This window comes from Euprymna scolopes, chromosome 23 (genome assembly GCF_053919585.1).
Source record: "Euprymna scolopes isolate OS-2025 chromosome 23, ASM5391958v1, whole genome shotgun sequence".
Classification (NCBI taxonomy): domain Eukaryota; kingdom Metazoa; phylum Mollusca; class Cephalopoda; order Sepiida; family Sepiolidae; genus Euprymna; species Euprymna scolopes.
The window spans coordinates 73716168-73788256 of record NC_136504.1 but is presented as its reverse complement, the minus strand read 5'-3'; the positions used below and the strand labels follow the sequence as shown (position 1 = coordinate 73788256).

General features: G+C 33.8%; 1 protein-coding gene across 2 annotated transcripts; it reads left to right on the top strand.

The window, feature by feature from the left end:
• Window positions 1-30469: 30469 nt before the first annotated feature.
• Window positions 30470-71630, top strand: LOC145246008 (uncharacterized). Of its 2 annotated transcripts, none has more exons than XM_080107814.1 (2): window positions 30470-30584; window positions 70520-71630. In XM_080107814.1, exon 2 carries the CDS (start codon window positions 70611-70613, stop codon window positions 71607-71609), a length of 999 nt encoding a protein of 332 aa, XP_079963940.1. In that variant the 5' UTR covers window positions 30470-30584; window positions 70520-70610; the 3' UTR covers window positions 71610-71630. The 2 variants fall into 2 exon arrangements, with proteins under 2 accessions (XP_079963940.1, XP_079963939.1); XM_080107813.1 differs by lacking the exon at window positions 30470-30584 and adding an exon at window positions 30985-31203.
• Window positions 71631-72089: the final 459 nt, after the last annotated feature.

Genomic DNA, 72089 nt, shown 5'->3' with positions numbered 1-72089 from the left:
TGCTGTCCGTGACAAGTTGATACTGTGTGCAGCTTGGTTGAGGATGGGGTAATTCCGTTAGCTTACCCAACATTTTAGTCATGGTAGAGAAGGATTCTTTTTCTAATGTATTCAAGGTGATTAATCCTTTCGGTGTTAGTCGCATTCTCTCAGATAAAGGAAAAACTAACTTTGCAAATCTTGGTATTAATTTTCTATAAAATCCTACCATACTAAGAAATCTGCGTAGGCTTTTAGCATCTTTAGGGCACGGAAAGGATTCTATTTCTTTTACTTTATTTGCAGTTGGTGTAATTCCCTTTGAGTTAATTTTAAAGCCTAAGAAGTCAAGGGCAGTTATGTTGAAAATCGATTTGGAGAGTGATATTTTGAGATTGTTTCCTTGAAGGATTTGGAAAACTCTGTCGATATCTTTTTTATGGGATTGTTCGTCATTGCTGAAAATGAGTATATCATCAATATATACGAAGACACAGTCGATATCTCGAAAGATTCTGTCCATATATCTCTGAAAGGTAGCTGAAGAATTCTTTAATCCAAACGGCATAAATTCATATTGATATAGTCCCATTGGCGAAATAACTGCAGTTTTTGGAATATCATCTGGGTGCATTTTAATTTGATGATAGGCTGAAATTAAATCAATTTTTGAAAATCATTGTTTATCAGCGAGTTTAGTAGTAAAGGAGTTAATATTAGGGATGGGGTATCTATCACTTTTAGTGATACTGTTTAAGGCGCGGTAGTCTCCACAGCAGCGATATCCTCCACTCTGTTTAGGTACTAGATGTAGTGGGCTTGACCATTCACTGTCTGAAGGGGTTATTACTCCTTCATTTATTAGTCTCTTAAATTCTTCTTTTGTAGCAGTCAGCCTTTCAGTAGGGGTAGGCTATAGAAACAAAATTTTTCAAATAAATGCCAAAAGTGGCTTATTACCTTCATTTATATGTAAATAGATGGGAACAAGTGATTTTTTTCAAAACGGGTCAAAATTGGAGGGTCGCTGGCCCCAAACGTAATTTGACCGCGTCGACGCGTGAAAATGGCCTAAATTTCGCCCCCTAACACACTTAATCACTTATTGAAAGCCACAGGGTGCATTTTTTGACTATAAATGCATTTGTATCATTAAATCTAACCTTCCCATTGGCTATCCCACAAGTATAGGGTTTTTTAGGGTATCTCAGAGTCCAAAATGGGTCAAAATTACCCCAAAATTAGCCAAAAATGGTCGGAAATCACGGATTTTCCAAAATGCACCTCCCATGGGCCCAAAGACACCTCTACATGGCAGAAACTGTTGGGAAATGCCTGAAGCAGGCACTCTCCTAACTTTTGCACTGTTAATGAGGGGTATAAGGACCTTTAAAAGGGGCTAAATATGGCCGATTTAGCCAAAGAGAGTCAAAAACATAAACTTGATCGATCGCTAAAAATTTACGACAAAGATGTCTACAAAGCAAAGGGTTCCAGACATGTGAATATGATTAAATGGAAATGAGAGCACCATGTCCTTCTCAATATACTTTCAAAAGATGTGAATCCTGATGAATTTGATGTACATGAACGAAGATTCTTTGTCGATCAAAAGTCTCTCTCTCGCAAATGGCTCATTGACACTTTCCACGTCAATATGGAACATGAACGGTTTCTGGCAGAGCAAGAACTGCACAATCGTTTGGATTTGGTCGATGATCAATTTGAAGTGGAGGATATAAGTGACCAATTGCCAGAGCATGATACCTCAAACAATTTGAACTACTCATTAAACAGATCGGGTACAATCCCGAATTGAAGAGCAGAAGACATTGAAAATTCAATTCTTGTCGTGCGATGTCATTCGTGCATGGAACTTGACAAGACGAAAACCAGTATTTGTGCTAGAGAATAATGATGTGATTGATGAGCTCTTTAATGCATTATATTGATATTTTACTGTTGAATGATTTTAAAGTAATGTGAAGTGAAGCTGTGTCTTGAAATAACAAAATAATTCCTTTGCTAATTACTCATACCTTTTATCAAGTTATTCAATATATTGGTCACAAATCGAGAAATAGCGAATCGAGGGCCATTTTCATCAATTTTGGGGTAACTATGAGAACAATATGAATTCAGACTCTTCTTGGACAGCATTTTATTGACATTCAATGTTCAATTTACAATTAATTACTTTCTGAGAAGTTGATGTAGTAAAGTTACGATGTTTCTAAAAAGTATAATTGATGAATGAACTAATGATTCATATGTTATGTACCGTAAAGCGTAATTTTGTCATTTTTGGATTGTTTTGACCCTTTTTACATCCCCCAAAGATCTCTAAATACCCTAAATACAAATGGACAAGATAACAGGGTGGTTATTTCAGTCTTCCAACTGTAAAAAGCCATACAGGAGTGTTTATAGGAGCCCGATGAGATATAATACCTGCATTTTGGGGATTATCCATGATTTTCGTTCATTTTTGGCTAATTTTTGGGTAAATTTGACCCATTTTGGACCCTTAAGATACCTTGAAAAGCCCTATATAGGTGGGATAGCTAGTGAGAATGTTAGATTTAATGATATAGAGCCATTTATGGTCAAAAATTGCACCCTGTGTGGCTTGGGAGGTGCATTTTGGAAAATCCGTGATTTCCGACCATTTTTGGCTAATTTTGGGGTAATTTTGACCCATTTTGGACTCTGAGATACCCTAAAAAGCCCTATACTTGTGGGATAGCCAATGGGAATGTTAGATTTAATGATACAAATGCATTTATAGTCAAAAAATGCACCCTGTGGCTTTCAATAAATGATTAAGTGTGTTCGGGGGCGAAATTTGGGCCATTTTCACGCGTTGACGCGGTCAAATCACGTTTGGGGCCAGCGACCCTCCAATTTTGACCCGTTTTGAAAAAAATCACTTGTTCCCATCTATTTACATATAAATGAAGGTAATAAGCCACTTTTGGCATTTATTTGAAAAATTTTGTTTCTATAGCCTACCCATACTTTCAGCAGACAGTTGTCTGGATTTAGCAAAAGCTGGTGAGTGACTACCTGTGTCGATTCTGTGATAAATACCGCAGTAGTTATTGTTTTTGTTGGTGTGAGGAGAGATAATTTCTGGGTATTTATCTAAGCTTGTTTTAATATTTGCTTCGTTTATGACCATACTGTAGTGGTTGTTGTTGGGTCATAAATTGTCCTGTTTTTGCAGTCGATAGTGAGGCCAAAGTTATTTAGAAAATCAATTCCGAGGAGGGGATTGGTGATATCAGCGACCACGAATGTCCATGAAAAGGTCCTTCTTAAGCTTGGTATTGCAATCTCCAGGTTAGCTTGGCTGTGGCATTTTATTTTCTCTCTGTTGGCAGTGGTGAGTGATACTGGTGTTGGGTATAACGTCACACCTTTTAACGCGGACGTCAGTATTATTGAGAGGCTTGCACCAGTGTGTTATATTCGCATATCTCTCCACATTTCCATGAATAAACCGGAAATCAGCAAGGCAATGACGGCAGCAACAATGGCGACTCTAAGACAAATCTGTTTGCCGTTACAACGTAGTCAAACACAATAAATACACAGGACAATTTTAAATCCCATCTCTTTAGATACACACATCATTAAAATAACTCGCACCTTACTTCAACATAGAAAACCTCCAGAGAAAGTTGCACAGCAAAAGAAAAAACCTAAATAAAAAATCACAGACACTACCGTAAACACAACTCAGATAGCATAAAAACGCAAATAATGATTCCACAAAACACTCCAACAATACGACACCGACTAGGTTACATTCACAACTTTCTCAGCTTTAAATCGATGTAACACATGCATACACACACCAAACAGATAATTCTCTACAATTCATTAAAGCACAAAAAACAAACACAAATAAAAAATACGACGGCCATTTTGACGCCGGAGCCGATGTGCCTTTTACTACGTCCGCACGTGCTGTATAAATAAGCCGGCCGTCAGAGAGAAAGTCAGTCTTCCAGCAGATCGCCAGCCAGAGCAGGTCGCCTCGCTACCAGTAGAAGCGGACACAGCCGTTCCCTTCAGCTCCATCTAGCAGCAGCTCAGCGACAGCCGTTCCCCTCAACCTCTAGCAGCAGCAGCAGCAACAGCCGTTCCCCTCAACTTTCTAGCAGCAGCAATAGCCATTCCATTCAGCTCCATCCAGCAGCAGCAGCAGCAGCGACAGCCGTTCCCCTCAACTTTCTAGCAGCAGCAGCGGCGGCAGCAATAGCCGTTCCCTTCAGCTCCATCCAGCAGTAGCAGCGGCAGCTCAGCGACAGCAGTTTGATTCAAAGCGCCTAGTCACCATATCACCGCTTGTTCCAGTCCCGGACGTCATCCCTGGACCGTACCAGCATCTAGGCCCCTGTACCTGCCCGAACCTGATCAGGCCAGGATCCCTACCTCTCTAATCCATATTCCGGCCTTCCTGACGCCCGGCTGACCATTCCGGCTTTGATTGAGGATATATATGCTTATTCACTTTGACCCTCAAGAAAGGTTGAAACCAAATTACTTCGTTTGTTCTCCTTGCTTCCATACGCTCGTGTTATTTTATAACAACTGGTGTCAGAGCGTTCAGCAAGATGAGTACAGACAGCTACGAGGGTTTCACGCGGTCAGAACTATTCACACTGATCAAAGAACAGAAGCATCTGCTGTTCAACCTGAGGACAAGCTCAACACAACCATCGGAAGAGGCACTTCAGGAGATCCGAAATGACATAGATGCCATGACAACCGCCCTGAGATCAACAGCAATAACAACAGCCACCACCCCCCACACAAGCAGCGACTACAGTATGCTAATGCGCCAGCAAACAATTCGGGACGCCATGAGACAACAGAAGCCCTTCCGCCCTGGACAGGACGTAAACCAGTTCATAGCAGCGCTCACCAAAATATACGCAATATACATCTTACCGGAGGGAGCAACATACCCAAGCCTGGAGGGCGAATTTGTCAAGGCCGCGAAAGACATGCTGGACCAGGGTATATTTCAGCAAATGCTGGATTCTGCACAAGATACATCCACCTTCAACAACCTGAAGGAGTATCTACTTACAACACACGGCAGCCAAATGACCACCTTCCAACATCTAAGCAAGGCCTGGGACTTAGAACGACATGACGGCGAAAAACTAACCGATTTTGCCGGTCGACTCGAAACCACACTCAGGGAAGCGGCCGTCCACATCAAGGCAAAACACAGAAAGGACAAAAACAATGAACTATCCGTTGACGGACTCATAGCAATCATAGGCGCAATGCTTATGAGTGAAAAGGTGAAAGCATGGAACACAAATATCTACCCGCACCTCGTCAGAACAATGGACAACCACTATACGGCAACTGGTATAGCGGCTGAAGCACAGCGATACCTGGATCGCGGCATAAAATCCGATGTCACCAATTCCCAAGACTCCGCACTCCTTTCTCAAGAGCACCACTTGAGCCAAAGAAAACCTTACCATGTAACAAACATGCACACCCACTCTAGTGGATGCAAGCGCTTGAACTTGATAGACGCACACAAGAAAACTGATCAACGTCAACATCAGCAGCAAGAAGCTCGCAGGCAAACAGTCAGTTTCCCTGTATGCCAGAGATACCTCAGAGGCCTATCCTGCTTTAGGCAAAATTGCAGATACCGTCACCCACCCCGCACCCAAACACAAGCCCTTGTCGCAACAACAGGCAACAACATGCCGGAGACAGAGGACCAGGATTTTCACTTCGGTCAGGACGAGATGTGATGCCCCGCCCGACCCGCTCCAATATCAGCCATCACGTCTTCAACTTTCAAGAGCAATCTAACTATTCACCACTTGTCTACTCCACCTTTTACATTGGCGACACAAAGTTCTCAGACATCGCGATGCTCGACTCAGGATGCTCAACCTGCATCATACCAGCAGCACAACAACCAGACGAAGCCAAGAAGCACATAAAACGCTCGGACGTCAAAGTGAGGGGCATCAATGGCAGCATTACCGCGCTTGGCCAACTAACATGCGACATTGTAATCGGCAACCAGAACACACCCGCATTCTGTGGCATAAACGCCCTAATAACGGCACAACCTACACCAATCCTGATCGGCCAAAACATCCTATGCCATGATACCCTCATCTCGTACACGGTCGACAACGAAAAAGCGAAAGTGGAGTTCAAACGCACATTTGCCCAAGGAGGCTCCACACACACAGCTAACATCGTACGGCAGACGTCGTCACCAAACAGTCCCACAGACGACTCCCAGACCAAGGTCATCCAGGACTACCTAGCTATCGGACCCCATCCCGAACTCCACACCTTGGATGAAAAGCTTACATGGCTAAAACACAACACAGGACTCACACTACCAAACCATCCCAACCGTGATGAACTAGAGGCCACCACCAACCTACTAATCCGCTATGCCGACATCATCGGTACTGAGAATGGCGACAAGGGCACATTCATCCGCCCCATTCGGATACCAACCAACGGCCAATCACGCAGCCAAAAACAACATCCGATTGCTCAAGCCCTGGAAGAGGAGGTCAATGCCGAGATTGGCCGCATGGCAAGCAAAGGCATCATTGAAGCCTGCAGCGACCCCAAAGGTTTCAACAGTCCAGTATTCGCCGTACGTAAGAAAAATGGGTCAATTCGCGTTGTTGCAAACTTTAAAAGAACGCTAAACAAAGTGCTAGTCGATCTGGACCCCTATCCAATACCCAGGATGGATCACCTGCTCAACAAAATCGGCAAGGGCAACAGGTATTTTGCATCCCTGGATCTGCGTAGTGGATATTGGCAGATTGAAATAGATGAGCAGGACCGGCACAAAACAGCCTTCACATGGAAGGACAAATGCTACCAGTACACACGCCTGGCCTTTGGTCTCACTTCGGCTGGACAAATCTTTTCCCGTTGCGTAGCAGAGGCCTTAGCCACGGTCACATCTCGCAGCAACATATCATCTTACATCGACGACAACCTGGTGCATGCTAAGACATTGAAGGAGTACATCATCGCGCTAGAACAACTGTTCATGGCCCTCCAAAAGTTTGGACTTAAGCTGAACCCAGACAAATGCTCCTTCCTCGCACCTGAGGCCAAATTTCTCGGCCGCATAATAAACAGCGAAGGGTTCAAGGCCGACCCCGAATATGTTCGTGCCATAGGAGAAATGAAACTCCCAACCTCAAGAAAGGAACTCCAAAGTCTCATCGGCCGCTTGGTCTGGATCAGACAATTCCTTGAGACGCGCCTTCATGAACAAATCAGATCAAGCATGTTCTCAAAACTCATGGCTCCTATACACGAGCTCAACAAGGTCAACAAGCCATTCCACTGGACCGAGAATGCAGACAGAGCATTCAGGAAGATCAAGGACCGATTATCCTCCCCGCCGGTTATCTCATTTCCAGACTTCTCCATGCCCTTCACGCTCACTACTGATGCCAGTGATGTCGCATGCGGAGCAATCCTGATGCAAGAGTCCAGTAATGGGAAGAAGAACATTGTCGGAGTCGCGTCCCACTCCTTCAATACAACAGAGCAAAACTGGTCTACAACGGAACGCGAGGCATATGCAGTGAAGTGGGCGATACTAAAATTTGACTACTTTCTACGTAACCGTCCCTTCGTGGTGTTCACTGACCACAGATCTCTGACATATCTCGACCAACGGGAATTCAACAATGCAAAAATACGAAGATGGCAGGACGAGATATCGTGCTACAAATTCGTATTAGAATACGTGGAGGGCGAATCTAACGTTTGGGCTGATATGCTCAGCAGAGGCTGTGGACAGAAGAAGATTAAGACTCCCAGCGACCCCAATCTAGCAGGAAGGACATTCATACTGGATGGCTCAAGCTTACGCATCTACGTCCCATCATGGTGCATCAATGACATCGACAGTCTGAAACTTATTCCCAAGACGCACACACCACGGAACGCCCACACGCAAAGACGCATCAGCGACGCGTTTTTCGCATACCACACCTACTCCTCCATTCCTGCTGAACAAATCTGTGAACACCTGGATATTGCAACCGAACAACAGAAGGATGAGACCCTGGCCGGAATCATACACGCACTCCAAACATCATACCCGGACGGCCCACAAATTGACCCCGATGACCACCGAGCTAAGTTATTCAAGAGAAAGCTACATCAATTCTTCTTAGAACCAGGAACCACGGTCCTAATGATAAGAGACCACAAACATTCCCCTAGGCTGGTCGTACCATACAAGCTCAGACCCAAATACCTGCATCAAGCACATGACGCCAACAACCACTCAGGCATAACACGGATGCAGGAACTCCTCTCCGGTTACTGGTGGGAGTCCAAGAACAACTACATCAAGGCTTATGCTGATTCCTGCATCACATGTGCAAAATGCAAGGGAAATTATGGCAGACGCACCCGCTGGCCTATGGGCCACTGCAAGCGGGGTAAGAGACCATTTGAACTCGTCTTTGTTGACTTTGTCACAATGCCCAACTCAAAGGGGAAAAGATATATACTTACAATACTGGACAGCTTCAGCCGGCATCTCACAGCTATACCATGTGCAAGAGACCGTGCCATCGACGCCGCCCGTGGTCTATACCAGTTCTTCCTCCGACACAGAGAAATCCAACGCATAGTGTCCTCCGACCGAGGCACACACTTCACAGGGGAAGTCTATCGACAGTTCTGCGAACAAATGGCCATCACACAGGAACTGCATTGCCCTTGGCGCCCACAAAGCTCAGGGAACATAGAGAGACAACATCGGACAATGAAGAACGCCATCTACATGCTGTGTGAAGACAGGAATTGCGAGTGGACAGATGTTCTCGAATCTGTTGTGTCATCCATGAACGCCACAATCAACAAGGCCACCGGTGTCTCCCCGCATTTCACAGTCACGGGTCGCCACCCTAGCATCGGCTTGCCAACACCCCACAGAAAGGAAGCCAGGAGCGATGACCCAGGTGCATATGGCATGCAAATCAACGCCCTGCTAAGACAGGTTCATCGTGTCGCTCTGGCCAATGATGAAGCAGATCATAAAATGGAGAACCGCGAAAAGCACCTCTCCCACGGGAACCCGCTACAAGTAGGAGACAAGGTCCTACTTCACCGTCCTCAATCAGCCACGGCCCAATCAACACACATGCAATGGATAGGAAGCTTCACTATCACCAAAACCAACAGCTTGATGTACCAAGTACAAGATGAGAGCGGCATCACAACCTGGGTACACCGGGCGCACATCCGACGAATAGCACCACGCCCGCCGCACCTGTCTATCACAAACCTCCCACCCCCACCCAGCATCACCGACGAACAGCATTCCACGAACGGCCCCACATGCAATCCGGACGAGAATAGGACGCCATCCTCACAAGCCAGCCAACCCAGGAGATTACCAGCCAGAACAACAAGAGGACAACTCCCTACACGCTTCAGAGACTTTATCATGTAAATATGATCGAGATCTGGGGGAGCATTGTTATATTCGCATATCTCTCCACATTTCCATGAATAAACCGGAAATCAGCAAGGCAATGATGGCAGCAACAATGGCGACCCTAAGACAAATCTGTTCGCCGTTACAACGTAGTAAAACACAATAAATACACAGGACAATTTTAAATCCCATCTCTTTAGATACACACATCATTAAAATAACTCGCACCTTACTTCAACATAGAAAACCTCCAGAGAAAGTTGCACAGCAAAAGAAAAAACCTAAATAAAAAATCACAAACACTACCGTAAACACAACTCAGATAGCATAAAAACGCAAATAATGATTCCACAAAACACCCCAACAATACGACACCGACTAGGTTACATTCACAACTTTCTCAGCTTTAAATCGATGTAACACATGCATACACACACCAAACAGATAATTCTCTACAATTCATTAAAGCACAAAAAACAAACACAAATAAAAAATACGACGGCCATTTTGACGCCGGAGCCGATGTGCCTTTTACTACGTCCGCACGTGCTGTATAAATAAGCCGGCCGTCAGAGAGAAAGTCAGTCTTCCAGCAGATCGCCAGCCAGAGCAGGTCGCCTCGCTACCAGTAGAAGCGGACACAGCCGTTCCCTTCAGCTCCATCTAGCAGCAGCTCAGCGACAGCCGTTCCCCTCAACCTCTAGCAGCAGCAGCAGCAGCAACAGCCGTTCCCCTCAACTTTCTAGCAGCAGCAATAGCCGTTCCCTTCAGCTCCATCCAGCAGCAGCAGCAGCGACAGCCATTCCCCTCAACTTTCTAGCAGCAGCAGCGGCGGCAGCAATAGCCGTTCCCTTCAGCTCCATCCAGCAGTAGCAGCGGCAGCTCAGCGACAGCAGTTTGATTCAAAGCGCCTAGTCACCATATCACCGCTTGTTCCAGTCCCGGACGTCATCCCTGGACCGTACCAGCATCTAGGCCCCTGTACCTGCCCGAACCTGATCAGGCCAGGATCCCTACCTCTCTAATCCATATTCCGGCCTTCCTGACGCCCGGCTGACCGTTCCGGCTTTGATTGAGGATATATATGCTTATTCACTTTGACCCTCAATAAAGGTTGAAACCAAATTACTTCGTTTGTTCTCCTTGCTTCCATACGCTCGTGTTATTTTATAACAAGTGTCTACTATAAATTGTAAAATTGTTGTCCCTAATCTTGCTTTTGATTTGTAGTAGCAGCGAACTTAAGGGGACTGACACGGTTCGCGCTACTAGTTTTCCGAGGCTGTTGGTGGTGGTGTGGGTGGACGTGAGCTTGGTAACATTTTGATGTTCTGTTTCTTTGGCCATTTACACCATGGTTTGCAGGTTCTTGCCTGCTCAGCAAATAGAGGTTCGCTCTGCATATTTTAGTTTTTTGTTCTGGGAAATAGGGTTTTATTCCTATCGGTATACGGACGTTTTTATTCCTTTCTGTGTGCTGCTGCTGAGTGGTGAATGCTGTTGCTGTACCGTTTATGTCATTTAATAAGGGCATTAATTCGTCTACTAATTTTCCAAGTTGGGATGAATTTAGTTCTTTTTGAGAGGCAATGACGGGGGAAATTGTTGCAGGTAAGGCCTGAAGAAATTTATGAAGAACAATTTCTTCGCCGACGCCTATCCTTTTTGCTCTCCTGTAAATATGCTGATGGACGGCCTGTTATTGTGTTTGTAGACATTAACTTGTCTAGTAACTCAGGCTTCATTCTTTCATTCACTTCAATTAAGGAGCATTTCAGTTCTTCATAGTCCTTTTCGTTTAAAATATGAAGCTGTATTTTTGTTACCACCTCTGCAGGCAGAGCTGATATGACCGTATAAAATTTTGTTGTTGAATTTGTAATGTTCCACAGATGGAATTGTGCTTCCAGAATGGAAAACCAGCCATTCACTGCTGTTTCCATGAATTCCGGCGGTTTTATTGTAATTTGTTGTAAGGAGGCTTCTTCCATTTAAAAATTTTTTTTTTTGTGTATGTAAAAATATATTCTAGTATTTTTCTTTTAACCGAAGAAAGATGGTAAAAAAATATAGTTTGTTTTACTTACGTCAAAGGTTCTTTTTGAAAACGTTTGTGACGTGAAATAACAGTTATTTGTAATTTTCCTGAAAACTCCAAAAAGTGTTTCTTTCCTTTCAGTCCTGGGTAAAATTAGTTTGTTTCTTGAGGTTGTAATGTCCTTTTTGTCGGGTCACCATTGTAATATTTGTTTATTGGTTGTTATAACTGACAAAGTGGATACAAATATTAGCTTGAGAGGAATATTTTATTTTCTTAGTTTTTACATACTTTTAGAATTCTGTGTCTGCTCTTCGCAGGACACATGTGACAATGTAGAAACCTGGAGACTGACTGTCCAATCCTTTTTAGGTCAATCATCGGTCAAAGAGAGAGAGAGAGAGAGAGAGAGAGAGAGAGTGGGGGGGAGCGAACAGCAACAGCAGAAGAGAAAAGGGAATAGATTTTTGGGTATCTTGGTTAGTTGAGTTCTTTTAGAGAAAGAGAGGATTAAAGAAACAATATCTTTTCTTCATGGTAGTAGTATGTGGCCTGAAGTCACTTAGGTTCACTCCTACAACGATAACTCAAATTATAATTTTCTAGTTTTTAACTAGAAAATTATAATTTATCGTTTTTTAGATAAAATATTATTTTAGCATTTTTTTTAACTTTCTGATAAAAAAATGGTAGAATAATGTTTTAATTTGTTTTCATATTCTCTCTGAAATATTGTTTACTGTCCGTTAATTATAAACTTTTGAATTTGAGTTATCGTCCTTGGAGTGATTCATAAAGTGTCGGGAATTTATTTTGTTCATGTTCCGCACTGCCATTTTGTTATTTATTTTTTTATTTTTTTTATTAATATTAAACATAACACTGATGTTAGAGTTTCATTATTTCCGGTTAATTAAAAAGCAGCAAGACCAATGTTGCCGCTTTAACGGTTTTCCCGCTTGATCTGGAGATTCTGTCTGCAATTTAGCCAGTAAAATTTAGATCTAACGGCTAGCGGTTTTTTCTACAAAATCTGGAGATTTTTTGACACCAACACACCCGCAATTTTAGATTAAATAAAGAAAAGCGCTTGCAAATACTTTAAAACATAAACTAAACTTATTCAGCTAGGTAGAAAAGTAGCATTATTGCCTTATCAATTATTTATTGACTATTTGTTTTCTTTTTAGCATTTTTTTGTTTTTGGTCAACCAGTCTACACCACCCCAGACGTTTAAAACTGGATAAATACTGAATAGCGAAGGAAGAATTTCAGCACATGCTACAACAGAGAATCATCCCACCCTCAAAAAGTGCATGATCTTCTCCCTTACACATGGTGCAAAAGTCGGACAGTACATCCTGGTGCATATGCAGAGATTTCAGAAGACTGAATGCACAAACTGCACTGGACAGATACCCGATTCCTAATATTCATGATTTTGCGATTGGATTACAGAATGCGATAATATTTTCAAAGTTTGATCTAGTGAAGATATACTACAAGTTCCCGTAGCAGAGGAGAATATCTACAAAACAGCATTGACTACACTATTTGAACTTTACGAATTCATTTGCATGTCCTTCGGACTTCAAAATGCTAGTCAAACTTTCCAACGTTTAATAGACAAGGTTTTCAAAGGATTGCCATTCATATATGCATATGTGGATGATGTCCTAGTTGCTAGTAAAAACCTTGATGAACATAAACAGCACCTGGATCAAGCTTTCCAGAGATTATCTCACTATGATCTAAAAGTAAACGTTGAAAAATGCATCTTCGGCCAATCAAAACTCAACTTCCTCAGACACACAATCGACAAGGGCGGAATATCACCACTACCCAAAAAAGTGAATGCCATCGCTAATTTTCCACAGCCCACGTCTGTTCGACGAGTCTGTCGATTTATTGGAATAATCAACTATTACAGGTGATTCTTACCTGACTGTTCTGAAATTCTCACGCCACTAACATCACTGTTGCAGAACAAGACTAGGAACCAACAGTTAACATTAGATGGACCAGCCTTAACAGCTTTTACTCAAGCGAAGAAAGAATGCCCTAGTAAATTTCACAAAGCTGACTTACATAAATGACAAGGAAGATACCAGATTCACACTTACAATGGACGCATCAGACGTAGCTGTAGCGACGGTCATACACCAGCTGACCGATGATGGGATGATCATTTTTTTCGGCTAAGTTAAACAAAACGCAAAGAAAATACAGCACATTTTTGAGGGAATTATTGGCAATTTACCTGACGATTAAACATTTCAAACACATCTCGGAAGGCAGAAATGTCACAATCTATACAGATCACAAAGCGTTAACTTATGCACTACACACGCATGTGGACAAATATGGCCCACGAGAGATCAGACATCTTGATTACATTGCACAGTACTCCACGGATATAAGATACGTGAAGGGCCAGGAGAACATTGTAGCAGACATCTTACCCAGAGCCATGATCACTTCTCTAAATTCCAGCTAAGCATGGAATTGATAGCACGAGAACAGGAATCAGACACAACGTTTAAAGATGTTCAGGAAAACACATCCTTACAACTCGAAAAAATGCCTGTACCCTTCAGTACAGCGATTGTTTATTGCGACACGGCAAAGAAACAACAATGACGATACATACCACCTAGCCTCAGACGACAAGTTTTCTAACATTTCACAATTTATTTCACCCAGGAAAAAGAGCTACTCTAAGGCATTTCGTGTGGCCAAATATGAAACATAGATATTCGAAATTGGACTAAGACGTGCATACCTTGTAAAAAGCACAAAATTCACAGACACACAAACTCACCACTGGGTTCCTTTAGCACACCCGATCACCAAAATCCACATCGATTTGGTAGGACTGTTACCCACTTCAAAGGGACACATCCACATCCTGACTATCGTCGATAGATTCAGCAGATGGCCTACTGCCATAGCCGTTATAGCATGAGGGTCTCCTCAGGAAAATTAAATCATACGGTATCACTGGTAGAATACTTAACATAATTAAATCCTTCTTAGATAAGAGAAAAATCCAGGCTGTCCTCGGCGGTCGTACATCTAAACAATATGATATAAATGTGGGAGTGCCTCAGGGGTCTATCCTTGGACCTCTATTATTCCTAATATTTATTAATGACCTCCCCAACAAAACTGCCTCTGAGATGGATATATATGCTGATGACACCACACTCTATAACAGGCATGACAGGAAAACAAATGAACACATAACTAAAAAAATGGCAAAAACACTAGAGGATGACCTCCGATCTGTAGTAGAATGGGGACAAAAATGGATGGTCACATTTAATGCTGCTAAGACTAAACTGGTTTCCTTCAATAATTACAAGAAACCTTCTCTGCCACCAATAGCAATGGCCAGGGACTTCCTATCTGAGAGCACATCTTTCAAACTGCTTGGCCTAATGTTCACAGGAAACATGGGTTGGAATAAGGGCCGCTGCGAAGAAGGTAGGTTCTTTCTACCATGGTAGAAAACTACTGACACCTGAAAGTATCCTGTACCTCTATAAGGCCACCATTCGCTCATGTATGGAGTATTGCTGTCACATTTGGGCTGGTGCATCTGCTGCTAGTCTCTTGCTCCTAGACAAGGTTCAAAAGAGAGTTGCCAATCTGATAGGCCCTGAACTGGCATCTAAGCTTCAGTCTCTGTCCCATCGACAAAACGTTGCATCCCTCTGCTTGTTCTACAAGTATTTTAATGGTGAATGCTCTGACGAACTGCAGACACTTGTGCCCCCACGATGTAAATACCCCCAACAAACCCGACAAGCAGCTAAATCCCACCCCTTCACAGTAGAGATCCCTAGATGCAAGAGAGCCTTTTACTCCAGTAGTTTCTTCCCCAGAACCGCTAGACTCCGGAATTCCATTCCAGGTTCCTGCTTCCCCAACTGTACTGACATGCAGAAGTTCAAGTGTAATGTGAACCGACATCTAGCTGCCCAAATCCAAATAGTAGCCCCCTACACCAAAGTGGCAATGTGCCTTGTTTGGGGTGAAAATGTAATAAAAAAAAATAAATAAATAAAAAAAACAAAAGTCAGCGCCATACTTCAGGACTGGATAGCCATTCTTGGAGTACCCACAGTCGTCACGACAGACAGAGGTTTGCAGTTCCAATCGACACTCTTTGCAGAATTCAATCAATTACTGGGAACAAACCACATCAAGACTACGGCATATCACCCATCCTCGAATGGCTTGATTGAACGCTTTCATAGGCAGTTAAAAATCTCCCTGGCAATGAGTCTGAACAGCACAGACTGGGCAGACAATATACCTTTGATACTCTTAATGATACGGAATTCTGTAAAAGAAGACTTATAAAGCACACCGGTAGGAGTAGTTTTCGGTTCCACTTTGACTCTACCGGGTCAATATTTTGATCAACACATGGAGATCTCACCTACGACCACGTTCGTAACAGTTGAAAGACAAAATGTCTCGTCTAAATTTCACACCTACCAGGAGGACAGACAGACAATCCTATATCCCAAAAGATCTTCACACCACCAAACACATATTTGTCAGGAACGACTCGGTGAAAAAGCCATTTTGTCCAAATTATTCGGGTCCATACCCAGTTCTGGACAGGCAGGATAAATATTTCACTGTTTCAAAAAACGGGAAAAGAGACACCATCACGTTGGACCGTCTTAAACCGGCATACATTGATGAAGATTTTCAAGACATTCCCCCCCACAAGCACCCTCTTACAGACCCTACTGTTGTACACAACGCCGACGTGACTACTAAAATGAAAACTGGCAGGAAAGTACACTGGCCAAAACATTTCAAGAAGCACATTACATATTGAAAAAACAGAGGAAAACAGTTTTATATCTGTTTTTCAATCTAGGGGGAGTATTTGTGCAGTCACTCTCACACACACACACACACACACACACACACACACACACTCATGCGCAAATAAACAAACCTTTATTCATTTCAATTTTCCTCGCGCATTTTGCACAAAAAAATAGGTTTTGTCAACAGCGGCACAATTTCAAATGCGCCCACACACTTTTCTCAAAACAGCAAAAGTAAAATGAACATATTTTTGGCAGATGTAGTTGAAGACAGCATCATGTGACACAAGTAACCAATGAAAAAATTAAGAAGATTCTCTTTTTAATGCTTTTCCAAAAACCAAAATATCAGTAGGAGCAATCGTGTTCTGGAGCTGGCCAAAAATGTATAAAATGCATCAAACAGTTTTCTACGGGAGAGTTCAGCTTTTTTTCCTTTCTTCTCACTTCGACAACACAACGAGAACATGCCTCTGGTGTTCACAACATCGTTGCTAAGAACACCGCCAACACCATGATACACACGCCACGTGGACACTAAAAAATCACTTATGCACACATGCATTCATTACGCACATTTTCTAAATTAATAACAACAAATTACTTTCTTCATGAGACTTTTAAGTAAGGCGAACTTTGCCAGATAAACACTAACTTTAAAATAATCTCATTATTTTCACACAGGACTTTAACCTTCTAAACTCATTAATTCCACGAAGGACTTTCACCTAACATTTTAATCATAATGACTTTGAAAGAACTTTCACCAATCGGAATTTTATTTATTCACATTATTGTGTTTGTTAAAAAATCAATGTGATGCATTTAAATCAGAAGGAGTTGTTGTTTTGTTTCATTCTTTTTTTTTTATTATTTGTTTGGGGCAAAGAAATTTAATTTTACTTAAACTTCTGTACCCCTACAAAGGTATTTGTTGATTTTTGTTATTGTTTACAATTTATCGACTGTTAACTAATCTACACTTTAACGAATGACTGTGTTGTTCCTACTACTTGCCTCCACAAAAGCTAACATTCATGATTTTACTTATTTTTACTAATTTTTTCAATGTTTATTATTACATTTAATTATGAGCATGAACCACCTTTTCTTAGATGCAGCATATGTTAACACGTCAGCAAAGCTTATTGCATTTATTTTTACGCTAACACTAAAAGCAGAAAGTTTTCCACATGTGAAAAAATATATATTTACTTGCCTTCCTATGATGGCAAAATTAGACACAAGGTTGGTTTTTAATGTAGTGGAAACCTCACAACTATTAAAAAGAGGCACTCTGGATTGGGACAACCTTTTTTTAATCCTCAACCTTATGGATTTCTCCTTTGTTGACCAAGGACAGAAAAGATAAAGTATAGTATCAAAATCGATACTTTACTTTATACATTAATTTTGTTTGGAAAAATAAAAAAAAATATCACAAATAAACAGAAAATAAAAAGATTGTAAAATTGGCAAATATTTAAATCCTAAATTTTTTGTTCATTTTTTTAAATATTCAGAGCAGACGAAAATATATTCAATTGTGAATGGTTGTAGACATGGAAAGTGCTGCCCAATTAAGGTAATATAACACCTTTATTTTCAGGGCTTTCGACAGTTTAGAACTCAAGATTGTTAAGCATTTTCTTTTCTTTTTTTTTTGCTATGGGAGATAAATTCTGCATGTTTTACTTTTTAAAGTGATTTCATGTTGTTTTACGACATTGTGAGTCAGACTTACGGTCAGACAGATATTAATATATTGGTCAAAAAAGTTAGAATGTCCTAGAAATGAGGAACCAATTTAATAAGAATTTATATGAAAACTTGACCCCCACTTTAAATTCTAAAATATTTTTTTCAGAATATTCACACGTAATCGCCTAAAAAAGCGGAATCTTATTCTTTGGAGGGGATAGCTAAGGGTTCTCATCTGCTTTTAAATATGATATAATTATTGACAAACATCTTAATGTTTTCCCTTTAAATATATTTTCAAAGATTTACATCTTGTGCTATTTTCCCCATTTATACACTTGTGCCATTGTGACCTACCCTCCCAATGTCCTCTTCAGAATGGTTCTAAAATCTATCAATTAATTCACATATAAATTTGGTGAATGCGTTTTGCAAATTTCTAAATTATTATTTTGAAAATATTAATTTTTCTGATATTTGCAGATCAGCAATATTCAATATTAAGGTACGCCATTATTGTGATGTTTAATTTGTAATATATTTCAATTACATAAGACACTTATTAATTTTATGATTTGTTTCTTGCAAAACAAAATATATTCTCCTCAAAAAACAGATAAAACTAGCTGATAAAATTTGGAAGCTTCTGGAAAGCTAACTACTTCAATATAATTCCAAAAATATATAGTGAAAAAACACAGAATATCTTGTATACTCATAATATTTTTGTGTAGGGTAGAACGTTAAAATATAAATTCCCAATGAACCGCCCCCTTAAGTAAACACTTCAGCAAATCTCCTCACTAACTAAATGTACTTGCAATAACCCTTATCCCTGAGTGGCTTCCGGGCCTTGATAAGTGGTGATCACTGTGTAAAAAAAAAAAAAAAAAATATAGTGTTTTTTTATTGGCAACACTGGGCTTTACCAACTGAGAAACGATAGTCTCAAGGACTTATGTAAGAACTGGTGGCTTTTGAAATATTTTTCTGTAAGATACAGAATTTTAATTTGCTGGCCTGTCAGAACAGTACGGGCAGAATCAGTTCATGTGTTTGCCAAGAAAGGAACTAAGGAAGACAAGTAAAGATTAGATACCCCGTAGCAGACGACAAAAATAAGCGAACAATTCAAGAGGCACCGTTTGTTCGACCTTGACATTGCCGTTAAACTTGTTGTAGAGGCCAGAAAGGAGTTATCTCCCTTTCGCTCAGACTTTGCATAAGTGGAGTTATCCCCCTTATATAAGGACAAAAACCAAAACCATGTCAATCGTGCTGCGCTCCTGTCTGAAGCCACACTGTGATTCAGGTAAGACTTGATTGACAATGTGTTGGATGATACGAGACAGTAAAATTCTAGTGACAACTTTCCCTGAGGTTGACAGGAGGGAAATGCCTCGACTATTGCCACAAATATTTCTGTCACCTTTCTTTTTATATATGCTGATGATATCTGCATCCTTCCATTGTTGTGGGCAGCAGCCTGACTCCCAGACATCTTGGATGATGTTATGGAGACAAGTGGTAATGGCATCTCCGCCATGCTTAAGAAGCTCAGCTGGTATGCCATCAGGGCCAGTGGCTTTATTATTCTTAAGGTTGTTAACTGCACGGCTAACTTCATGGATAGTTGGTATTACATCCAGTTCTTGAATTACAGGAAGGTCAGGAAGATGGTCAAGAAAAGTAGGGTCGATAGGGTTCTGCCTGTTCAGTAAGTCTTGGTAGTGTTCAGCCCACCGATTGAGTATGGCAGTCTTCTCAGTATAGAGTATGGAGCCATCAGCACTACGGACTGGGCAGAGGCTATTGTTCTTTGGCCCATAGGCTGTCTTAAGGGCATTATAAAATTGATGTTGGTCCCCCATATCAGCTAAACCTTGGATCTCAGTTGCAAGATTGGTCCACCATTCATTTTGCATTCTTTGGGTTTCCTGTTGGACTTTTGACCGAAGCTCGGCTAGCTTGGCACGTGATGCTGAAGTTGGATTTGCAGTCACTGCTTGCTGTTGCCGATTTTTTTCTTCAATTAGTTGATGAATTCCATCAGACTGCTCGTCAAACCAGTCTCTATGTTTTCTTCTTGAGAATCCCAAAATGTCCTTGGCAGTATTGAGGAGGACTTCACAGATGCTTTCCCATTTTTCAGTTAAGAAAGCTGTTGTTATGGGATCTGCTGCAGGAGTTGGTAAGGTAAGACATTCAGCCAGTTCGTTTTGTAGAGCAGCTCGTGTTGTAATGTTGTTGAGAGCTTTGAGGTCAAGATGGTTTTTGTTGCAAGACAGCTCCAGGAGAAAAGCGTCGAGCAACACCAAAATCTATATATGGTTTTTGTAGATCCCGCCAAGGCCTTTGACACTGTGAACCGTCCTTTGCTCTGGGAGGTACTCGTCAAATTTGGCTGCCCACCAATATTCCTGGGTGTCCTGAAGGCTTTCCATAATGGATCTGTGGCTCGCGTCTCCAGTTCAGGACTAAAATCTGAGCCCTTCCTGGTAGAATCGGGTGTGAAGCAGGGATGCGTCATTGCGCCCATCTTATTTAATCTTTTTCTTGCTGCGGTTTCCAATGTTGCCAAACAGCAAATCCATCCTGCTGATGGGATCCGCCTCTCATACCGGCTGGATGGCAACCTCTTCAACCTGTGTCGCCTCCATGCCAGATCACGTGTGACAGAAGAAGTAATCCATGAATTGCAATACGCTGACGACACAGCTCTGGTGAGCTCATCTGAAGAGGGCTTCAGCGCACCATCAACACTATCTCCAACATTTACTCCCGAGCTGGTCTAGCCATCAACATCAACAAAACAGAGGCACTTAACATATGTGAACACCGTCAAGAACCACCAATGTTCACAATCAACCAACAGCCACTGAAAAACACTCAAGAGTTTACTTATCTTGGCTCAGTGCTCACTGACTCCTGTGACCTAACAAGTGAGGTCCAACGGCGCATTGGTCTGGCTGCTGCAGCCTTTGGTAGACTCTCGTACAGAGTTTTTATGAACCGTAACCTCACCACCACCACCAAGGTTTCTGTCTATAGAGCAATCTGTCTCTCCATCCTCTTGTATGGCAGCGAGTCATGGGTGCCTTATAGACGCCGCCTGAAAAAGCTAGAAGCATTTCATACCAACTGCTTACAGCGTATACTAGGTTTAAAATGGTGGCACAGGGTGCCACACAATGAGATACGCAGGCGCACTCAAATGGACCCACTTGAAATAATTCTAACTCATAGACAACTTAGGTGGCTTGGTCACACCATCCGGATGCCAGCAGAAAGGCTCCCACGCAACGGGGAACTTACAGAGGGCAGATGCAACCCTGGGGGTCCACATAAACGTTTCAAGGACCAACTAAAAACATCATTGAAAAAGTGTGGCATAGAATCCAACGCCATTGAACATGCTGCTGCTGATCGGAGAAAATGGCGAAACATCTGCCAAGAGGGCTTGGAAACTTTCACCTCCACCTATAACGACCAAGCAGAGCGAAGAAGACACCAAAGGCACGCGGCGCAGCGGGCAAACGGCATCTTCTCTTGTGCTGCCTGCGGCCGTGTATGCAATTCACGAATTGGACTCCACAGTCACCAGCGAGTTCATCAGGCGTAATCTATCTGGGACTGTTAGGCATGGTGCAACGTCATCGTCGTCAGCGACGGACTACTGAAGAGAAGAGATAAAAGGACAGACGAATCGCCATTAGTGGTTTACATTCGTTCACGGCGACACGCTGTCGGATTGGAAAACCTTACACTTGTAAACAGGAAAACCTTACACTTGTAAACAGGTCAAATATTCGAATATTCGCAAGCAAGATTTTTAAAAAATATATTTACAAAACTTTTAAAGATTTAAAAGAAAAAATATATATTTACAAAACATTTGGGTTTGTATTACTGTACACATAGATTCGAAAAAGTTGTCAAAAAACAAATATATAACAAATAAATATTATCAAAGGCAGGATAAATTACTTTTCTACCAAACTGGATATAATTTTCGTGTTTTTATTCAATTTAACATGTTTATTCAGCTCGAAAAGCATACAGTGTTTACCGATGTATTGGAAAATTCAAAATGGCGGCCGACTCTCTTTAACACGGTAAGTTCGGAAAAAGGTGTAATAAATAATAAACTAGATAAAATACTGTTAGAAATTCGCTCAATATATGTTACCATGACATAACTTGACATATATTCGGTGGTTTTTTCATAGTATTTTGTCGAGCTGAATAAACATGTTAAATTGAATAAAAACACGAAAATTATATTCAGTTTGGTAGAAAAGTAATTTATCTTGCCTTTGATAACATTTATTTGTTATATATTTGTTTTTTGACAACTTTTTCGAATCTATGTGTACAGTAATACAAACCCAAACATTTTCTTTAATATTAAATATTTACAAAACTTTTAAGGATTAAAAAGAATTTTTTTTTTTCTATTTACGCAAAAGTAATAAAACGAAGTATTTAAACAAAATATATTTAAATAAATGGGTGTTTCACCTTCTTTGTATATATTTACAGAACTTTTAATAAAACTATTAATAATAATAATTATAATAATAATATATGTCGTGATAATACATACTTTGGAAGCATTGATAAACAGACTCGAAGGTGGTGTAAAATGCGTTCTTTATTGTCTAGTAGTAAACGTTGCACTGAGAAACAATGGCGGACGAGATTCATACGTCACGGGCCAAGGGGCATAACTCTAGGCGACTAATAGTCTCTTAGCCTATATTATGACATCCCTTCCCTTCCATATATATGTATATAGTCCAAGGGCGATATTTAGCCTTTATCTGATTAAGGGATAACATAGTCTCTAATATATTATTTAGCTTGTCTCCATTGTTCTAGGGTAATGGTATTGTCTCTTTTTTTAGGATAGTGTAACCTATAAGTTCAGTTTCTGAGGAGCATTCACTCGTCTCTGAGATCTTCTTAATTCGGGGGTGAGTTTCTCAGTTCGGGTGTGAGGCGTGCCGCTGGAGTGTTGTTCGGTGGTCGGCTGTTCGATTTGTTTAGGGGGGGTGCCTTCCTTCTGGGTGGGATCCGGTGGAGAGTCGCTGGGGCGAGGTTGGTCGGATCTATTTGCGGTTGTTGATCTCCTCCCAGCTGGTCTGAGGAACTGCCTGTTCCTTCTATAGGTGTTACCGTTCTCAGATTCAACTATGTAGGATCTGGGTGTCACGCTGGAGCGCTGAATTTTTCCAGGCTCCCATATCTTTGCTTTTTCCTGCTGGACATAGACATTCTGTCCTGCATGTAGGTGGGAGTGGTGTCTGTTATGTTTCCTGTCATGGCAGACCTTAGAATGATCTTTCTGTTTCTGTATGGCTGTCCTAGTCTGCTCATCGCCAAGTTGTTGCTTGGATACTAGGGGTGTCCGTATTTTTCGTCCGTTGAGTAACTCTGCCGGGGACTTAATGTCTGATGACAGTGGCGTGGCTCTGTAAGCCATCATTGCTAGGTAGCTGTCTTGACCAGTTTCCCCTGCCTTCGTCAAAATTTTCTTGCATGTTCCCACCATTCTTTCGGCGAATCCGTTAGACTTGGGGTAATGTGGGGACGATGTCCTGTGTTGGAAGCTGTACGTCCTGGCGAAATCCTTGAAATCTTTACTTGTAAATTGTGGACCATTGTCCGAGTACAAGATTTCCGGCACTCCTTGTTCCTCAAATATCGTCTTAATACTTCTAATAACGGATATTGATGAGGCGGACGGAAGGCGTCGTACGAAGGGGTTTCGGCTGTACTGATCTGCCACAAGCAGATATTCTTTCCCTGCCAATGTGAACAAGTCTGTGCTGACGTACTGCCAGGGGTACGTAGGGGTTTCGTGCTGGAGTATTGATTCGGGCGGGATACTGGCTTGGTATTTCTGGCATGTGTGGCACTCTCGGACTATATCTTCTATGTCCTTATTTAACCCTATCCAGTACACCGCTGAACGCGCTCGTAACCTCGTTCTCTCTACTCCTTGGTGTGAAGCATGCAGCTCTTCCAGTATGCCTCTTTGCAACGAGGCTGGGATAATGATTCTCTGGCTCTTGAGTAGAATTCCATCCTGGACCCCAATCTCATCTCTGAAATTCCAGAATGGCAGGAGAATTCCTGGGCAGTCAGCCCGGTTGGAAGGCCAGCCGGTCAATACCATGCTTACAAGTTGCTTTAGGAGTGGATCCTGGGATGTTTCCACTCTTATATCTTCAACTCTCGTCGGCGCAAAGTTGAGGTATCAGATCATGCTATGGACGTTGAGATCGATCCCTTCAATGTGCCCACTGGGTCTGGGTGCTACTCATGACAAGCAGTCTGCAATTGGAACTGTTTTTCCTGGGGTATATTTTACAGTAAAATAATATCCCTCGACCTTCAATAACATTCTAGCCAGTCTTGGGGGTGCTTGTGCTAGATTTTTCAATGCTATCGACTCCAATGGCTTGTGATCCGTATGAATTGTCATTTTGTGGCCCCAAACGTAACTGTGAAATTTCTCCAGGCCAAAGACGATAGCCAACATCTCCCTCTCTATGTTTGAGTAGCGTGTTTCTGGTCCGGAAAGTGCTTTGCTCGCGAATGCTACTGGTCTGTCGTTTTGTAACAGAGCCGCGCCTATACCCATTGAAGACGCATCTACCTGTAGCACTATTGGTTCTTTAGGGTCGAAGTATCGGAGTGTCGTATGATTTCCGATCTCTTTTTTGATTTCTTCGAATGCCTGTTGCTCCTGTGAAGACCATGTGAAGTCATTCTTCTTCGATGTTAACTCACGTAGGGGTTTTGTCAGTGTCGCGAGTCGTGGAGAGAATTTGTTCAAGTAGTTCACCAGGCCTAGGAAGCTGGTGAGCTGCTTTGCATCCTCGGGGGGTTGCATCTGTGTGATCGCCTCTATTTTCCGGGGATCTGGCTTGACACCGTCTCTTGAGATTATGTGGCCGTAGAAAGGGATTTCGGAGGTTTTCACCACAAATTTCTCTGAATTAAACCTGCAGTTTCTTTCCCTTGCTCTAAACATTAGCTGCCTCAGTGCCTTGTCATGGTCACTGCCGTCTTCCTCGAATCCGTACACTACTATGTCGTCGCATATGGATAGGACATTTTCGAGGTTTCCGAAGTTTTCCTGCATGGCTCTTTGGAACTCATCTTGGGCAGATTTGACTCCCATGGGGTACCTGTTGTACATGTATCTGCCATGTGGGGTAATGAATGTTGTGAGACGTCTCGACTTTTCGTCCAGTTTCAAATGCCAGTAGCCGGACTTGATATCGACTTTTGTGAACCATCTAGCGTTGTCTAGTTCCGCAGTGATGTCTTCGAATGTCGGAGTCGCATAGTGTGGTCTGTGCACTGCTTTATTTAAATCTTGGGGGTCGAGGCATAGCCTGACCGATCCGTTCCTTTTAGTGGTACAGACGAATGAGTTTACCCAGGGCGTTGGGTCCTTTACAGGGGAAATTATTCCCTGGGCCTCTAAGGAGTCCAACTCCAATTTCAACTTTCCTTTTAGGGATATTGGGACTCGACGTGGTGGGTGGACAACTGGTGGTACTTCGGGGTTTAAATGGATGGTGTGTTCGCCTGGCAGACAACCAATGGAGTCGAATACGTCTGGAAATTCCTCAATGATTTTCCTCCTTTCTCCAAGGTTTCCCATCGTACATGGTTCCTGCACGGGGACCGGTTTCATGTCGTGCGGGGGAGTAGGCCGGGATGCTTTGCCCGTCACATGAGTTGTGTCCGTTTTTATAGCCAAGTTAAGGGTGACTAGCCCTAATTCTCTTGATGTTTGGAGTCCTATTAGTATAGGGTCTCTTGATTTCACCACGTGAAAGGCCGCTTTAACGAACTTGTCGCGGGATCTGACCCCTAAACGACAGGTCCCTTCTTGGTCTATCGTTGAGCCTCCAAACGCAATTAGCCTTATAGCTGATTTTTCCAGTGGTACTCCTTTCAGTTCCTTGAATACCTGTTTAGGTAACAGGTTGCTCATTGCACCTGTGTCGATTTTCGCGTCAACCTCTATTTGGGCTTTGCTGTTGCCTATCTTCAGTTTTGTGAAAGCTTCTGTGGTCGCTAACGGTAATTCCTTTACTGTGTGAAAGTACAGCTCCTCTGTGGAACTGTCGTCGTTGCTACCCATATGTGCTGCTGCCATGTGGATTTTATTCTTATTATATTTCCTCTGTGGCTGGAATGACTGTCTGTGTGTGTGCCCCTCGTCTCCCATTTTAGAGTGGCAAACTTTAGCAAAGTGTCCCTTTTTATTGCATTTTAGGCAGTATTTGCCTTTAGCTGGGCATTTATATTGATGGTGTTTTGTGCCACAATTACCACATGTGGTAGGTCCACTGGGCTGTCTTGCTCTAACTGCGAGTGTAGAGCTGTCTTCTACTGCTGTTGTACGTAATGCTTCCATTTGTTTACACGTGGCTTCTTCTGTCTCGACGATTCCGAGTGCTTTCTCGATCGTGAGATCGCTTCCTTCTCTTATTAGGGACTTTTGTGCAGACTGTAAATAAATACCGAATATGAATAGGTCCAACACAATGGTCTCTTCCACCGTCCGACCGTATTCACACTGTTTGGCTGTCTGACGCAGCCGACTTAGAAATGCGTGTGCCGATTCATCCGCGTTTTGTTTACATTTTAGTAGGTTGTGTCTAGCTACACGAAAGTTCGATCGCGGATTCGCATATTCCTTAAAAAATTGGATATATTTATCCAATGTCCTTTCTTCTCCCTGTCGAAAGGGAAAAGTGTCACTTATTTCCTGGCCCTCGATACCAGACCATATTAGCAAGTAATTTAACTTTGTGTCTGAATCTACGTCTTTCATTGGGCCGTCGAAATATAAATGAACTTGCCTGATAAATCGGTCCATTGATTTGGCCAAATTTGAAGTGTTCCAATCGATTGTTGGAGGTGGTAGTTGCGAATATGTATTCATCGTCGATTGCGAGAAAAATACCGACACCACGTGTGTTTTTGTATTAATTTTTTTTTAGATCCCGAAAATGTTCGTTTTTTTTTTTTTTTTTTTTTTTTAGGGTAATATTGTTACTATTCCTTTGATTCTTTAGAGGATCCCACTTCAGACACCATGTCGTGATAATACATACTTTGGAAGCATTGATAAACAGACTCGAAGGTGGTGTAAAATGCGTTCTTTATTGTCTAGTAGTAAACGTTGCACTGAGAAACAATGGCGGACGAGATTCATACGTCACGGGCCAAGGGGCATAACTCTAGGCGACTAATAGTCTCTTAGCCTATATTATGACAATATAAATGGTAAATTTTTACGACGTGCCCGAGCATATTATAAACACTCCAACCTCCCTATGTTAAGAACGACTTTCGGAAAAAAAAACAACCCGGTACTGGTCGCGATTAGAGTTCCCTGCCGAACACCCTAAAAAAACACTGACTTCTCCCTTAGTTGCCATAGTAACTAAACGATCATGAATTTTTATCGACTTTGTTTTACTGTTTATGAATATTGAAATAAAAGACATTACTACACATTTATTAATAATATCTCACTTTTAATCACTTTTATCGACTTTTTTTTTTTTACTGTTTTACTGTTTATGTGTCACTTCTATCGACTTTTTCTTTTCTTTCTTAAATAGCATTTTCTTTTTAAATGACTACGTTTTAACCTTACAATTGAATAAAAAAACCATTAAACTTTAATTAAGCTTAGAAATACGATTTAAAATATAGCGCGGATCATAAGTGCACTTGCACTAGCACCCATTTTTTTATTAATAAATGTTTAGTAATTATTTTTCTTTTAATATTCATAAACAGTAAAAACGTCGTCATTTAAAAAGAAAATGCTATTTAAAAAAGAAGAAAAAGTCGATAAAAGTGACACATAAACAGTAAAAAAAAAAGTCGATAAAAGTGAAATATTATTAATAAATGTGTAGTAATGTCTTTTATTTCAATATTCATAAACAGTAAAACAAAGTCGATAAAAATTCATGATCGTTTAGTTACTATGGCAACTAAGGGAGAAGTCAGTGTTTTTTTTAGGGTGTTCGGCAGGGAACTCTAATCGCGACCAGTACCAACAACCCTAACCTCAAAAGCCGTTTTTGACATGAGGAGTTTGGGAGGTGTTTATTCCGAAAGCCGTTCTTAACGAATTTAGGAAAACTCGTCCCGGGAAAACTCGTCTCGGGAAAACTCGTCTCCGGAAAACTCGTCTCCGGAAAACTCGTCTCGGGAAAACTCGTCCCCTTTCGCTAAGTAGGAAAACTGGTCCCGCATTGAATAAATATCGATTGAAAACACATTTTATGATCGTTCTTGAAGGAGATATTGTTTTTTAAAATAAACTATAACCCCCCCCCCCCCAATGTTTTTTTAAAAAATATTTTTACTTGTTTAATGTTTTTTTTTTTTTAATATAAAATCGATTTTCTAAGTGTCCGTTTTCTAAGTTCTTAGTGGTTTAACTTATTTTAAAGCGTTTATTATGTTCATACAAAGTTTATTACAAGTTTTTTTTTGTTCTTATTTTAACGATGTTTTTTGGAGTCATAAAAACAATAATAAAAAACAAAACCCAAAAATTAAAAAGAGCGATTCGATTCTTCGTTACGCTTTTGGTTTTGTTTTTTAATTATGATAGTTTTTTGTTGTTATGTTTTTGTTTTCTGTCATACCAAATGCACTCATGCGTTATTTAAAATTATGATTTTATCAATTATCAACATTTATTGTCGTCCTGTCAAATTTTGCAAAAATTAACTAATAAATTAAAAGCGAAATATTTTTTTGGCGCGAGAGATGCCATGTGCTAACAATCTCTCGTTAACTCATTTTTAATTTTTTTAATTTTTACTTCAAAATTCTAAAATCAATCATTAAGAGAGAAAGTAATCACTAAATAAATTTATTAATCAATTTTATTGAAAACTCCGCTATCGTTTATCAAGAATCTTTTTAATTTCATTTTTTGTTGGTTGCTTTTCGAAGGGAGATATAGGTTTTATCCCCCCCTCTCTCTCTAAATTATATTTTAAAAAATATTAAAATTTATTATTTTCTTTTTAAAACCAAATCTCCCTCAGTAATTTCTTTAATTTTCTATTTTTTAGCGATTATCAAGACCTCCTAAGATGTGATATACCGGGCATTATTTCTCGTTCTCCCGTAACACTCGACATGTTTTTTGTTTGTTTTCTGTTTTTTTTTCTTTACCAAATAAACGATTCCAAACAAATTAAATAAACAACATAGTCGGCGAGGTAGAAAAATCGATTTTACCCTTTTATAAACAACAGTATATAAGTAAATTCTTTTTATATTGATATAAAAAAATATGCGGTCTCGTTTATGAACATAATAAACGCTTTTATTAAAAACACAAAAAAAAAAACATTAAACAAGTAAAAATATTTTTTTTTAAATATTATGGGGGGGGTATAGTTTATTTTAAAAAACAATATCTCCTTCAAGAACGATCATAAAATGTGTTTTCAATCGATATTTATTCAATACGGGACCAGTTTTCCTACCTAGCGAAAGGGGACGAGTTTTCCCGAGACGAGTTTTCCGGAGACGAGTTTTCCCGAGACGAGTTTTCCCGGGACGAGTTTTCCCGGCACCGTTCTTAACATGGGGTTGTTGGGGTGTTTATACTACGCTGGAGCAGGTCGTAAAATAATACCAAATAAATAAATAAACCGAGGTTATAACTGAGAATTTCGGATGATGTCAATGAAAAAATACATAATTAAAAAAAAAATTGAAATAAAATGATTATAACCAAACTTTTTGTGGCAGAAACAAATATAAAATAACTGACTTGTTCGGATTTTTGCGATCAAGATTAATTTTATGTACAGTGTGTGTGTGTGTGTGTGTGTGTGTGTGTGTGTATGTGTGTTTATCTTTCTTCGTGCGTTTTTAATACAATTCAATATTTATTTAAAGTGCAATGTATGTATGTAGGTGGTTAGTGGAGGAGAAATCCTTCTAGACCGAGGTAATTTTCATGCATAATAAAATTAATCGAGATTTTAAAAAATATATTTTATTCAAATATCTTTTATAACTTTTATTTTTATAAAGATGAAGTAGCGTAACAAATCTTTTTATAAGTTTTATTTTTATTTAAAGAAATAACAAAAACTTGCTATTTGCTTACTTCTCTATAAAGGCAAATTGGTGCTAGTGCAGAGAGAGTGGCGGCGGATCACTCTCTGCACTCGCACCAATTTGATCACGGATCCGCGCTATTTTTTAAATTGTATTTCCAAGTTTAATTAAAGTTTTATGATGTTTTTTTATTATTCAATTGTAAGGTTGACGTATAGAATAGGCACAAAACACCCCCAATTCCCATGTTAAGAATGGCTTTTTAAATAATAACGTTATTATTTACGTCCGGATCACTAGTGCACCTGCACCAGTGCACTACTGCACCACCAGTCACTGACTGTACCAGTGGTACCAGTACCGGCAAATTAAGTGAAAGTAAGTTTAGCGTCCAAAAATTCCTTTTTCCAATGTTTTGCAATTAATATAGGTCCATTCATTTAATTTTATTTTTTTTATTATAATTATAATTATTATTAAAAGTTCTGTGACACCCATTTATTTAAATATATTTAAATACTTCGTTTTATTACTTACATTAAAAAGTTTTGCGTAAATAGAAAAAAGTTTGTTTTTTTTAATCCTTAAAAAAAAAATCCTTTAAAGAAAATGTTTTGTAAATATTTATTTTTATTTTTAAATCTTTAAAAGTTTTGTAAATATATTTTAACAAAATCTTGCTCGCGAACATTCGAATATGTCTGCTATTTGACCTGTTTACAAGTTTAGACACAACTAACGGCAATGTCAAGGTCGAACAAACGGTGCCTCTTGAATTGTTCGCTTATTTTTGTCGTCTGCTACGGGATATCTTATCTTTACGTGATCCGACATGGATTTTTACCGAAATTCCCTTCTCTTCAGGACATTTTTATTTCAAAGAAAACAAAACGTTGGAACTTTCTATAAGATTATGAGGAGTGCCTCTCAAAGAAGAACAAAAAAGAAGGAACAAACATGTTCGCATGCTCCTTTTTCTTTTAGGTTTTACTACCAAGTAAGACTTTTTTTCTGTATCATTTTTTTCTGTATCATTATTATTTTTTATCATTATTTTCTGTATCATTATTATTTTCTGTATCATTATTATTTTCTGTATCATTATTATTTTCTGTATCATTATTATTTCTGTATCATTATTATTTCTGTATCATTATTATTTCTGTATCATTATTATTTTCTGTATCATTATTTTCTGTATTATTATTATTTTCAGTATCATTATTATTTTCTGTATCATTATTTTCTGTATCATTATTATTTTCTGTATCATTATTATTTTCTGTATTATTATTATTTTCTGTATCATTATTTTCTGTATTATTATTATTATTTTCAGCATCATTATTATTTTCAGTATCATTATTATTTTCTGTATCATTATTTTCTGTATCATTATTTTCTGTATCACTATTTCAGTTTCATTATTATTTTCTGTATCATTATTTTCTGTATCATTATTTTCTGTATCATTATTTTCTGTATCACTATTTCAGTATCATTATTATTTTCTGTATTATTATTTTCTGTATCATTATTTTCTGTATCCCTATTTTCTGTATCATTATTTTCTGTATTATTATTTTCTGTATCATTATTTTCTGTATTATTATTTTTTGTATCATTATTTTCTGTATCACTATTTCAGTATCATTATTTCAGTATCATTATTATTTTCTGTATCATTATTTTCTGTATCACTATTTCAGTATCATTATTTCAGTATCATTATTATTTTCTGTATCATTATTTTCTGCATAACTATTTCAGTATCATTATTTCAGTATCATTATTATTTTCTGTATCACTATTTCAGTATCATTATTTCAGTATCATTATTATTTTCTGTATCATTATTTTCTGTATCACTATTTCAGTATCATTATTATTTTCTGTATTATTATTATTTTCTATATCATTATTTTCTGTATCATTATTATTTTCTGTATCATTATTATTTTCTGTATCATTATTTTCTGTATCATTATTTTCTGTATCATTATTATTTTCTGTTTCATTATTATTTTCTATATCATTATTTTCTGTATCATTATTATTTTCTGTATCATTATTTTCTGTATCACTATTTCAGTATCATTATTTCAGTATCATTATTATTTTCTGTATCATTATTTTCTGTATCACTATTTCAGTATCATTATTATTTTCTGTATTATTATTATTTTCTATATCATTATTTTCTGTATCATTATTATTTTCTGTATCATTATTATTTTCTGTATCATTATTTTATGCATCATTATTTTCTGTATCATTATTATTTTCTGTATCATTATTATTTTCTGTATCATTATTATTTTCTGTAATATTATTATTATTTCCTATATCATTATTTTCTGTATCATTATTTTCTGTATCATTATTTTCTGTATCATTATTATTTTCTGTATCATTATTATTTTCTGTATTATTATTATTATTATTTTCTGTATCATTATTTTCTATATCATTATTATTTCTGTATCATTATTTTCTGTATCATTATTATTTTCTGTATCATTATTTTCTGTATCATTATTATTTTCTGTATCATTATTTTCTGTATCATTATTATTTTCTGTATCATTATTTTCTGTATCATTATTATTTTCTGTATCATTATTTTCTGTATCATTATTATTTGCTGTATCATTATTATTTTCTGTATCATTATTTTCTGTGTCATTATTATTTTCTGTATCATTATTATTTTCTGTATCACTATTTTATGTACCATTACTTCTGTATCATTATTATTTGCTGTATCATTATTATTTTCTGTATCATCACTATTTTCTGTATCATTATTTTCTGTATCATTATTTTCTGTATCATTATTATTTGCTGTATCATTATTATTTTCTGTATCATTATTTTCTGTATCACTATTTTCTGTATCATTATTTTCTGTATCATTATTATTTGCTGTATCATTATTATTTTCTGTATCATCACTATTTTCTGTATCATTATTTTCTCTATCATTATTATTTTCTGTATCATTGTTATTTTTTGAATCATTATTTTCTCTATCATTGTTATTTTCTGTATCATTATTTTCTGTATCATTATTATTTTCTGTATCATTATTTTCTGTATCATTATTATTTTCTGTATCATTATTTTCTGTGTCATTATTATTTTCTGTATCATTATTATTTTCTGTATCATTATTTTCTGTATCATTATTTTCTGTATCATTATTATTTGCTGTATTATTATTATTTTCTGTATCATAACTATTTTCTGTATCATTATTTTCTGTATCATTATTTTCTGTATCATTATTATTTGCTGTATCATTATTATTTTCTGTATCATTATTTTCTGTATCACTACTTTGTGTATCATTACTTTCTGTATCATTATTATTTGCTGTATCATTATTATTTTCTGTATCATCACTATTTTCTGTATCATTATTTTCTCTATCATAATTTTCTGTATCATTGTTATTTTTTGAATCATTATTTTCTCTATCATTATTTTCTGTATCATTATTATTTTCTGTATCATTATTATTTTCTGTATCATTATTATTTTCTGTATCATTATTATTTTCTGTATCATTATTATCTTTATCACTATTTTCTGTATCATTATTATTATATGTATCATTATTATTTTCTGTATCAATGTTTTCTGTATCATTATTTTCTGTATCATTATTATTTTCTGTGCCATTATTTTCTGTATCACTATTTTCTCTATCACTATTTTCTGTATCACTATTTTCTGTATCATTAATATTTTCTGTATCATTATTTTCTGTATCATTATTATTTTTTATCATTATTATTTTCTGTATAATTATTTTCTGTGTCATTATTATTTTCTGTATCATTATTATTTTCTGTATCATTATTATTATCTGTATCACTATTTTCTCTATAACTATTTTCTGTATCACTATTTTTTGTATCATTAATATTTTCTGTATCATTGTTTTCTGTATCATTATTATTTTTTATCATTATTATTTTCTGTATCATTATTTTCTGTGTCACAATTTTCTGTATCATTATTATTTTCTGTATCATTATTATTTGCTGTATCATTATTATTTTCTGTATACTTATTATTTTCTCTATCATTGTTATTTTCTGTATCATTATTATTATCTGTATCACTATGTTCTGTATCATTAATATTTTTTGTATCATTATTATTTTCTGTATCATTATTTTCTGTATCATTATTATTTTCTGTATCATTATTATATTCTGTATCAATGTTATTTTCTGTATCACTATTTTCTGTATCAGTATTTTCTGTATCATTATTATTTTCTGTATGATTATTATTTTCTGTATCATTATTATTTTTTATCATTATTATTTTCTGTAACATTATTTGCTGTATCATTATTATTTTCTGTATCATTATTATTTTCTGTATACTTATTATTTTCTGTATCATTATTATTATCTGTATCATTATTTTCTTTTTCATTATTATTTTCTGTATCACCATTTTCTGTATCATTATTTTCTGTATCATTATTTTCTGTATAATTATTATTTTCTGTATAATTATTATTTTCTGTATCATTATTATTTTCTGTATCACTATTTTCTGTAGCATTATTATTTTCTGTATCATTATTATTTTCTGTATCATTAATACTTTCTGTATCATTATTATTTTCTGTATCATTAATACTTTCTGTATCATTATTATTTTCTGTATCATTATTATTTTCTGTATCATTATTATTTTCTGTATTATTATTTTCTGTATCATTATTAGTTTCTGTATCATTATTATTTTCTGTATCATTATTTTTTTCTTTATAATTATTATTTTCTTTATCATCATTATTTTCTTTATCATTATTTTCTGTATCATTATTAGTTTCTGTATCATTAATACTTTCTGTACCATTATTATTTTCTGTGTCATTATTATTTTCTTTATCATCATTATTTTCTGTATCATTATTTTCTGTATCATTATTAGTTTCTGTATCATTATTATTTTCTTTATCATTATTATTTTCTGTATCATTATTATTTTCTGTATCACTATTATTTTCTGTATCATTAATACTTTCTGTATCATTATTATTTTCTGTATCATTAATACTTTCTGTATCATTATTATTTTCTGTATCATTAATACTTTCTGTATCATTATTATTTTCTGTATCATTATTAGTTTCTGTGTCATTATTATTTTCTGTATCATTATTTTCTGTATCATTATTTTCTGTATCATTATTTTCTGTATCATTATTTTCTGTATCACTATTTCAGTATCATTATTATTTTCTGTATTATTATTTTCTGTATCATTATTTTCTGTATCCCTATTTTCTGTATCATTATTTTCTGTATTATTATTTTCTGTATCATTATTTTCTGTATTATTATTTTTTGTATCATTATTTTCTGTATCACTATTTCAGTATCATTATTTCAGTATCATTATTATTTTCTGTATCATTATTTTCTGTATCACTATTTCAGTATCATTATTTCAGTATCATTATTATTTTCTGTATCATTATTTTCTGCATAACTATTTCAGTATCATTATTTCAGTATCATTATTATTTTCTGTATCACTATTTCAGTATCATTATTTCAGTATCATTATTATTTTCTGTATCATTATTTTCTGTATCACTATTTCAGTATCATTATTATTTTCTGTATTATTATTATTTTCTATATCATTATTTTCTGTATCATTATTATTTTCTGTATCATTATTATTTTCTGTATCATTATTTTCTGTATCATTATTTTCTGTATCATTATTATTTTCTGTTTCATTATTATTTTCTATATCATTATTTTCTGTATCATTATTATTTTCTGTATCATTATTTTCTGTATCACTATTTCAGTATCATTATTTCAGTATCATTATTATTTTCTGTATCATTATTTTCTGTATCACTATTTCAGTATCATTATTATTTTCTGTATTATTATTATTTTCTATATCATTATTTTCTGTATCATTATTATTTTCTGTATCATTATTATTTTCTGTATCATTATTTTATGCATCATTATTTTCTGTATCATTATTATTTTCTGTATCATTATTATTTTCTATATCATTATTTTCTGTATCATTATTTTCTGTATCATTATTATTTTCTGTATCATTATTATTTTCTGTATCATTATTATTTTCTGTAATATTATTATTATTTCCTATATCATTATTTTCTGTATCATTATTTTCTGTATCATTATTTTCTGTATCATTATTATTTTCTGTATCATTATTATTTTCTGTATTATTATTATTATTATTTTCTGTATCATTATTTTCTATATCATTATTATTTCTGTATCATTATTTTCTGTATCATTATTATTTTCTGTATCATTATTTTCTGTATCATTATTATTTTCTGTATCATTATTTTCTGTATCATTATTATTTTCTGTATCATTATTTTCTGTATCATTATTATTTTCTGTATCATTATTTTCTGTATCATTATTATTTGCTGTATCATTATTATTTTCTGTATCATTATTTTCTGTGTCATTATTATTTTCTGTATCATTATTATTTTCTGTATCACTATTTTATGTACCATTACTTCTGTATCATTATTATTTGCTGTATCATTATTATTTTCTGTATCATCACTATTTTCTGTATCATTATTTTCTGTATCATTATTTTCTGTATCATTATTATTTGCTGTATCATTATTATTTTCTGTATCATTATTTTCTGTATCACTATTTTCTGTATCATTATTTTCTGTATCATTATTATTTGCTGTATCATTATTATTTTCTGTATCATCACTATTTTCTGTATCATTATTTTCTCTATCATTATTATTTTCTGTATCATTGTTATTTTTTTAATCATTATTTTCTCTATCATTGTTATTTTCTGTATCATTATTTTCTGTATCATTATTATTTTCTGTATCATTATTTTCTGTATCATTATTATTTTCTGTATCATTATTTTCTGTGTCATTATTATTTTCTGTATCATTATTATTTTCTGTATCATTATTTTCTGTATCATTATTTTCTGTATCATTATTATTTGCTGTATTATTATTATTTTCTGTATCATAACTATTTTCTGTATCATTATTTTCTGTATCATTATTTTCTGTATCATTATTATTTGCTGTATCATTATTATTTTCTGTATCATTATTTTCTGTATCACTACTTTGTGTATCATTACTTTCTGTATCATTATTATTTGCTGTATCATTATTATTTTCTGTATCATCACTATTTTCTGTATCATTATTTTCTCTATCATAATTTTCTGTATCATTGTTATTTTTTGAATCATTATTTTCTCTATCATTATTTTCTGTATCATTATTATTTTCTGTATCATTATTATTTTCTGTATCATTATTATTTTCTGTATCATTATTATTTTCTGTATCATTATTATCTTTATCACTATTTTCTGTATCATTATTATTATATGTATCATTATTATTTTCTGTATCAATGTTTTCTGTATCATTATTTTCTGTATCATTATTATTTTCTGTGCCATTATTTTCTGTATCACTATTTTCTCTATCACTATTTTCTGTATCACTATTTTCTGTATCATTAATATTTTCTGTATCATTATTTTCTGTATCATTATTATTTTTTATCATTATTATTTTCTGTATAATTATTTTCTGTGTCATTATTATTTTCTGTATCATTATTATTTTCTGTATCATTATTATTATCTGTATCACTATTTTCTCTATAACTATTTTCTGTATCACTATTTTTTGTATCATTAATATTTTCTGTATCATTGTTTTCTGTATCATTATTATTTTTTATCATTATTATTTTCTGTATCATTATTTTCTGTGTCACAATTTTCTGTATCATTATTATTTTCTGTATCATTATTATTTGCTGTATCATTATTATTTTCTGTATACTTATTATTTTCTCTATCATTGTTATTTTCTGTATCATTATTATTATCTGTATCACTATGTTCTGTATCATTAATATTTTTTGTATCATTATTATTTTCTGTATCATTATTTTCTGTATCATTATTATTTTCTGTATCATTATTATATTCTGTATCAATGTTATTTTCTGTATCACTATTTTCTGTATCAGTATTTTCTGTATCATTATTATTTTCTGTATGATTATTATTTTCTGTATCATTATTATTTTTTATCATTATTATTTTCTGTAACATTATTTGCTGTATCATTATTATTTTCTGTATCATTATTATTTTCTGTATACTTATTATTTTCTGTATCATTATTATTATCTGTATCATTATTTTCTTTTTCATTATTATTTTCTGTATCACCATTTTCTGTATCATTATTTTCTGTATCATTATTTTCTGTATAATTATTATTTTCTGTATAATTATTATTTTCTGTATCATTATTATTTTCTGTATCACTATTTTCTGTAGCATTATTATTTTCTGTATCATTATTATTTTCTGTATCATTAATACTTTCTGTATCATTATTATTTTCTGTATCATTAATACTTTCTGTATCATTATTATTTTCTGTATCATTATTATTTTCTGTATCATTATTATTTTCTGTATTATTATTTTCTGTATCATTATTAGTTTCTGTATCATTATTATTTTCTGTATCATTATTTTTTTCTTTATAATTATTATTTTCTTTATCATCATTATTTTCTTTATCATTATTTTCTGTATCATTATTAGTTTCTGTATCATTAATACTTTCTGTACCATTATTATTTTCTGTGTCATTATTATTTTCTTTATCATCATTATTTTCTGTATCATTATTTTCTGTATCATTATTAGTTTCTGTATCATTATTATTTTCTTTATCATTATTATTTTCTGTATCATTATTATTTTCTGTATCACTATTATTTTCTGTATCATTAATACTTTCTGTATCATTATTATTTTCTGTATCATTAATACTTTCTGTATCATTATTATTTTCTGTATCATTAATACTTTCTGTATCATTATTATTTTCTGTATCATTATTAGTTTCTGTGTCATTATTATTTTCTTTATCATTATTTTCTGTATCATTATTTTCTTTATCATTATTATTTTCTGTATCCCTATTTTCTGTATCATTTTTTTCTGTATCATTATTTTCTGTATCATTATTATTTTCTGTATCATTATTTTTTCTTTATCACTATTTTCTGTATCACTATTTTCTGTATCATTATTATTTTCTGTATCATTAGTATTTTCTATATCATTATTATTTTCTGTATCATTATTATTTTCTGTATCATTATTATATTCTGTATCAATGTTATTTTCTGTATCACTATTATTTTCTGTATCATTATTTTCAGTATCAAAATTTTCTGTATCATTATTATTGTCTGTATTATTAATATTTACTGTATAATTATTTCCTGTATCATTATTGTTTTCTGTATCATTATTATTTTCTGCATCATTATTATTTTCTGTATCATAATTTTCGGTATCATTATTTTCTTTATCATTATTATTTTCTGTATCAATGTTATTTTCTGTATCAATGTTTTTTTCTGTATCACTATTTTCTCTATCACTATTTTCTGTATCACTATTTCCTGTATCATTAATATTTTCTGTATCATGTTTTTCTCTATCATTATTTTCGGTGTCACTATTTTCTGTATCATTATTATTTTCCGTATCATTAATATTTTCTGTATACTTATTATTTTCTGTATCATTTTTATTTTCTGTATCATTATTATTATCTGTATCACTATTTTCTGTATCATTAATATTTTCTGTATCATTATTATTTTTATCATTATTATTTTCTGTATCATTAGTCTCTGTGTCACTATTTTCTGTATCATTATTATTTTCTGTATCATTATTTTCTGTATCATTATTATTTTCTGTATCATTATTATTTTCTGTATACTTATTATTTTCTGTATCATTTTTATTTTCTGTATCATTATTATTATCTGTATCACTATTTTCTTTATCATTATTTTCTTTATCATTATTATTTTCTGTATAACTATTTTCTGTATCATTATTTTCTGTATCATTATTATTTTCTGTATCATTATTATTTTCTGTATCATTGTTATATTCTGTACCATTATTTTTTTCTGTATCACTAGTTTCTGTATCACTAATATTTTCTGTATCATTAGTATTTTCTATATCGTTATTATTTTCTGTATCAATGTTATTTTCTGTATCACTATTTTCTGTATCACTATTTTCTGTATCATTATTATTTTCTGTATCATTATTTTCTCTATCATAATTTTCTGTATCATTATTATTGTCTGTATCATTAATATTTACTGTATCATTATTTTCTGTATCATCATTATTTTCTGCGTCATTATTATTTTCTGTATCATCATTTTCTGTATCATTATTTTCTTTATCATTATTATTTTCTGTATAACTATATTCTCTATCACTATTTTCTGTATCATTAATATTTTCTGTGTCATTGTTTTCTGTATCATTATTATTTTTTATCATTATTATTTTCTGTATCATTATTTCCTGTGTCACAATTTTCTGTATCATTATTATTTTCTGTATCATTATTATTTTCTGTATACTTATTATTTTCTGTATCATTATTATTATCTGTATCACTATTTTCTGTATCATTAATATTTTCTGTATCATTATTATTTTTTATCATTATTATTGTCTGTATCATTATTATTTTCTGTAGCGTTATTTTTTTCTGTATACTTATTATTTTCTGTATACTTATTATTTTCTGCATCATTATTTTCTTTATTATTATTCATAATTCTTTTTTATCATTATTTTTTTCTGTATCATTATTTTCTGTATCATTATTTTTTTCTGTATCATTATTTTCTGTATCATTATTATTTTCTGTATCATTATTATTTTCTGTATCATTATTATTTTCTGTATCATTATTATTTTCTGTATCATCATTTTCTGTATCATTATTTTCTTTATCATTATTATTTTCTGTATCATTAATATTTTCTGTATCAATTATATTTTCTGTATCACTATTTTCTGTATCACTATTTTCTGTATCACTATTTTCTGTATCACTATTTTCTGTATCATTAATATTTTCTGTATCATTATTTTCTGTATCATTATTATTTTTTATCATTATTATTTTCTGTATCATTATTTTCTGTGTCACTATTTTCTGTATCATTATTATATTCTGTATCATGATTATTTTCTGTATACTTATTATTTTCTGTATCATTTTTATTTTCTGTATCATTATTATTATTTGTATCACTATTTTCTGTATCATTAATATTTTCTGTATCATTATTATTTTTTATCATTATTATTTTCTGTATCATTATTCTCTGTGTCACTATTTTCTGTATCATTATTATTTTCTGTATCATAATTTTCTGTATCATTTTTTTTTTCTGTATACTTATTATTTTCTTTATCATTTTTATTTTCTGTATCATTATTATTATCTGTATCACTATTTTCTGTATCATTATTTTCTTTATCATTATTATTTTCTGTATCATTATTTTCTGTATCATTATTTTCTGTATCACTATTATCTGTATCACTAGTTTCTGTATCATTAATATTTTCTGTATCATTAGTATTTTCTATATCATTATTATTTTGTGTATCACTATTATTTTCTGTATCACTATTTTCTGTATCACTATTTTCTGGATCATTATTTTCTGTATCATTATTATGTTCTGTATCATTATTTTCTGTATCATAATTTTCTGTATCATTATTATTGTCTGTATCATTAATATTTACTGTATCATTATTATCTGTATCATTATTATTTTCTGCATCATTATTATTTTCTGTATCATCATTTTCTGTATCATTATTTTCTTTATCATGATTATTTTCTGTATCATTATTAGTTTCTGTATAACTATATTCTCTATCACTATTTTCTGTATCACTATTTTCTATATCATTAATATTTTCTCTATCATTAATATTTTCTGTATCATTATTATTTTTTATCATTATTATTTTCTGTATCATTATTTCCTGTGTCACAATTTTCTGTATCATTATTATTTTCTGTATACTTATTAATTTCTGTATGATTATTATTATCTGTATCACTATTTTCTGTATCATTAATATTGTCTGTATCATTATTATTTTATATCATTATTATTTTCTGTATCATTAATATTTTCTGTATACTTATTATTTTCTGTATCATTATTTTTTCTGTATGATTATTACTTTCTGTATCATTATTTTCTGTATCATTATTGTTTTCTGTATCACTATTATCTGTATCACTATTTTCTGTATCATTATTATTTTCTGTATCATTATTATTTTCTGTATCATTAATATTTTTTATCATTATTATTTTCTGTATCATTATTATTTTCTGTATCATTATTATTTTTTATCATTATTATTTTCTGTATCATTCTTGTTTTTTATCATCAATATTTTCTGTATCATCAATATTTTCTGTATCATTAATATTTTCTGTATCATTAATATTTTCTGTATCATTATTATTTTTTATCATTATTATTTTCTGTATCATTATTATCTTCTGTATACTTATTATTTTCTGTATCATTATTATTTTCTGTATCATTATTTTTTTCTGTATGATTATTACTTTCTATATCATTATTTTCTGTATCATTATTGTTTTCTGTATCACTATTTTCTGTGTCATTAGTATTTTCTATATCATTATTATTTTCTGTATCATCAATTTTTTCTGTATCATTATTATATTCTGTATCAATGTTATTTTCTGTATCACTATTTTCTGTATAACTATTTTCTGTATATTATTTTCTGTATCATTATTATTTTCTGTACCATTATTATTTTCTGTATCATTATTATTTTTTATCATTATTATTTTCTGTAACATTATTTTCTGTATACTTATTATTTTCTGTATCATTATTATTTTCTGTATACTTATTATTTTCTGTATCAGTATTATTATCTGTATCATTATTTTCTTTACCATTATTATTTTCTGTATCATTATTTTCTGTATCATTATTTTCTGTATCATTATTTTCTGTATAATTATTCGTTTCTGTATAATTATTAGTTTCTGTATCATTATTTTCTGTATCATTATTATTTTCTGTATCACTATTTTCTGTATCATTAATACTTTCGGTATCATTATTATTTTCTGTATCATTAATACTTTCTGTATCATTATTATTTTCTGTATAATTATTATTTTCTGTATCATTATTATTTTCTTTATCATTATTATTTTCTTTTTCATTATTATTTTCTGTATCATTATTATTTTCTGTATAATTATTATTTTCTGTATCATTATTATTTTCTGTATCATTATTTTCTTTATCATTATTAGTTTCTGTATCATCATTATTTTCTTTATCATTATTATTTTCTTTTTCATTATTATTTTCTGTATCATTATTATTTTCTGTATAATTATTATTTTCTGTATCATTATTATTTTCTGTATCATTATATTCTGTATCATTATTATTTTCTGTATCACTATTTTCTGTATCATTAGTATTTTCTGTATCATTAATACTTTCTGTATCATTATTATTTTCTGTATCATTATATTCTGTATCATTATTATTTTCTGTATCACTATTTTCTGTATCATTAGTATTTTCTGTATCATTAATACTTTCTGTATCACTGTTATTTTCTGTATCATTATTAATTTCTGTATACTTATTATTTTCTGTATCATTATTATTATCTGTATCACTTTTTTCTGTATCATTATTTTCTGTATCATTAATATTTTCTTTATCATTATTATTTTTTATCATTATTTTCTGTGTCACTATTTTCTGCATCATTATTTTCTGTATCATTATTTTTTTCTGTATCATTATTTTCTGTATAAATATTATTTTCTGTATCATTATTATTTTCTGTATCATTATTATTTTCTGTATCATTATTTTCTGTATCATTATTTTCTGTTGCATTATTTTTTGTATCATTATTATTTTCTGTATCATTATTATTTTCTGTATCATTATTATTTTCTGTATCATTATTTTCTGTATCACTATTTTCTGTAACATTATTATTTTCTGTATCATTATTTTCTGTATCATTATTTTCTGTGTCACTATTTTCTGTATCATTATTCTTTTCTGTATCATTATTTTCTGTATCATTATTTTCTTTATCATTATTATTTTCTGTATCCCTATTTTCTGTATCATTATTTTCTGTATCATTTTTATTTTCTGTATCACTATTATTTTCTGTATCATTATTATTTTCTGTATACTTATTATTTTCTGTATCATTGTTATTATCTGTATCATTAATACTTTCTGTATCATTATTACTTTCTGTATCATTAATACTTTCTGTATCATTATTATTTTCTGTATCATTATTATTTTCTGTATCATTTTTTTCTTTATCATTATTATTTTCTGTATCCCTATTTTCTGTATCATTATTTTCTGTATCATTATTTTCTGTATCACTATTATTTTCTTTATCATTATTATTTTCTGTATATATTATTATTTTCTGTATCATTATTATTATCTGTATCACTATTTTCTGTATCACTATTTTCTGTATCATTAATATTTTCTGTATCATTATTATTTTTATCATTATTGTTTTCTGTATCATTATTTTCTGTGTCACTATTGTCTGTATAATTATTAAATTCTGTATAATTATTTTCTGTATCATTTTTTTTTCTGTATCATTATTTTTTCTGTATCACTATTTTCTGTATCATTATTTTCTTTATCATTATTATTTTCTGTATCACTATTTTCTGTATCATTATTTTCTGTATCATTATTATTTTCTGTATCATTATTATATTCTGTATCATTATTTTTCTGTATCACTATTTTCTGTATCACTATTTTCTGTATCATTATTATTTTCTGTATCATTAGTATTTTCTATATCATTATTATTTTCTGTATCATTATTATGTTCTGTATCATTATTATATTCTGAATCAATGTTATTTTCTGTATCGATGTTATTTTCTGTATAACTATTATTTTCTGTATCATTATTTTCCATATCAAAATTTTCTGTATCATTATTATTGTCTGTATCATTAATATTTACTGTATAATTATTTCCTGTATCATTATTGTTTTCTGTATCATTATTATTTTCTGCATTATTATTATTTTCTGTATCATAATTTTCTGTATCATTATTTTCTTTATCATTATTATTTTCTGTATCAATGTTATTTTCTGTATCAATGTTATTTTCTGTATCACTATTTTCTCTATCACTATTTTCTTTATCACTATTTCCTGTATCATTAATATTTTCTGTATCATGTTTTTCTCTATCATTATTTTCTGTGTCACTATTTTCTGTATCATTATTATTTTCTGTATCATTATTATTTTCTGTATACTTATTATTTTCTGTATCATTATTATTTTCTGTATACTTATTATTTTCTGTATCATTTTTATTTTCTGTATCATTATTATTATCTGTATCACTATGTTCTGTATCATTAATATTTTCTGTATCATTATTATTTTTTATCATTATTATTTTCTGTATCATTATTCTCTGTGTCACTATTTTCTGTATCATTATTTTTTTCTGTATCATTATTTTCTGTATCATTATTATTTTCTGTATCATTATTATTTTCTGTATACTTATTATTTTCTGTATCATTTTTATTTTCTGTATCATTATTATTTTCTGTATCACTATTTTCTGTATCATTATTTTCTGTATCATTATTATTTTCTGTATCATTATTATTTTCTGTATCATTGTTATATTCTGTATCATTATTTTTTTCAGTATCACTATTTTCTGTATTACTATTTTCTGTATCATTAATATTTTCTGTATCATTAGTATTTTCTATATCGTTATTATTTTCTGTATCAATGTTATTTTCTGTATCACTATTTTCTGTATCACTATTTTCTGGATCATTATTTTCTGTATCATTATTATTTTCTGTATCATTATTATTTTCTGTATCATTATTTTCTGTATCATAATTTTCTGTATCATTATTATTGTCTGTATCATTAATATTTACTGTATCATTATTTTCTGTATCATCATTATTTTCTGCATCATTATTATTTTCTGTATCATTAATATTTTCTGTATCAATATTTTCTGTATCATTATTATTTTCTGTATAACTATATTCTCTATCACTATTTTCTGTATCACTATTTTCTGTATCAATTATATTTTCTGTATCATTATTTTCTGTATCATTATTATTTTTTATCATTATTATTTTCTGTATCATTATTTCCTGTGTCACAATTTTCCGTATCACTATTATTTTCTGTATCAGTATTATTTTCTGTATACTTATTATTTTCTGTATCATTATTATTATCTGTATCACTATTTTCTGTATCATTAATATTTTTTATCATTATTATTTTCTGTATCATCATTATTTTCTGTATCATTATTATTTTCTGTATACTTATTATTTTCTGTATACTTATTATTTTCTGTATCATTATTTTCTTTATTATTATTCCTTAATCTTTTTTATCATTATTTCTTTCTGTATCATTATTTTCTGTATCATTATTCTTTTCTGTATCATTATTTTCTGTATCATTATTATTTTCTGTATCATTATTATGTTCTGTATCATTATTATTTTCTGTATCATTATTATATTCTGTATCATTATTTTTTTCTGTATCACTATTTTCTGTATCACTATTTTCTGTATCATTATTATTTTCTGTATCATTAGTATTTTCTATATCATTTTTATTTTCTGTATCATTATTATTTTCTGTATCATTATTATTTTCTGCATCATTATTATTTTCTGTATCATCATTTTCTGTATCATTATTTTCTTTATCATTATTATTTTCTGTATCATTAATATTTTCTGTATCAATTATATTTTCTGTATCACTATTTTCTCTATCACTATTTTCTGTATCACTATTTTCTTTATCACTATTTTCTGTATCATTAATATTTTCTGTATCATTATTTTCTGTATCATTATTATTTTTTATCATTATTATTTTCTGTATCATTATTATTTTTTATCATTATTATTTTCTGTATCATTATTTTCTGTGTCACTATTTTCTGTATCATTTTTATATTCTGTATCATTATTATTTTCTGTATACTTATTATTTTCTGTATGCTTATTAATTTCTGTATGATTATTATTATCTGTATCACTATTTTCTGTATCATTAATATTTTCTGTATCATTATTATTTTATATCATTATTATTTTCTGTATCATTATTATTTTCTGTATCATTAGTATTTTCTGTATACTTGTTATTTTCTGTATCATTATTATTTTCTGTATCATTATTGTTTCTGTATGATTATTACTTTCTGTATCATTATTTTCTGTATCATTATTTTTTTCTGTATCACTATTATCTGTATCACTATTTTTTGTATCATTATTATTTTCTGTATCATTATTATTTTCTGTATCATTAATATTTTTTATCATTATTATTTTCTGTATCATTATTATTTTCTGTATCATTATTATTTTTTATCATTATTATTTTCTGTATCATTATTATTTTTTATCATTAATATTTTCTGTATCATTAATATTTTCTGTATCATTATTATTTTTTATCATTATTATTTTCTGTATCATTATTATTTTCTGTATCATTATTATTTTTTATCATTATTATTTTCTGTATCATTATTATTTTTTATCATTAATATTTTCTGTATCATCAATATTTTCTGTATCATTAATATTTTCTGTATCATTAATATTTTCTGTATCATTAGTATTTTTATCATTATTATTTTCTGTATCATTATTATTGTCTGTATACTTATAATTTTCTGTATCATTATTATTTTCTGTATCATTATTTTTTTCTGTATCACTATGTTCTGTATCACTATTTTCTGTATCATTATTATTTTCTGTGTCATTAGTATTTTCTATATCATTATTATTTTCTGTATCATTAATTTTTTCTTTATCATTATTATATTCTGTATCAATGTTATTTTCTGTATCACTATTTTCTGTATCACTATTTTCTGTATAACTATTTTCTGTATATTATTTTCTGTATCATTATTATTTTCTGTATCATTATTATTATCTGTATCATTATTTTCTTTACCATTATTATTTTCTGTATCATTATTTTCTGTATCATTATTTTCTGTATAATTATTAGTTTATGTATAATTATTATGTTCTGTATCACTATTTTCTGTATCATTATTATTTTCTGTATCATTAATATTTCTGTATCATTATTATTTTCTGTATCATTAATACTTTCTGTATCATTATTATTTTCTGTATCATTATTATTTTCTGTATCATTATTATTTTCTTTATCATCATTATTTTCTGTATCATTATTTTCTTTATCATTATTAGTTTCTGTATCATCATTATTTTCTTTATCATTATTATTTTCTTTTTCATTATTATTTTCTGTATCATTATTATTTTCTGTATCATTTTTATTTTCTGTATCATTTTCTGTATCACTATTTTCTGTATCACTGTGTTCTGTATCATTATTTTCTGTATAATTATTATTTTCTTCATCATTATTATTTCCTGTATCACTATTTTCTGTATCATTATTATTTTCTGTATCATTATTATTTTCTGTATCATTAATACTTTCTGTATCATTATTATTTTCTGTATCATTATTAGTTTCTGTATCATTATTATTTTCTGTATCCCTATTTTCTGTATCATTATTTTCTGTATCATTATCATTTTCTGTATCACTATTATTTTCTGTATCATTATTATTTTCTGTATACTTATTATTTTCTGTATCATTATTATTATCTGTATCACTATTTTCTGTATCACTATTTTCTGTATCATTAATATTTTCTTTATCATTATTATTTTTTATCATTATTGTTTTCTGTATCATTATTTTCTGTGTCACTATTTTCTGTATCATTATTTTTTTCTGTATCATTATTTTCTGTATCATTATTTTTTTCTGTATCATTATTTTCTGTATAAATATTATTTTCTGTATCATTATTATTTTCTGTATCATTATTATTTTCTGTATCATTATTTTCTGTATCATTATTTTCTGTGGCACTATTTTCTGTATCATTTTTTTTTTCTGTATCATTATTTTCTGTATCATTATTTTCTTTATCATTATTATTTTCTGTATCCCTATTTTCTGTATCATTATTTTCTGTATCATTATTATTTTTTATCATTATTATTATCTGTAGCATTATTTTCTGTATCACTATTTTCTGTGTCGTTATTTTTTTTGTATCATTATTTTCTGCATCATTATTATTTTCTGTATCATTATTATTTTCTGTATACTTTTTATTTTCTGTATCATTATTATTATCTGTATCATTATTTTCTGTATCATTATTATTTTCGGTATCACTATTTTCTGTATCATTATTTTCTGTATCATTATTTTCTGTATCATTATCATTTTTTGTATCATTATTTTCTGTATCATTAATGTTTTCTGTATCATCATTATTTTCTGTATCATTATTTTCTGCATCATTATTATTTTCTGTATCATTATTATTATCTGTATCACTATTTTCTGTATCATTATTTTCTTTATCATTATTATTATCTGTATCATTATTTTCTGCATCACTATTTTCTGTATCATTATTTTCTTTATCATTATTATTTTCTGTATCATTATTATTATCTGTATCACTATTTTCTGTATCATTATTTTCTTTATCGTTATTATTTTCTGTATCATTGTTTTCTTTATCATCATTATTTTCTCTAGAAGTGTAAGCCATTTTGAGTTTCAGAACAGTTGCAGATGGTTCCCTGTTACACACAAGTCCTGGGAGGTGACTTGTTTGTAGTAGACAGTTCCACAGAACAAAATATTCTTACCGTGTCGAAACACGGGAAAAGAAGATGTGAAATTGCTCCAGAAAAGGTTTAATATTTATGAAGCAATTCTGGTTTCTGATTGGTTGGTAGCAGAATGTGAATTAATTTGATTCGTCAGTTCTTACTGCATCGTTTATAAATAGAATCGTCCGACTGCGTGATCCTACACAGTCGGACGATTCTATTCATAAACGATGCTGCTAAGAACTGACGAATCAAATTAATACTCCATTAATCCCAAAATATTGCAACATTTTCTGTATCATTATTTTCTCTATCACTATTTTTTGTATCATTATTTTCTTTATCATTATTATTTTCTTTATCATTATTATTTTCTTTATCATTATTATTTTCTGTATCATTATTTTCTTTTTCATTATTATTTTCTGTATCATTATTATTTTCTGTATCATTATTATTTTCTGTATCATTATTTTCTGTATCATTATTATTTTCTGTATCATTATTATTTTCTGTGTCACTATTATTTTCTGTATCACTATTTTCTGTATCATTATTATTTTCTGTATCATTATTATTTTCTGTATCATTATTTTCTGTATCATTATTCTCTGTGTAATTATTATTTTCTGCATCATTATTATTTTCTGTATCACTATTTTCTGTATCACTATTTTCTGTATCATTATTATTTCTGTATCATTATTATTTTCTGTATCATTATTATTTTTTGTATCATCACTATTTCCTGTATCACTATTTTCTGTATCATTATTATTTTCTGTATCATTATTATTTTCTGTATCATTATTTTCTGTATCATTATTATTTTCTGTATCACTATTTTCTGTATCATTATTTTCTGTACCATTATTATTTTCTGTATCACTATTTTCTGTATCATTATTATTTTCTGTATCATTATTTTCTGTATCATTAATATTTTCTGTATCATTATTATTTTCTGTATCACTATTTTCTGTATCATTATTTTCTGTATCATTATTATTTTCTGTAGCATTATTTTCTGTATCACTATGTTCTGTATCATTATTTTCTGTATCATTATTATTTTCTGTATCATCACTATGTTCTGTATCGCTATTTTCTGTATCATTATTATTTTCTGTATCATTATTATTATCTGTATCATTATTTTCTTTACCATTATTATTTTCTGTATCATTATTTTCTGTATCATTATTATTTTCTGTATCATTATTTTCTGTATCATTATTATTTTCTGTATCATTATTTTCCGTATCATTATTTTCTGTATCATTATTTTCTGTATCATTATTATTTTCTGTATCATTATTATTTTCTGTATCACTATTTTCTGTATCATTATTTTCTGTATCACTATTATTTTCTGTATCATTATTTTCTGTATCATTATTATTTTCTGTATCATCATTATTTTCTGTATCATTATTTTCTGTATCATTATTTTCTGTATCACTATTATTTTCTGTGTCATTATTTTCGGTATCACTTTTATTTTCTGTGTCATTATTTTCTGTGTCATTATTATTTTCTGTATGTATTATTAAATCGGCAAAGTATATCTCCTGTGTTTAATTTGTTACTGTCGTTTGGACAATAAATTTAACTTTGTTGTTTCATTCGATAGAATTAATTCCAAAATTAATCTCTCTATTAGAGACCCCTTTTTTGTATGTTCCATTTTTTTAAATCTTTATAATTGGCACAAGAGGTTAATTGTTAACCCATGCTTTGGGAAATAAAAGCAACTCAGCATTTTATTTTTCAATAAAACATGACAAAATGAATATACTGTTCGTGTCTGGTTTTCATTTCCTCCTTTTTTATACTTTGCCTCCTCTTTGTTTACGCCATTTTACCTTTATGTTTTTTTCCTTCCCTTTTTTTCTCCTTTCAGTTTGTAACCATGGAAAACGGATTTTGATAATTGATATGTCCTAAGGTGGACTATTATACGGACAATGAAAGATAAAGTATTCCGTGAAATTAATAAATAAATATACACTGTGGTTTGAATACTGAAAGAGAAGTTTATTTATGTATTTACATAGAGACAAATAAAGCGTCCTGTTAATATTCAGGGGATTGGGTCTCTTGTGTAGAATGTTCCAGGTTGGTAACCTATCTCCACATAACACCCCCTCCCCAAGCCAATTTCTTCTTGGAGAATTTTGCTTAATACTGTTTGTTTTTATGTCTGGGGCTCAGTCGGTTAACTTTACTTTTCACCCTTGTACTTTTTCTCCTCAACACCATTTGAAGGGGTGGAGCTGGTGGTGAAACTGGTACTCTCTGACCTGAAGTAGAAGATACTACTCTCGGAGTAGGTTGTGCTATGGCTAGAGGAATATTAAATGAGTCATACAATACCTCTAAGGACAGTTCATTATCCTCTGCCTGTTTGCATCGCGGTCTTAGCTGATGCATCTTCTGCCTGTTTGTGTCAAAGTCTTAGCTGATTCATATGCCTGCGACAATCAAATTTACTACTTCTTTTACCGAATATAGCATGTTCCTAATTCTTTTCATAATCATCCCCTCATCCCAAAAGCTTTTCCCAGTCCTATAATTCAAGAAGAATATTTTGTCACCAGGTTTGTAGAACCTTGTTGAATGATTTTCTCTGCTTGCTGTTGTCTTGGTTGCATTTGGTAAAATCCTGTCAAATATGGACCTGATTTTCCATGCGAACATTCAGCTGGTGACAAACCGGCATTCGTGTTTGGGTTAGGAGTGATCCTGTATACAGATAAAAAATTTTCAAGACTCTTCTCATCAGTGTCCATTCCTTGGTGTTTCCTTAAAGATCTTTTGAACGTGTTAACAAATCTCTCTGCGAGGACATTTCAATTTGGATGGTATATTGCCGTTGTTAAATATTCAATGGATAGGGCCTTGCAGAATTCTTCAAACTCTTTGCTGGTAAATTGGGTGCTGTTGTCACTGACAATAGTTTTAGGCACTCCAAAACGACTGAAGAGATGTCTTAATGCATCTATAGTACTGGTCGATGTCGGATGTTTACACTTAAGCACTTCTGGCCATTTTGTAAAGCTGTCGACAACCGCTAAGAAATAATGTCCATTCAACGGACCTGCATAGTCAATGTGTAACCGCATCCATGGTGCATCCGTCTTCAGCCACGTTTGTATCTGTACAGGTGGTGCCTTTGTTGCTAGCTGACACCCTCAACACTCTCTTACCATTTTTTCGATGTCCCGGTCCATATTAGGCCAATATGTATATCCGTGCATCAAGGTCTTCATTCTGGACATGTCTGGATGACCATTATGGAATTCTTTTAGCATTCTCTTTTGCAGTGTGGTCGGTATGATGACTTTATCTGCATACAATAAAGTTTGTGAGCAAATCGAAAATGACTTATCATTTAGCAGCATCTGTTTTTTTGTTCTTACAATGAATTCATCTGTTTCTGTTGCCTTAGTCTGGAGAGTTTCTGTTGCCAGCAGTCCGGAGAGTTCTTTTTCCTCACTTAATGCAGCTATCACTGTGTCCTCTAAAAGTTCTGCACACTTTTGAATCAATCTGGATAGTCCATCTGCATGTCCGATATTTTTTGATGAAATGTACTCCATTTTAAAATCATAATTCAACAGAATTATGCTCCATCATTGAAGTCTGTTTGCAGTGTGAGTGGGTACGCCTTTTTTAGATCCAAAAAAAGTCAACAATGGCTTGTGGTCAGTCTGCAATGTAAAAATCCTGCCATGAATAAATCTATGGAATGTTTTAATTGCATAAATTATTGCCAGACTTTCTTTTTCAATTTGAGAATAGTTTCTCTCTGCAGGCAAAAGTGATCTGGAAGCATGAACTATTGGCTTCATTGATCCGTCTTCCAGTCTATGGAGAAGTACTGCTCCTATACATAATCACTTGCATCTTATTCCGCAATCAATTCCTTCTGTGGATCAAAGTGTGCCAGTGCAAAATCAGATAGCAGGCATTTCTTAATCTCTTCAAATGCACTTTGGCACTCCTTTGACCAAATCCACTTTTGTCCTTTTTTTAATAATTTATTCAATGGTGATCTCAACATGCATTTTGGGGATATAGATAGCATAATATTGTGCTAAACCCCAAAAAGATTGTAACTGGGCAACATTGCTAGGTGATGGCATCATCTCAATGGCTTCTGTTCTCTGAGAATCCGTTTTTCTGCATTGGCTGTCAATGATTTGACCAAGATATTTTATGTTTAAAAAAAAATTCACATTTTTCGGCACTCAATTTGAAACCAAATTCCTCAATTCTTTGTAAAACTGTTCTGATATGCTCCTTATGTTCCTGCACGTTTCTACTCTTTACAAGAATGTCATCCAAATATGCGATTGCAAAATCTAAATCGGTAAGCATTGTGTCCATTATTTGCTGAAATAATGCTGGAGCTACTTTCAAACCAAAAGGAAACCTTTTGAGTCTGAAGAATCCTAAATGGGTATTGATGCACAAATACTTCGAACATTCTTCACTGACTTTTACCTGAAGGTAAGCCTCAGATAAATCAATTTTGCAGAAAATTTTCCTCCATTCAGCTTTGTAAAAATGTCTTCAGGGGATGGAAGTGGATAACTATGATCCATAAGACAGTCATTGAGGCTTGTAAAAAATCGGCACATACCCGAATCCTCTTATTTTTCTTTTTAACATATACAGTGGGGCTTTTTCGACTACACCATTTTCCTGCAGTCTCTGCAGTTCAATTTCAATATCTTCTTTTGAAGAAAAAGGCACATTTCTTTTTGGCTTAAAAACAGGTTTCACATTTGGCTTTAGTTCAAAATTCACTTTGGTCTTAGTACACATACCTAACCCCTCAGAAAAAAACCTGGGGAATTCACTTTTTAAGACTGTAAGAAAATCCTCATTTTGTTTGGAATTTTTCTTTTCAGCTACACTCACGCTGTTACAAAATTAATTTATGGGTAGCTCCCATAAATCAAACAAAACGATCCAATCAATTCCGAAAAGGCAAGAATTTATACCTGAAACAACTGACACTCTTGTAGAAAAGTTTTTGATCCAAGGGATACACTGCAATTAACTTCTCCCATGAATTTTAATCTCTCGCCGGATACTCCTTTGGCAATTTTAAATGTTTTTTCTAGTTTTGGATACCCAATCCTCTTCCAGGTCACTTCGTCGATAATTAAAATATTTGTATCCAAAAGTAGTTTCACTATGTGATATTTGGTATTGACAAATTTTCTTTTACCTCCTTGTCTCACTTCTTCTTTTGACAACACCACATCTACTTTAGACTTAAATTTTTGTCTTTGTTTATTTTGTTTAGTGTGGCACTGGGAGGCTCAGTGTCCGACTAAACCACATTTGGCACAAGGTTGGTCTTTAAAAGTGCGAACCTGCACAGCTCCAACATTCAAAACTTTTTTCTTTGTTCTTGGGAAATGTTTTTTGCTTTACCATTAGGACGTGAGATGTAGTTTTTCTATCCTAGTGTTATCCCTTTTCACATTCATCAATTTCTGACATTCTTCTGTCACTTTTTGCTAGTTAATTTCTGAATCTTGCTCCATAATCGATAAAATCGTTGTCCTTCGGTGCTGTCAGTCCCTGAACAAATATATAACACTTAAACATGTCAACTGACAAATCTTTTAATTTAAATAGTTCAAACTGGGCGTTCACTTTACCCTCATAGGTGATAATATCATTAGTTTCTTCATTTTGCATGTTCAAGCACTTATACCTTGTATGAAAAAGGCTGTTTCTTTCACCAAATATCGAGTACAAAATTTGAACAGTTCCCGAAAAAGAAATATCTTCCAGTTTCTTTGGTAAAATCAAATTCGTAAATTTTGTGTTTTCCTCCGTACCCAATTTCTGAAGTAGGAGTGTGATTCTTTTCTCATCCGACCATTTCTCACGTCTCTTTGTAAAAATCATCTCAAACCTACGATAATAGGCAGGGAACATATCACCTCGTTCTGGGTCATATTTGAACTCCGCTAGAGAGTTAGCTATACCCTCTGCCGAAAAAATCTAGATGCACCATCTTCAGATTTTTGTGACAACACAGTTTAACATAAACGATTTTCTGTAGTTTGCTGAATGACGAGTGATTCAAAACGTTCTTGCTGAATCAACATTCGTTTTTGGAATTCAATTTGAGCTTTTTGATGAGCGATCAAGCTTTCAGCTATTGTTTTCGTTAACTCTGTCATTTGTTCGAAGACATTTTTTTTGTTTTGTTTTTTTAAACGCACAAATACAAAGTCAATGTATACACAATTTTGTTCCAAAAATAAGATGTTCCCCTTCAGATCTCGTCACAAAAAAAAGAAATTGTCAGCACTTGAGAAATGTTCGAAGAGAAAAAAAAATTCACCATAAAAATATCAATAGTTTACAAATTTTTAGAGATTCTTTTCATCTTTTTCAAATACACGTAAACTTCTTTTAAAAATTTCTTTTAAAAATGACAGAAAAACAATTTCCACAGTACAATTCGTTTTATCATATTAACCAAAAACAAAAACCTCCGAATTGCTTTTCAAAACGAGATGATATGACGTCAGGTTTTCAGAAAGAAAAACGGCAATAAGAATATAAAAATTCTTTGTACTTGCGTGAATACTTATCTTTCGCTTTCTAAGAAGTATTTCCTTAATCAGATATAAACTCTTTGCTCATCTTTTTTTTGTTTGTTTTACGGAGTTCGTATCTCATCCTCGTCGCCAATTTAATATGTCCTAAGGTGGCCTATTATACGGACAATCAAAAATAAAGTATTCTGTGAAAGGAATAAATAAATATACACTGTGGTTTGAATACTGAAAGAGAAGTTTATTTACATATTTACATAGAGACAAATAAAGCGTGTTAACGTTCAGGGGAAGTCTCTGTTCAAAAAGGGCCGGTGAATCTGGTGACTTCGTTCCTTATGTAGAATGTTCCAGGTTAGTTACCTATCTCCACATAACAATAACGACCCCAAAATTCTGAAAAAGATGGCGACTATATTTCTCCATGTACGATAAAACTTGCTAAAATGTAATCTTTTTGATGATATTTGATAGCATGACTTTATGCTGTGGAGATATTGAAGCAATGATGAAGACACTTGTATGAAACAAACTATGAAACTACTAATACAAACCATGAAACTAATACAAACCATTGTTGGAATTTTTTTTGTACCAATAATGGTGCATCCCCCTGTTTACATTTATTATTGTTTATCTGGTTCTTATATATGATTTTTTGTATTTTGTATCCATTATGATTTTTAGTTTCGTATATTTTGGGTTTGTACGAAACTCCCTTTAATTTGGAGAAAAGGGAAATGCTAGCTCTGTAATGACGTCACGAGCTCAGTGCGTATTTCGTCCTCTTTTGAAATTCTGCTGTCGTGGAGAGTGAACGTGTTCATTGCCAGGCGCTGAAAATGGAATTTTGACGAGCCCTCCTTCAAAGAAGCAAACCCGGCAAGAAATTAATACCCGGCTGTGACGAGATAGGCTTCTAGAAATTAACTACGTGGCTGCGGTCCTGCACGTATTTATTTTATTATTATTTTACAAGGAGTGGAATTTAAAGAAAATACCTTTTACGTGACAAGGTATTATGGAATTTCCTATCCAGACAAGCGACGAGGTCTTGCTCCTGTAATACATGCGTGTCTACGGTTTTCATGCAAGGAAAATTCTAAAAGAACTTTAAACAAAAAAAAGAAAAAGGCATGTGCCTAACAGGCTTTCTATTGTGAGTACGCTCCTAAAATTAACTTCATATGCGAGTGTGATTGGGAGATAGTACTATTTTGTATATTCTTGTTGTATTCATTAATGGATACACACAACTTCTTTATAAGAACCAGCAGTGTTGTTATTTTTTCTTTACATGTTACTTTTTTCATGTTACATTGGCGTTAAGTTTAATGCCCACAAAGGGAAAAATTTGCAACTTATTGTAAATAAAGTTTCTTCTTCGTTTTAAAGCAAGACAGTTATATTTCATTCCTTACCCCCTCCCCTTCTTTTGTTTCATGCTTTTTTTCAGCTTAGTTACTTTAGCGTCGAATTTATCTGGAAGCAAGATAAATTCCGACATTTTGCAAATTTTTCTTTCCTTTATTTAAAAGTTGTTTGAAAAAGTCTGCTTTTATTTAAATGCATAAGGCATTCCCTTTTTCGGAACGCTTTGAAAGTGAAGTATATTCCCTTTTTTATCGAGATACGGTAATTCTCTTTTGGTAAATGCATTTTGTAAACTTTGTCTCTGTATTAGATACATTTAGCAATTTTTTGTCCCTTATTGAAAATTAAGTGTACCCTTTTCTAATCGAGATACGCTTTAATTCATTTTCTTTCAAGTTAGGATTAAATTTAACCTCTTGAAATTTCTGTTAACTTCGCTACTTGACGCTATCAATGTCACTTAGATTCGTTCGACCACTGTAAATTGCTTCCGTTATTTGAAGGCATTGTACAAACTCGTATTCCTTTATTTCAGAATACTTTTCAAATAAGTTACTTATACGCCTTTTATGATATGACGCGTATGCCCCCTTTCTATTTCGAGACACGTTTCTGTTACTTCCTCGTCCACAACGACTGTCTAATTAGTTCCTGTACCTGCGTTCCCTTCCCACTTGTAACTTAGCGCGTCTATCAACGTTCCCCTAAAATATTCAACGACTGCTATGTCCTGATTTTAGAAAGCGTGTAATGTAATTTAGTGTTTCCAACGTTCGACTTTCGCTTAATAAAACTTCCCGAATTTAGAATTTATGTACGTCTAATGTCTTTATTTATATCTGACTAATATTTTACGCACAACTTTTCATAAATATTTTTCTCACTGAAAAGATTAAGCGATAAGTATACACTTTCCTTTTTTCTATTCTTTAGAATTGAAGTTGTAACTTTCGTAGCCCTATTCAGAATATAATTTACATTTTACTTTTAGTTGAATTTCCACGGGTATTGCGAGTTACGTTGGGAGAAACTATAGCATTTTCTGTCCCTAGTCAGCGAATAAGAAACCCTACTAGACTGAGATAATTTTATTTTTCGTCCTAATTCAGCGTGTTCGATATTTTTCGGAAGCTAGATTTTCCCCACTTTAAGAGACGACTTTTATCTAATTATATCCTCGTGGGGAGCCTAGTGAATAGAGACGCTGTGTCCGAAACCGGGGTTAGTTATATGTTGGTATTTTTCCTCAATATATTAGAAAAAAAGAAATAAGTATATACCCCACTTTGATTTAATGAACACGTGCGTTCTCTCACATGTGTTAAATGTTTCCGGGTTGTGAATTAACCGGACAACATTATTAGAAATATTATTTTATACGTTGAAGATATTTATTATAATTTTCTATAGCGAATTTATACCCATTTGCTTTGCGGACTGTGTTATTCTAAGAGTTTGTGAAAAGACAAGCCCCCCCCCCTTTCTTTCTTAGCCCGTATTTGCATTTGGTTATTTGAATTCCTTTGAAGATACACATGTGACATTAGTGGCATGTAACCTCCCCCCGACGTAGTTGTATATTTAAATTCTCTTTCCACTTTTTTCCTAGGTTACATTTCAGTGGGGATATTGCTGTAAGAGTGTTAATGCTATTATTCATTTTCTAGCTAATTAACTTCCATATAGAAGTTTGAATTTTAAATTCACTTAATTTTAATTTTGAATCATAGTGACTCTTTTAATTTGTAACTAGGGATTGTATCCCCCTTGATATTTTCACAGCTCCATATGCTGTATTGGTCTTGTTTTGTTTGTGCTATGAGGAAGGAATTTTATGCAAATACCTTTGTAACCTTTGTGTGTGCATTTTTTTGTGTATAATTCTTGAACGCCTAATTTTTGTATTTGTTTGGATTTATTCCATATTTTTGAAAAAAAAAAAAAACGCTGCACGATGTTGGTCACTCGTTCTTCCGGATTCCTTGTAAAGAAGCGAAGGTTTTATTTGGGGAAAATTATCGCCGTCTTGGATTTGTTGCGGTTGCAGAGGGAATTACCTCAGCCTTATTTTATGACGATGAAGGCCGATGTCGATGAATGGTTGTCATCGGTAGATAATATTACAGAGTTGTTAGGTGATCGTTCCTTATGTGAGGACATGGACTGTTCGCTTGTAGAAGCGGGTGCGCTTAATGTTGTAGTGTTCTCGTCCCAGGTTCGATTCATTCTTTCGAGGTTGGCAGATGGTGTAGAGTGTGATTCCTTGTGCAACCCTGAGATATTTGAAACCCCTAGGGAGATGCTTGGCGAGTTACTGACTACTAAGCCCGAATGTCCAGACTCTGAAAACTGTTTGCTGAGTGCTGGCAAGTTTGGCTTGGAAGATGTTGCATCACAGTCTGAAGGCAGTGTTGCAAGTGCCACTTCAGAGGATCTGCGTAGTCAGGCGCTGGAGTTTGATTTTTCTGGCGGGCAGTTTGCCTGTAGTATTTTAAAGAAGGTATTGGGAGTGAGATTCCCTGGTATCATGAATGATACCACTCGTGTCCACGACTTGGTAAGTGTGGGCATGAATATTATGAAATTTATGGAGGGATTTCCATGGGATGTTGGAATTGTTTTGCCCTCTAACCATGTGAGTTTGAAAACTCGCATGTGTGGTTATCTTCCACAGCCTTGTCAGAATACTGAGGAACTTAATCATGATGGTGGGATATTACTCCGGTCATGTGGTTCTGACAATGGTCAGTGGTTAAAGGACAGGAGTTTATCCTGTGTGAAAGTGCAAGCTTTGTGCACTTTAAGGGCTAATGTTAGCACTGGGAGAGAAATTCTCCATCAAGAGTATAGGGCAGAAAGCACTATATCCACTTGTGAACGTGAAAAAAACCAAGAGGAGACTGGTTTTTGAAGAGTTACGTGAACTCAAGTTGGACTGGGGCATCCAGATTCATGTTGAGTATAACTCGATAAAAAATCCCATGAGGGATCCTGTTGAATTTGCTGACTATATGGTGTGTAGTTCAGCTTCTCTGAGTTCCTACGAGAGTGTAGGATATGTTGTGCAGAAATCACTTTTTTTCTTTTTTTTTTTTTCTTTTTTATTTTTATTACATTTTCACCCCAAACAAGGCAAATTGCCACTTTGGTGTAGGGGGCTACTATCAGGGGCAACAACTACTGGGGTACTATGTAGGGATTTGGGCAGCAAGGTGTCGGTTCACGTTACACTTGAACTTCTGCACGTCAGTACTGTTGGGGAAGCAGGGACCTGGAATGGAATTCCAGAGTCTAGCGGTTCTGGGGAAGAAACTATTGGAGTAAAAAGATCTTTTACATCTAGGGATCTCTACAGTGTGGGGGTGGGATTTAGCAGCCTGTCGGGTTTGTCGAGGGTGCTCACGTCGTGGGGGCACAAGTGATTGCAGTTCGTCAGAGCATTCACCACTAAAATACTTGTAGAAAAGGCAGAGGGATGCAACATTTCGTCGATGGGACAGAGGCTGAAGCTTAGATGCCAGTTCAGCGCCTATCAGGTTTGCGACTCTCTTTTGAACCTTGTCAAGGAGCGAGAGACTAGTAGCAGATGCACCAGCCCAGATGTGGCAGCAATACTCCATACATGGGCGAATGGTGGCCTTATAGAGGTACAGGATACTTTCGGGTGTTAGTAGTTTTCTAGCACGGTAGAGAGAGCCCACCTTTCTTGCAGCGGCCCTGGCAATGCCTTCAATGTAATTGTTCCAACTCATGTTTCCTGTGAACGTTAGGCCAAGGAGTTTGAAAGATGGACTCTCAGATAAAGAGTCATTGGCCATTGCTATGGGTGGTAGAGAGGGTTTCTTGTAATTATTGAATGAAACTAGTTTAGTCTTGGCAGCATTGAACGCGACCAACCACTTTTGTCCCCATTCCACTACAGATTGGAGGTCATCCTCTAGTGTTTCTGCCATTTCTTTAGAAATGTGTTCATTCGTCTTCCTGTCGTGCCTGCCATAGAGTGTAGTGTCATCAGCATATATACCCATCTCAGAGGCAATTTTGTCGGGGAGGTCATTTATGAATATCAGGAACGATAGAGGTCCAAGGATAGAACCCTGGGGCACCCCCACATTTATATCATATTGTTTAGATGCACGACCGTCGAGGACAACCTGGATTTTTCTCTTATCTAAGAAGGATTTAATTATGTTAAGTATTCTACCAGTGATACCGTATGATCTGATTTTACTGAGGAGACCCTCATGCCATACCCTGTCAAAAGCCTTAGATATATCTAGAGCTACCGCTCTGCCCTCCCCCGCTTTGTCCAGTGAATGGTATATACGTTCAGAGATCACAGTTAGGATGTCTGCTGTGGAACGGGCTTGTCTAAATCCATATTGTTTGTCAGTCAGTAGTTTAGCATCTGTAAGATGATGGACTAGAGCATGGTTAATTATGGTCTCAAATATTTTGGCAAAAAGTGGGAGGAGGCTAATGGGGCGATAATTTGATGGGTCTGTCCTTTCGCCAGAATTCTTGAATACTGGTACAACAGAAGCAGTTTTCCAACAGCCCGGAAAGCAAGCTTCATTAAGGCATTTGTTGTAGAGTTTGGAGAGAACTGGAGCTACTTCGGCTGAGCACTTTTTTAATAGCACAGCTGGGATAAGATCGGGTCCACATGCTTTTGAGGTGTCAAGGTTTTTTATGATAGCATGCACCTGAGCAGGAGTGGTTTTCAGATCGTCTAGTGTGGCGTCTGTCCGCATAGGAAAGTCAGGTAGGGGGTGGTTGGAAGGGTCCAGTGTGGAGTTTGAGGCAAACCGACTGGCAAGCATGTTAGCCTTGTCGGTTGCTGAGGAGACAACCTCATGATTGTTGGTTAGTGGGGGAATTGTTGATTGCCCATTATTTACTACACTGTTGTAGATTTTCCAGAAGTCTCGAGTTCCTAGTTTTTGTGCTTCGATGCGCTTTTTAGTGGTTTCCGTAAATTCTCTCTTAGCTGTCGCTATTTCTTTCTTAACGTTATTTCTAGCTTCTATATACTTCAGTCTGTTTGAACTGGACTGATGTCGGTTAAACCTATGGTATGCATGCTGCTTTTGAGCAATGGCAGTTGCACAAGTCGACGTAAACCATTGGGGAGAGTGGGGCTTACTATAAAATTTCCGCATGGGAACATGCGCTTCGATTGCAGTTTTGAACCAGTTAGTGGTCTCATTTGCACATTGTTCAGCAGGGAGAGAGAAAATATTTTTCCATGGAGCATCTCTAATTAGTTCCCTGATGGCTTCCCAGTCAGCCTTATTATAATATCTCGTTGTTTTGAGCACTGGCTCTTCAGTTTTGGGTCTAGAGTTTAGGGCGATTTCTACCATTATCACTGCATGATCAGCGTTCCCGAGTGGGCTGTGGGCCTTCGTTATGCAGACATCGGGAACTGTGGTCAAAAACAGATCTAGAAGTGATGCGTGTTGTTCTTCCTGGTCAGGGAAACAGGTTAGAAACGTAACCATTTGTGATAGGGAGTGAGATATAGCGAAGCTATGGGTTGTGCTGCCCGCTGCATCTGTGTGAGTAGAGAATCCAAGCCAGTTTTTGTGATGGACATTAAAGTCACCAAATATATGTATTTGTGTGCTAGTGTTGAGGGACAGTGCCGTGTCTATGCTGTCAGATACTTTGTTTATTATGGAGCAGTCCTAAGTCGAGGGAGAGCGGTAGAGAAAATAATAGTAGCTAATATTGTGTTGCATGTTTAGTCTAAAGCACATAAAGGCTTGATCATCTGTTTCTAGGTTTGTTTCTCTAGTCAAGGGAAGGGTATTACGAATGTAAACTCCAAGTCTGTGCATATGTCTGTCAGAGTCCTTACGGCAGAGTGGGAGATATCCAGGCATGTTAAAGTGGTTAGAGGGAATGGAGGAGTGTAGGTTAGTCTCACTTAGTGCTAAGATATCCGGGGTATTTGTTAAGAGAAATGCTTCAACATCAGCTAAGTTAGTTCTAAGCCCACGGATATTTGTGAATGAGAGCCTCAAGGGAGGAGGCAAGTTGAATTTGTTTGTCCCTAATCCTGGTTTAAGCTTATTTTTAAATTGTACTGTCGTCATATTTCTTTTTAAGAGTTTCGGTAAGGGGGAGCTAAATAAGAGGTTATGCAGAGCTTCAGACATGCATCACAAGTAGACCATCAGCTGACCTTTCTCCAATTAGGATTGTGGCCTCAGGAAAGCCCACCGGGGATGAGTGCAGGGTCCCTTTCCATGCGCGTCATGGCACTGCAAACAACCCGATATTATTCAACTGTTGATGGAGCAGCCGCTCTGAGCGCTACCAAAGAGTTAGAGCTCCTGTACTACCAGTCGGGAACAGCAGCCAGGAACTGTCAATCCGGTACCCTCAACCCATTAGAAGAAGGTCAACTCAATCTAATCGCTCAGGCATATCTTATACTCAAGCACTCCCAAATGTTCAGTTTTAGGGGTGGGGCGTGCTGGGAATGGGGAAGAACGGCGTTCGTTGCCCTAGCCAGGAAACAAGATCTACCGCTGGGTGATTCTGTCAAATCACAGAGATAGTGTCTCTGCGCTTGACTAATAGGCAAAGAAGGAGTATGGAAGCCGGGCGATAGACAGAGCCTATCTACTCCTTAAGCAATTTAGGTTTGCAAACCGGTGAATTTGTTTGAGTCACCAGCTCTTTGGTTTAGTTTCAGAGTTTTCCTTCTCCTAGACGGATGATCTGGGAAGACCTACTGGGTCCGTCAGCCCTGAGAGGGTTTTCTCCGCGCCTAGGTTCTAATCCAGGTATTTCTGCGACCCCGTGTGGTTAGTGTTACTGGGTTAGTTTGTGGGGGATTATATCTCTACTGATTAGTTACACTTCTCAAAGTGATTTAGGGACATGCTATTTACTTGTTAATGGATAAAGGGGGTGGGTGAAGTTCATGCAGTGTAAGCGTCTATGATTGTAAGAGGGTTTGTTAGGGAGGAGATAACGTGATTTTAGTCTTACCCTTTTTTTTTTTTATTTTATTTATGTTAGCTTAGGTCTAGGATAATGTTACAGTATGAGTAGGTATTAAGAATTGAGCTACGAGTTGTGCCCGAGCTATTTTAGATGATAGGAGGGTTAAGATGTAAGTGCAATATAGTATGGATAAGACAGCAAGTTTTGAGTCATGGGTAATTAGGTGAATAGATATATGGGCAGGTTTTCAGTAGGTGCAAATAGAGTTGAAGTTGTAGTTATTTTCTAGTAAGAGTCATGGGGCATTTTGCATAACAAGGAGTGTCGTTTCAATAACGTATTAATCGTTGCAAAACTCGAGGAGACAGTTGTGTAGTGCAGATCGCTTTGTTTCTGAGTACTTTGGCTGTTAAGTACCTGCCTCTGTGTGCATAGGCTGTTAAATCCCTTACTGGATAGGAATGAGCTGTAATGCATGCCTTAGAGGTAGAAATGTATAGATGTTTAGTGATGGCTATTAAAACATTTTGCATGTGAGGGATTAGGGGCTGGAAGTTAGCGATTCCACTACAGATGCGGGGCAATGTGGGAGTTTAGTGGCGGATAGGTTGGAAGGAGTAGATTGTTAGCGTTCAAGAGAAGAGGGGTTATTTATTTACAGATAGATTTCCATTAGGATTTTTGAGTTACAGGTAAAGTTTAGTTTGAAGAAGAGGGAACTTTTTTTTTTTTTTTTTTTTTTGCATGCAGGTAAGACAAACGCAATCGTCTTGGAGGTAAAATGTATAAGATTTCGTAGCTAGCTATTAGGTTTTTTCCTTCCAGTTATAGGAACAGCTAGTTCGTTCGGATTTGGAATTGTAGTCATTAAGGTCAGGCGCAGAGTGTTACATCTACTCAGAAAATTAGCCCTAGTATCACAGCTGGGATTATGTATATTGCAGTTACAAATATAGTGACAGTTAAATTATGAGCCACGTGCAGTGGTTTGGTATGGTATGGGTATCATGGAGCACACTTTAATACAAGCAAGCGTACGGTGATTGCATATATTAAGTATACTACTTAAATAAAGTTCTTCTGTCTTCTATAGTATAAAGAAAGGTATTCCTAGCTCTGTTCTGTATTTTTGTATAGACTATTCGTTTCCGAGTAAGTTCTGTCCACAAAACGGCTCGCATGGAACTAAAATGTTAAAGACCATTTCTACGCATATGTAATTAGAATGCATTAAATAAATAAATTTAAAGAGAAGGTATAAACAGTTGGTTAAAGCTAAAAGAGAAAAAATAAATAAATAAAAAATAAAAACAATAAAAAGATAATAGAAACAGCTCACATGGAAGCAAAGAGTTAAAGACAATATATGCGCATATAATTAAAATATATTAAATAGTCTAATTTAAAAAGCAGTTGCCATTTTGGTAAGATTAGTGTTTGTTAAGTCACTTAGCTGTTTTTTTCTTTGCCCACTACATTTTGTCGCGACAATCAGCGAGCATAACCAAGTTCTTGCAGAACCTTCATTCTGTGAAGTTGCTCCTTTAAGTAGGACGGTTCCTGCTTGGGAGTCACATGCAGGTGTTTTTGTTTTTGAATATTTTGTGGAGATCTGCCTTGACGTAGCCTATTGTAGTATTGCAAGAGCTATCGAAGTCAAGCTTGATTTGTCCAGGGGTGTTTCTGAGGCGCTCAGAACCATCCTATACTTAGTTAGAAATGATTTTTCTAATGCTGAGATGTTTGTTTCAGTGCTGATCACAAGAAGATTGGATCTCTCCTTGATAGGAGTCTTCCATAAGTATTACATCTCCAGATACCTGGGTGTTTCTGACACCTATACTCAACTTTGTTTGTTTGGCTACATGTATATAGCCATGCAGGCGTTTAAAACTGCAATTGCCTTGCATAACTTGTGCAAAATTTGGGTTGCAGTTTTATTTTATTCCACCGAGTTGACGAACTCATCCAAACATAGGGTTGATTGGATTCGTTCCTCTTGTAGCACCGGTGTTGATCTCACTGGACTCTTGTGGTTACAAGGGAGCTGAGATATTTTGGTGTTCGCCAGAGATAATATAAGGATGAGGAGGGTGGATGGTAAGTGAACTTCTCAAGCCTTTACTCTTATGTGCTAATGGTTGATTACCTGACAGAATATTCTCTGTTCAAACTTCTGTTGCAACCTAGCATCGTAGCATTAGTTTAAAATTTTTGAATTTGGTTATGTACTCCTCTGTTCTACACTATGAAACTGATACAAACTATGAAACTGATACAAACTATGAAACTAATACAAACTATGAAACTAATACAAACTATGAAACTAATACAAACTATGAAACTGATACAAACTATGAAACTGATACAAACTATGAAACTAATACAAACTATGAAACTAATACAAACTATGAAACTAATACAAACTATGAAACTGATACAAACTATGAAACTAATACAAACTATGAAACTAATACAAACTATGAAACTAATACAAACTATGAAACTAATACAAACTATGAAACTGATACAAACTATGAAACTAATACAAACTATGAAACTAATACAAACTATGAAACTGATACAAACTATGAAACTAATACAAACTATGAAACTAATACAAACTATGAAACTAATACAAACTATGAAACTAATACAAACTATGAAACTGATATAAACTATGAAACTGATACAAACTATGAAACTAATACAAACTATGAAACTAATACAAACTATGAAACTAATACAAGGCAAAAAGTAGCTACAGCAAATCGATCAGTGCACAGTTGGGTGCCTGGAGTAGTAGGGCTTTGCTTCCAGTTTTTTTCTACTGGGTAGAAGGTGCTTTTTTTTTTCTAGCCAGATCTCCAGAAATTGGTTGAAAGTACAATTTGTCAGATTTGGCTTAGCTTTGAAGGAATCTTTGCTTTTTGCAAACGCTTAATGGTCTTTCGATGCTTTATCTTCTTACTTTTTTGAATGACAGAACGGCTGTGAATTCATGGAGATGTCTGTACTCAGCATTAATGTAAGACAGGCTTTGTTATGCTGAAAGACTAGCTTTGTTGAACCGAATTTTAACAGAGGTGTCTGCCTGGAGCTCTGTGGTATATAATGATGGTGTGGATAATTTGTCTGAATGAATAATAAAGGGGCTAGGGTTTTGTTTCTGCTTAGGATCTGATTTTATTCTTCAAACATTAGCTTACTATTAAGTTGTTAAGTTGTACGTATGAACTGAAGTCAAGTGTGAGTGCCATGAGAGAGCACATAAAAATTGTTATGACATTTTATTTTTCTTTATCAAAATGAATAAAATATTAAAACGTTTACTTAATAATAATAACATACATAATAAAATAATAATAATAATAATAATAATATATGTATTATAATAATTAATAACATAATAATTAATAAAGAATAAATTATTAATTTTAAAATAAATAATAATATAATAATCTTTATATTAATAGGATAACGTGTGTATTATTTATTTCCTGTGTCATGCTTACATCCAAATGGCTGTCGTTTAATTGTTACTAGCCTGGGTGCCCGGCATTGCCCAGGCGTCTGGAGGTGTGTGTTGAGCAAAACAAAAAAAGTTGTAGTAATCAGGCAGGCTCGAACCTGTGACGCGAAGGTGGAAAAGAAAGTGGAGGTGTGTGTAAGGATGTTGGTTGAGCAAAAAACAAAAAAGGAAAATTGCGAGCACAAAAAAAAAAAAATGTGGTAGTAGGCAGATAAGCTCGAACTGGTGCCGTGAAGGAGGTGAAGATATTAATGTTTTTAGCCAATTTTTCGATATTTGTCGTCTGAAAGGTCGAACTACAAAACGATACAGATCTTGGTAAAATCCGTCGCTGTTACATGATAAGGGCTGTCCCCTTTTCATGTAAGTATAAAAATAGAGAGATTTAGTTAAAATGAAAATGAAATAGAATAGACGAAATTCGAACCCCGTAAATTAGGTTTAGAAATAGATTACGAGAGAGAATTAGAAAATGGAATGTAAAACAAACCATTGTTTAGCTTAGAGATAAAATAGTTTTAAGAAAAGAATGTGCACTGTCAATTTTGTTATGAAAATTCAATTGAAAGAATGCAACTACAAGATAATTTAATAAACATGTTTTTAACATATTGGAAATATAGGTTACTGAGGATATAGGTTAAAATTCCTTTTGTAAACAAAGGAAAAAGTTTTGGACACGCATGTCCAGAATACATGAAAGAAAACACATGTTTTAACATGTGTATAACGTCATGGAAAATGGGAAGTTCTAGATATAGTTAGAAACTTGAGAGAAACTGAAGGAGAAACAGAGAGAGAGAGTTTGAGGACGACAGACAATAGTCTTCAGTTGGGATTCGAACATCTAGAAGCGAGACGGTCACTTTGGAAAGTTAGAATGTGAAGCTTTGAATTCTTGACTCAGAAAACTACGGCCGGTCAGTAGAAGAAATGTGTTTTTATAAACATCGTCTTTGTGTTGTAATTCTACCAAAAGGTAAAAATCCCACCCCCACACTGTAGAGATCCCTAGATGTAAAAGATCTTTCTACTCCAGTAGTTTCTTCCCCAGAACTGCTAGACTTTGGAATTCCATTCCAGGTCACTGCTTCCCCAACTGTACTGACATGCATAAGTTCAAGTGCAACGTGAACCAACATCTCGCTGTCCTAATCCCTACATAGTACCCCAGTAGATGTTTCCCCTGATAGTAGCCCCCTACACCAAAGTGGCAATGTGCCTTGTTTGGGGTGAAAATGTAATAAAAAAAAAAGTGAAAATTGTTATAATATGTCTTGTATATCATGCGGTTTAGAATGTCTTTACATACACGTCTCGACATCTCATATCTACAGTGTGAACTCTACATCTCATATCTACACTTCTAAGTATGAACATTTTTTTATATATATGAGTTTCTTCATAAAACGAACAATCTCTCTTACAACATCTCTCTCTCTAAGATACAACAACATCCTTTTAATAAGACTCTCTAATAAGACTCTCACTATTAACAACAACAAGAAAAGAATAATCATAATAATTAATAAGACTCCTATATAACAAACACCTCTGTCGAAAGTTTTAGGAAGACGGGCAAACAGACATGCATACATACATTTATATATTGGTAACTAAAAATTTTCGACCCAAACCGATTATTTTTTAACTTTGACCCCTATTATGACCCAAATGGGCTCAAATCAATTTATTAAGTTAGATCCATGTCCAAGGAACCTATATCTAAAATTTCAAGTGTTTAGACTCCAAATTGCCAGAGAAGTTCTCAAAGATCAAATCGTTGAACTTTGACCACTTAACAGCCAAATTTCTGGCCAAAAACTGATCACAAAGATTTTCCCAAACCTTGTATATCAGATTTCGAGTCTGTAGACTTAAAATTGACAGAGTTATTCCGTAGGGAAATGTACACAGACACACACACAGACACACACACACAGACACGTTCACTTTTACAGGGTGTTCGGGAGAAATTTGACATATTTATATTTGATTACGTTTTTCTGCAGTTTACATATATTAACCCACATTTCTCATCCTTTTTCAGCTTGAACCCTTCTTCATCCATATACAAGATATCAGAGAGGATAGATAACTGGAACCCACCTGAATCATGGAAGAGAATAACTTGCATCGTGATGATTCGTGCCGGTCAGCAAAATAAGGATATCATGATCGCTGCCCAATGCTCCCTGAACACTATAAAAACAATCAGGCATGAACTAGACACTTGCAATGGAGACTACGAGGCTGTAGCAAAAAGAAAGATCCATAACATGCGATCAGATTGTGTTCGCACAACAGAATTTCTCGAAGATCTGCAGGAAAAAGTGTTGAGAGACCCTGGCATTGGAATTCGGGCTTTGGCCCGTGAAATGAATGTTTCAACCTCTACCATGAAGCTTGCACTCAATGAATACCTTCGCTACTACTCATACAAGCGACACAAAGGTCAGCTGCTCACAGAAAAAGCCCGTGAAAATCGTTTGACAAAGGCGAAGAAACTTCTGAGTAAAGTGAAACATCCTGCTGAACTACAAACAATCTGGTTCTTTTCCGATGCAAAAAACTTTTGCCAGAATCAAAAACACAACACACAGAATAACAGATGGCTTGCATACAATCCAAAGGAAATTCCTCATGTAATGCAAACTAAATTTCCCCAAACCGTGATGGTTTTCGGATGTGTGTCCCCTGAGGGTGATGTGATGCCTCCTCATTTTTTCAGAGAGGGCCTCCGATTGAATTCAGACGGCTACGTGGAATTGCTAAACACTGTAGTCAAGCCGTGGATAACAAGAATAGCCAATGGTCGGCCGTATGTATGGCAGCAGGATTCGGCCCCTTGCCACACCTCTGGGAAAACTAAAAAATGGTTGTCTGAAAATTTTGATGACTTCACCAGTCCAAATGTTTGGTCTCTAAACTCCCCAGATCTTAACCCCATGGATTATTTTGTATGGGGCGCAATTGAGAAAGACACCAATCACTGTGCCAGTAATACAAAAGCCCAGTTAATGGATAAAATTAAGCTAGTTTTTGAGGCTCTTCAAAGGGAGACTGTAGCATCAGCTTGTTTCAGGTTCCGAAGCAGGATTGAGGCTGTGATCGATGCTAATGGTGGTTATTTTGAATAAAACTTGTTGACAGTAGTGTAATTTCTGTGTCTGTTAATTGTTTTTTCAATTCATTAAATTTTGTAGTTACATAGTACTTTATCTTTTTCCTTACAAAACCGTCAAATTTATCCCAAACACCCTGTATAGATATACTAGCATGGGGGCCCGGCGTTGCCCGGGTGTTTGGAGGTATATGCTCAGCAAAAAAAAAAACAAAAAAAAGGTCAATTTTTTAAACTTTGACCCTTATTATGACTCTTTAACATTTATTGTTTTGGGCTCAAATCAAGTTATTAAGTTAGATCCATGTCCTAGGAACCTATATCTAAAATTTCAAGTGTTTAGACCGCAAATTGTCGGAGGAGAGTTTTAAAAGGTCAAATCGTTTAACTTTGACCCCTTAACAGCCAAATTTCTGACCGAAAACCGATCCCAAAGATTTTCCCAAATCTCAGTACTCTGTATATCAAATTTCGAGTCTGTAGACTTAAAATTGAC

Excerpts from the sequence above, each read along its gene's own strand:
- LOC145246008 (XM_080107813.1), top strand. The coding sequence starts at position 31,172 with ATGCTCCTTTTTCTTTTAGGTTTTACTACCAA. Across the intron at positions 31,204-70,519 it reads CTTTTAGGTTTTACTACCAA|CTTGAACCCTTCTTCATCCA; the intron begins GTAAGACTTTTT and ends ATCCTTTTTCAG.